At 36.1% G+C, this 72,089-nt stretch overlaps 4 protein-coding genes and 2 non-coding genes across 7 annotated transcripts; 1 reads left to right on the top strand and 5 right to left on the bottom strand.

Moving 5' to 3' along the window:
• Positions 1-18,051: 18,051 nt before the first annotated feature.
• LOC133288684 (uncharacterized) lies at positions 18,052-19,478 on the bottom strand. Its single transcript, XM_061486500.1, has 2 exons — positions 18,642-19,478; positions 18,052-18,456 (listed from the first exon to the last, which is right to left on the bottom strand). The coding sequence occupies exons 1-2, from the start codon at positions 19,476-19,478 to the stop codon at positions 18,052-18,054; spliced, it is 1,242 nt and encodes a 413-aa protein (XP_061342484.1).
• A 2,695-nt stretch (positions 19,479-22,173) lies between these two features.
• LOC133288685 (small nucleolar RNA R71) lies at positions 22,174-22,280 on the bottom strand. Its single transcript, XR_009748387.1, has one exon. It is a non-coding gene; the product is annotated as a small nucleolar RNA R71 (small nucleolar RNA).
• A 14,690-nt stretch (positions 22,281-36,970) lies between these two features.
• Positions 36,971-39,261, bottom strand: LOC133288682 (protein POLLENLESS 3-LIKE 2). The gene is made up of 4 exons (XM_061486497.1): positions 39,094-39,261; positions 38,729-38,941; positions 38,316-38,471; positions 36,971-37,924 (listed from the first exon to the last, which is right to left on the bottom strand). The coding sequence occupies exons 1-4, from the start codon at positions 39,259-39,261 to the stop codon at positions 36,971-36,973; spliced, it is 1,491 nt and encodes a 496-aa protein (XP_061342481.1).
• A 6,276-nt stretch (positions 39,262-45,537) lies between these two features.
• LOC133288683 (uncharacterized) lies at positions 45,538-47,984 on the bottom strand. Of its 2 annotated transcripts, XR_009748386.1 has the most exons (4): positions 47,913-47,984; positions 46,286-46,399; positions 45,906-46,109; positions 45,538-45,802 (listed from the first exon to the last, which is right to left on the bottom strand). XR_009748386.1 is itself a non-coding variant. In XM_061486498.1 (3 exons), the coding sequence occupies exons 1-3, from the start codon at positions 47,928-47,930 to the stop codon at positions 45,978-45,980; spliced, it is 264 nt and encodes an 87-aa protein (XP_061342482.1). In that variant the 5' UTR covers positions 47,931-47,984; the 3' UTR covers positions 45,538-45,977. The 2 variants fall into 2 exon arrangements, 1 of the variants encoding a protein (XP_061342482.1); XM_061486498.1 differs by having other exon boundaries at positions 45,538-46,109.
• An 87-nt stretch (positions 47,985-48,071) lies between these two features.
• On the top strand, positions 48,072-48,145 carry TRNAI-AAU (transfer RNA isoleucine (anticodon AAU)). The gene has a single exon. It is a non-coding gene; the product is annotated as a tRNA-Ile (tRNA).
• Positions 48,146-57,600: 9,455 nt separating this feature from the next.
• On the bottom strand, positions 57,601-63,614 carry LOC133288680 (proteasome subunit alpha type-7). Its single transcript, XM_061486496.1, has 3 exons — positions 63,389-63,614; positions 62,848-63,262; positions 57,601-58,011 (listed from the first exon to the last, which is right to left on the bottom strand). The coding sequence occupies exons 1-3, from the start codon at positions 63,559-63,561 to the stop codon at positions 57,850-57,852; spliced, it is 750 nt and encodes a 249-aa protein (XP_061342480.1). The 5' UTR covers positions 63,562-63,614; the 3' UTR covers positions 57,601-57,849.
• Positions 63,615-72,089: the final 8,475 nt, after the last annotated feature.

Genomic DNA, 72,089 nt, shown 5'->3' with positions numbered 1-72,089 from the left:
TATCTTAACACCGTGATTTCCGTCAATCAACGGTTATGATTTCTGCAAATTAAACTCATTAATTAATTATTAATTCACAATAAATGATCACCGTTGATTGGCGGAAATCAAAGGTGTTAAGATATAGTTGTAAGATATTGTAAAAAAAAATTTATAAATATAACCTTCCTTTTAATAAAAATATTCAAAGGGCAGAAAAAATAATTTAATACTTTTTAATAAAATAATTTCGCATTTATTACATTTTTGGGAATAATTACAGATCTATTGCACATTGTGACGCCCATCTTGGGCATCACATGTGACGCCCCATTGAGGCGTCTCACCCTAAGGGGAGACGCCCCAATTGGGTGTCTCTCATCAGGTGGTGACACGTGTCATTTTTTTCCAAAAAAAAAATTAATTTAATCATAAAACTTCTAAAGGATATAACTTTTAACTCGAGTATCCAAATCTACTAATGTAAAAACATGAGGAAGGAAGAACCAAGCAAAAGATGAAAACTTGGCTCATTAGAGATGGAGGAAGACAATGAAACAGTAGCAACTGACCAGCCACTCCAACCAGTCACGCAACAACAGAAAAATACCTAGGGTTTTGGACCAACAAGCCTATTTATAGCGGTTTAACACTTAAACACACAATATTAACTTTAATTGCTACGCTTAGCATTTTGATCCCAAACTCCGGATTCTTAACCTACTCAATTTTACAAGAATTATCATATTTTTCTTAGAGTAAACACCATTTTTAGTCCCTGGCAATATCTACGAAGTCCTTTTCAGTCCCTGGCAATAAAAAAGGACCAAATTGGTCCCTGAAAGTACAAGAAAAGGGCCACTCTACATATTTGGGAGTTGACATAAGGACTAACATGACCATTTTTTTGTAATTTCAGGGACCAATTTGGTCCTTTTTTATTGCCAGGGACTAAAAAGGACTTCGTAGATATTGACAGGGACTAAAAAATGTGTTTACTCTTTTTCTTATATTTTTCGGAGCACCTTTTCGGTACGCATTTTTCATAGCCAGTACCAGTTTCTGGCACCAGTTCTCATTATTTTAACTTGAAACTCGTTTTACAAGTCCTACATATTATTCTAGGAATTATCATGTATTTTTTATAATTTTTTGGGATACTTTTTTGATACGCATTTATACCGACTAGCAGAATCGGTATCTGTATTTTTCGTCAGAAAAATGACTTTCAGCATTATTACTCACTTACTATAATTATTAGAGCCTCATAATAATTATTAGGGTCAATTATGGAATTATCTCATTAAACTCATAATTAACTGATTAATTTCCTTAATTAACGGTGCAGGTTCTTACGCTTCTCGTCCCGAACTTCCACCGGAAAAAAAACCTCCGTTAGGTCATCTTCCACGTTATTGTATCAACGAGCGGTGTTAAAAATTATGTTGCATAACCTACTTTTCGTTTCGGATCTTAATTATTATCTAAAACGTGAAAATTATTAAATCATGTATACTTTAATAAAAAAGGGTTAGGATAATTTTACATCAATGTAAATTATAGTTTCAATCTTAACCATAGAACTTACTTTTATCTAATAATTTTAATTTTTTAGTTATGTGAGTCAATAACCAAGAAAGAATGCAACACTTATTATTCTTACACTAACATAGAAATAAATTTTCCAAAATAAATATAGTTTTAGGCAATGTTGTGAAAATCGGACCAGACCGGCCGAGTTGACCCAGAACCCAGTGAACTGATCATCTGACCGGTCCGGTTAGCACAGTGGATTGGTCAAGTATCAAAACCGGTGACCCAGCCGGTTAACCAGTTACCCAGCCCGGGTTTAAAAAAAATATTTTAAAAACAAAATGTTTTCCAAAAAAATAAATCATAATTGACATATTTAAGTGATCTGTTACTTATTGACTTACATTAGTTATGTACCTACAATACTAATATCATCTCAGTTATGCACTATGCATGGAATTTTGATTTGATAGTTAGAGATGTCGTTTACCGAACCTGAAACATCAATATAACAAGCGTTATGTGTTTGTTTGATCCTTTATTAGACAATAATGTATAATTTATTATTTTTTATAATAAAATATTTAGAATTTATATCATTTTTTTCAGCTATTTGAGTATATTTATAATTTTTTTAATATAAATTTTTTTTATATATAATCACCGGGTCATGCAGTTGAACCAATGACCCACTGGTTGAACCAGTGACCCAGTACCTCGACTGGGCCGATTTTAATAACATTGGTTTTATGTCTTGATATTCTTTACTCTTTTAAAAAAATACTTAACGATATTGATTCTGTTTTAAAAAAATAGTCTCAAAATTTGGAGAAGCTCCTAGGTGCTAAAAGATTTTTGAATAGGGTAATGAATGTTCGCAAAGATGCAGATCAGATTGCTCATCCACCACGCATGGTTTGAATTTGTGTTTTCGGATGTAAAAGTCGTACAAAAATTGTATCCACAATTACGCTTTCAAATAATATGGAAAGAGAGTGTGCAGATTCCAAACTTAATGAAACAGATACGTACGAGGGATGAGAGAGTAAAAATTAGAATTATAAGGAATAATTATGAATCATTAGATTTAATTTTAATTTAACGGTGATAAGATTAGTTGTAAGGGTGATGATAAGTATAACCGTCCCCTTATTAAAATAGTAGTAGTTACATTTAAGATAATATGTTTATTATTAGATCTTTTTCAATCTTAAAATTGAATAATTTTTTTTTAACTTGCTGTTTTGTGCTTTGGTATATCAGGAAAAAAAAATCGTTTATCTTTATAATGGGTATGAGCTAAACCTTTCAAGGTTGGGTGTAGGTTACCCGAACCTCAGTAATGGATGCTTGTTAATTACTTTTGTCAAACTTTGATTCTCGGTTGTTTAATACTTTGCTTTATATTTAAATATTCTGTCATTAAGGTCTGATGATAGATATTATGCTAGGAAGTAGTCATTGAGAGGTGACTAATTCTGGAAATGTGTTAAGCACATGGACTTGATTGTGAGAACATTCAAGGGCTGTCACTCAGAGATGAGGACAGCCACCATGTAATTTCGGACTTGTATTGTAAAACCCGTAGTACTCCGGTTGTTAACATACATAATATTTAACATTCACAGCGGAAGACTTTATTTGAAAAGGAATAAAGCATCTTATAAAAATACGAGTAAACTTTTTCCAAAACATTTCATAAAAACATTTCTAAAAACGTTCACGTCAGATACTGCGAAAGCGTAAATCTGAATATACATCTACTAATTAATCCCATGAGCCAGTATTAGTGGCCATTGACCATCAAGATACGACATCAAGTGTCATTCCTGACGGAGTCTCACGAACAGCATAACGGCTGTATTTCGGATAACTAGAAACATGATTCCACACATACAGATAACCTAATTAATACAACAATTTAAACAGATAGCTTGCAAGTCCCACACGGACTGCAATCCCCTTAATGGGTCAATACAACTAATAAGGCTCCATGCCCAAATTAACTGAATACATGCATCAAGTCTATATTAATTCGAAGTATAAAAGTATCAGTAAATAATCCATGGCTCTAAGAATACTATCATGAGCCTAAATAAATACATACAATAATCTCCATAAAATAATTAAGCATGTTAACAAGTCTACATGCCAACATCAAATCTAAACATAATACAAAATCATCAGCTGCATCATCAACTACTCCAATGCGGGGGCCTTGCCCCTAGAAGCATCACCACTACTCTGGGTACCTGAAATGATGTCCCCAAACGGGGTAAGATAACAACATCTCAGTAAGCTCAAGGTTCATAGAGGATCCTCTAACCCCTGAGCCCACTTCCTGCATAACAAGTCAGATATAAAGCATATAATACAGACATACAGCATAAACATAGCATCATCATATCATCCTTGTGTAACCCCAGGGTCAAAGCCATAGACGGTTACACATGTGTGACTTCCAGGGTCAAGCCATAGACAGTCAACACAACCTCAGTATGAAATAGCTCCCAGAGTCAAGTCATAGGCAGCCTACATACCATGATCACTGGCCAGGATCCTCATAACATATATCATCAGTGCATCATCATAACATCAAGATCATATAACATCTATATGAATGTGAATGAATGCACATATACATCATACCATATACTTTCATACAATATAACCATAATGCCCACCATCATGGTGGGGCCACAAGAGAGAGGAGTCAACTAGAACTAAGAGCTTACCTTAGGGAGCTTAGCACAAGCCCACACTCCAATATAATACGTATGCTCCAACAAAATCCTCAAGTGCACGGTTCTCTAGGCACACCTAGAGTAGGAACCATTCACATCATTAATTACATATTAATTAATCAAGTCATATCCACGACTTAATCATTTAATGATTCCACTTTTCATACTCATATGCCAATAATATGCCCATTACAAGCCTAGACCAATTATTACTTATTACATATTTTAGTGCATTATTACAAGCCACTTTAATCTTCAATTACTTACATAGCTTAGAATCACATGCAAGGCTCACTTAGATTATTTTCAACTCATCCAAGTCATATTTATGATTATTATAAGTTACTAAGGGTTCCCCTAAGCCCACTTAGCTTAAATATCACTTTTACGGTTTTTCCATAACTGTACATGCTTCTGTTTTCTAGTTACTGGGCGTGACTCACTTGTTATAAAATTCTCATCTTTTAGTATGTTAATATAGACTCAATTACCTTTCCAAAAAGGTATAATGTGCCTCATTTGAAGTTTCCTAGCTCCGGTTATCACCATTTGAAGTTGGACAAACAAAGCTGTTTGCCAACTCCGAACAGGGCCCTAAACATCCTTTACCATTTCTGCGATTATGGAAATTCTACTAAATCAATTGCTCTAAAAATTTTATGTAGACAACTAGACACCTTTATCTTTAATTATACATATTATGAGTCTAATTTGAGTAATAATTGAGGGAGAAAAAATTCATGGAAGTGTCAGCCATGTACAGCGCCCCTGCACATGCCTCCCTGTGCAGTCCTCACTCAAACGAACATACAGAATGGAATATATCTTCAATTGATACCAAATTTTGACACCACGTAGATAACATCTCAATCTTCAATTTGATATAAGGCACATCCCTATATGACCTCTGGGAGGAAGATATGCTCTCCCCAATTTTGCCTAAAAACTGGTTACTTAGCCTTAAATGTGTTTACTTAACAAACCTTAATTACTTTTGATTATAAATCCTAATTCACATTAATTCTTGGATTTTTCTATTATTAAGTCACATTATGAAATATCCTTAGTCCCATTATGTCATGATACTTAAGTTTTACTAATTATTTAATTAGTGTACCTAAACCTTACTTTAGTCCAATTTTAGAGTTAAATCCTTGATTACTTTTGTTAATTAATCTCTACCCTTAATTAATCACCTAATTCCTCATCTCCTTAATTTTAACACAACTAAACCCTTATGTACTTTATGGGGCAGATTTGATTAGCTATATTAATTAGGATTTTTAGCCATTATTAATTATGATTAGTGAGTTTTACTTAGAGTTAACTCACCTAGTTAATCTTTCTAATCATTTTTCCACACTTAACAACTTAATCACATTTTTTTGTCATCAAACCCTATCCTTACATGATATGGCTGAAATGTTCATGGTCCATTTTTGAGTTCATAGTCATCTTTTTACATGAACATCACTCAAAGGTCAAAAGGTGGCACCTTTAGTCATCCAATCCATCATTCCATGGTTCCAAACACACACACACCTAAGAATCATCATCAAACCATGACATTACGAAATTTTAAACAACATTCTCCTCATGAACATATCAAAACCAAGGCACTCAACAAGAAAAAGGGAGGCTTTTTGGTTCATATTTCCCAAGTGGGAGCTTACATCTTCAAGGTTTCTCCTTTAGCTCAAGTCTCCACCTTTTTCCACCAAAAACACACATTTAGGCAAGCACACACCTTCATGAACATGCTCATGATTTAGGCTCAAGAACATAAGAAGAAAAGATGATATTTTTCATGAAAAAAAATTAAGAACACTTACCCAAAAATCAAAGGAAACAAGCAAGCAAATGTGATTCTTCAAGAGAGCTCAAGAACACAACTCCATAGCCTTTGCTCTCCACAAAACCATGGCTGTTTGGGATGATAAGGGACACGAAATTTTTGATTCACACCATGAAAATGGTATGGTTGTGAAGAGGAGAGTGAGGGGAACAATCTTTGTGAAGGAAGTTTGGTGGTTTAGAGAGATTTAGGTGAAGAAATCTTAGAGAGAAGTGAGAGAGTTTTCAAAATTTGAAACTTAGAGAGAGAAGGAGGTGAAGGGGCTGCTGATCAGAAATGGAAGGGAAGGAGAGGAGGGTGCCCTAATGAGGGGTGCCATGTCACTTAAGTGATATTCGTCCTTTAGTGAGACCCGGTGTAATTTTTAACTGATCCGTCGTCAAATTTTTACCCGAAAACTCTCAAGACTCTAAATTTAAGTACTTAACATTAATTTTGTCTAATTATCATGTTCATAACTTAAAAATTTGATTAGTAGATCACAGATCCACTAACAGTTGTTTAATTGCACTGTAGTCTTTACCGGTGTTCTTAACTGTACCCGGATTTCATAATCTTCTTAACTTTAACATTTTTGGTCTAATTATGACTTGTTAGGCATATATTGGTCTTTATTTATATTTTCTTATCTTTTTCCTGTTCCGGGATTCTACCGGATGCTGCTACAGCAGTACAAAATACCCGGCAGAAGTGACTTTTCAAAAATACCCCAATATGGGTATCAATCTTCACCAAATCATATCCTAACCTCATTCATGATGTTTATATCATTAGATTAGCTCTCTAACTATAATTTTCTAACTTGGAGCTATTCTACTAACTGTTATTACGTCAGCAGTCAAATTTAACAGATAAAAATTCATCTGTGCATAATACCTTAATATGGGTATCAAAATTCTTATAATTTTATGCTCATTCCATTTATGACTATAAGGTCCTCATTATAACCCTCTAATTTAAAAGTCATATAATTAGGGTTATTATATGTATGGCATGAGTCTTTGCTTCATTTAGCACAGAGATGTGTAAATGAGTGTTGAGGATAAAATGATTTTAAGAGATTAAAATCAACAAGAAGTGATCCATTAACTGAGGATTTAAATTTTAATAATTTGTAATTGACATTCAAACCATTGCTGTGGGAAAGGTAACTGAAGCTCAACCTATCTTCCCAATTTATTTTTCAACAACTCAGATTTCTTTTCATTTCAATATCTCGCTTTTAATTCTGTCTATTAATTTATTTATATAAAATCTTTTTCAATCAATTGTTTAATTTGTTTTCTTTCCATTTCCCAATCTTCAGCTCAAGAAATCAAATCTGAAAAAAAAAATATATATTTAGAGTCACTGGGCAGTAGCGTTTTAACTCAGTTTTGAGATCAGTCAATTTCTTTTTACTTTTACCCAATTTTTAGATTAAATTCAGTTTTAGCAATTACAAATTTTATTCAAAGTCAAAAACGCCAAAGATCCTTATGGGAACGATAAAAGGGTCTCGAATACGCCCTGTATTACTTGTTGTCGCGTATACTTGCGCGCTACTTGCATAACTGTTAGCAAGGCAACAAGTTTTTGGCGCCGTTGTCGGGGATCAAAGGCGTACATTGTAAGATTTTGTTTTTGTGATTGCTATTCTGAATTAGTTTTTGTTATTTTCTTTTTTTTTTGACTATTTTAGTAATTCTGTTAGTCTAGCTTATTTTCCTTTTTTCTTTCTGTTAGCCTTTATCTTTAATTTTTGTTTATTTCTCTTATTCGTCGATTTGTTTTTATTTTTGTTCTGTTTATTTGTCTTGTGATTTAATTTTCTGTATACACTGTTTGTATAGATGCTGCTGTTATTTTAATTTCTAGTCTATGTTAGTAATTTGGTTGTTAATTTTTTTTATTTGTTGTTTTCTCTTTTGTGTTGTCGATTTCAGTTGCTATTTTTGTTTCCTTTATTCTGTTTGTTATGCTTGTTGGTTTGCTGTTGCTATTTGATTAGAGATTTTGCTGTTATATAGGTAGCAAGGTCCCACACAAGCTTACAACCTCATTTCAAGTGGTCCCCACAAAATTGGAGGCAATGTTATTAAACTCAGCCCGGTTTTTGAACGGTCGAGGTATTTGATCACTAGTTCAACCAGTGGGTCACTGCTTCAACCGCATGACCCGATAAGTATATGTAAATCTATAATTTATATTAAAAAAGCTATAAATATACTTAAATACCTGTAAGGAAAAGATACCAATTTCAAATATTTTAATGTGAAAAATAATAAATTACACATCATTGTCCAACAAAAATTCAATCAAACATTAAATTTTTTTCTTTTCTTCTAATTTTTGTTCCAATGACTCTTACTTAAAGTTTTTTACGCAATATATTAAAGAATTACATATAACATCTAGGGGAAGTTAAGAAATTATTAATAAAATGGATATTCGACTTTCTAAGCTCATATATTCTCCTCCTTATCCTTACATATTTTCTTTCTTATTTGTAATTCTATTAGCGAAATTTAATTCTTCTCCAACATGAAGGTACTGGAATACTACAATATATTTACTTGTTCCACACGAATCTAGATCCCAAATAGGATTTTGTCACAAAATGAAAGCACAATTATTTCATGGCATTCAACAAATTTATACAAGAGAGAACTTGACAAATTTATTCATTAATCCATCGCTTACTTCAAGTTTTGAGAAACTAGTATATAAGATTAAGTTTCACAGACGAAGAGATATTAAATTATGTAATCATTAGTAGGAGTAAAGTACGTATTGCATTCCTTTTTCCTTCACCAAAGTTTTGTCCCATTGGGTTTTCTTATTAAATTTTTTAATGAGACAGCTTGTAATGCATATTGCTAGAAATGTATACTCTCTTTTTTCACTAGAATTTTTTTCCCATATAATTTTTTCCTAATAAGATTTTAGTGGAGTATGTTATCTTAATGGACATCTAAGAGAAAATATTATAAATATATAAATATGGATGTCCATAACCCCAAAGGAATAATATCAAAATGTATAATATGGTTTTGTGAAAATAAATCCTATAACCCTTATGGGTTAATTTTGTGCAATTAGGAGAATTAAATTTTTTTATTTATTCCATTATAATTCTCCATGATTGAGAGCCAATATACATAAATCATGTACAAAGCTTGTGATACACACCACAATACAATAAAAATTCTTTCTCTATGTAACACCCCGTAGTACTCCGGTTGTTAACATCATGATATTATAGCGTACACAGCGGAAGGTTTTATTGAATAATTAAAGAAACGTCTTGTAAAAATACGAATAAATTTTTTCCAAAATTTTTTCTGAAAACATTTCTAAAAACGTTCACGTGAGATATTGCGAAAGCGTAAATTTAAAACATACAACTACTAATTAATCCCATTAGCCAGTATTAGTGGCCATTGACTAACCGGATATGACAACAAGTGTCATTCCCCCCAGAGTCTCACGGACAACATAACAGTTGTTTAACGGATAACTGAGAGATCAGAATCCCATACACAATCGCACCTGATAAACACAGTTAAATAATAGATACCTTGCAAGTCCCACACGGACTGCAATCTCCTTATAGGATCAGTGCATACATAATGGCTCTGTGCTCAATGATTACATCCAAATATCATGTCTATGTGTCCTCATCACATGCATATAACATAACTCATAATAAATACATCCATAATCCATAAGCTCAACTAATAACAAATCTGAGCATTATTACATATAGCAACATAGTCTCAATATAAGCTAACTAGGCATGTCAAAACACTACACATGCCACAAAACAACATAACAACATAAAAATAAGCAGCAGCCTCAATCCACTAATTCGTAGCTGGCCCTAGCCCTTAGATTGCACACTGCTATCATGGGTACCTGAAATGATGTCCCCAAAAAGGGGTGAGATAACAACATCTCAGTAAGCTCAAGGTTCTTAGAGGATCCTCTAATCCCCTGAGCCCACTTCCTGCATGACAAGTCAGATATAAAGCATATATAACAACATACAACATAAACATAGCATCATACTTCATCCTCTGGTTAACTATTCAAGGGCTCTCCCCAAGAATAGCTAACTGACATGTCTCACATGCCTAGTGTGACTTCCAAGGTCAAGCCATAGACAATCAACATAAACTGTAGTATGAAATAACTCTCAGGGTCAAGCCATAGGCAGCCTACATACATATTCATTGGCCGGGAACCTCATACCATACATCATCAGTGCATCATCATAATATCAAGAATCATATAATATCTATATGAATGTGAATGAATGCACATATACCACATATCACATTCTTTCATACAATTCGACCATAATTCCCACCATCATGGTGGGGCCACAAGAGAGAAGAGAAACCAAAACCAGGAGCTTACCTCAAGGAGCTTAGCACAAGCCCACACTCCAATATAAGCACGTATGCTCCAAACCAATCCTCAAGGGCAAGGTTCTTTAGGCACACCTAGAGTAGGAACCATTCACATCATTAATTTCATATTAATTAATCAAGTCATATCCAAGACTTAATCATTTAATGATTCCACTTTTCATACTCATACGCCAATATTATGCCCATTGTAAGTCTAGATCATTTATTGCTTAATTACATGTTTTTAGTGCATTATTAAGTATTCACATGTTATTCTAACAACCACATAGTTCAAACACTTCACACAATCTTAGAACCACAATCTACGGCCACTATGGTACTTAAATTATTTTTCAACACTTCAACTCCTCATATCCTCACAAGGTCGAGCATGTAACCATAGGCAAGCCCTAGGTTATATTTTAACTTTACAAGTTGATTCAAGCTTTGGACACCCAATGAACCCTAAATCATCCTTCAGCATAATTTTTCACCCAAAACCCTAACTATTTCCTACATGGCCGAAAGCTATAGGAAGTGATTCCTTTTGATTTTCTTTCATTAATTTACATGGTCATGTGTCCTCAAAACTAGTCTTAAACCTAGGTTGTTAACTAGTTCCCTAATTAGGTTTAATTAGAAAACCCTATTTAGCTTTGATTAGAAACCCTAAATTACTTTATTTTAGGGTTTTTATATTGTTAGGTCATTTATGCATTCCCACATGTTCACATTAGGTCTTAGTTCATCAAGGTCACTAATTACCTAATTAGTGCTTCTAAACCCTAATTAGATCCATTTTTTAGGATTTTATAATTAATTAGTCCATTATGCATGGACCACTTCACATAAACCCTTGATTAGTATCCTAATTAGGTCTTGAACTAATTTTAAAATACTAACCCTAAGTTTCCTTCACTTGGCCGAATTGCAAGGGAGTTAGAATTAGGGTTTTTAACTTGTTTACTTTACCATTTCTTCACTTAATTAGGTCCTACACTTAATTAGTCTACTAATTCACCATTTAATTAAATTTTAAACATAAAATCCTAATTATACTAATTAGGACGGGTTTGACATAATAGTGTCATTAGAGTTTAAATACATTCCTTAATCAAGATTAGTGTTCTTAAGCTTAATGGTTGCATTTTTAAGATCTTCCTTGGTCCTACTAATGATTGTCCACACTTAACAACCTCAAGAACCAATTTTTATCAATTTAACACATCAACCCCCTTAAGAACCCATGTTGACCGAATTGTTAAGGTGATTGTGGGAGGATTTTTGTCACCATTTTTCCAAGGTTTCATGCTTACTTCTTCAAGTGAGCACCAAGGCTTCAAGCTCCCATCTTCCTTAAGCAAACATGCTTTCTTTCCACAAAGAACATACCTTTAAGAAAAACTCAAGGTTAGAGCTCAAGAAAACAACACAAAGGTGGGATATCTCAAGAAGAAAACTCAAGAAACTTACACTATAACTTAGGGAAATAAGCATCAAAGTGGTGTTCTCCAAGTGGAACTCAAAACACCATCACCATGGCTTGAAGAAGCCAAGAAAACACTGTTGTATAGAGGGGAAGACACCACAAAAATTTGGCTTTCCACGATAAAAATGGGATTTTCTTGAAGAGGTTGATGAGGGGAACAACTTTGGTGAAGGAAGTTTGGTGATGGAATTCTAGAGAGAAGGAGGAGAGAATTTGAATCTCTAAAGGTTAGAGAGAGAAAGAGAGAGAGAGTGGGCGGCTGATGGGGTGCTTGGGAGGGTTGCCCTAGTCTTCTAGGGTTTTGACCAAGTCACTTAAGTGACTTTCTGTCCTTTTGTGACACCCGATGTAATTTTTATCTGAACTGTTATCAATTTTTTCACCCAGAACCTCCAAGACTCAAAATTTAAGTAATTAATATTAATTTTGTCTAATTATCATGTTCCTAACTTAAAAATTTGATTAGTAGATCACAAATTCATTTACTGCTGTTTAATTGCACTGTATACTTTATCGGTGTTCTTAACTGTACCCAGATTTCATAATCTTCTTAACTTTAACATTATTGGTCTAATTATGACTTATTAGGCATATATTGGTCTTTCTTTCCATTTTCTCATCATTTTCCCGTTCTGGAATTCTAACGGCTGCTTCTACAACAGTACAAAATACCCGACAGAAGTGACTTTTTCAAAATACTCCAATATGGGTATCAAACTTCATTAAATCATATAATAGCCTCATCTATGATAATCATATCATCAAAATAGCTCTCAAATTCAAATTTGCTAAATTGGAGCTATTCTACTGACTGTTACGTCAGCAGTCAAAAATAACAGATGAAAATCCATCTTTGTAAAATACCATCAATATGGATATCAAACTTCTTAGAATTTTATCCTCATTTCATTTATGACTCTAAGGTTCATAATAATCCTCTAATTTTGAAATTATAAAATTAAGTATACTCTACCTTCCTCTGTTATCTCTATTTCTTTCTTCTAGTTACCTATTTTCTTCTAGTTATCTAATATTTTGTAACGACCACAATATTTCTAAATACTGTAGTGTTTAGTGATTGGAGATTTTTTTTTCAATTAAATTATGCTACTACAATTAAAGGTATGTTTTATGTAAATAAAATTTAAATATACTTTTTTAAGGTTTTGCTTGTTGAAAGAAGTGAACTCAAAGAAAGAAAAGTAACAGAACAATTATATATTTATTGTGTTATCTTTTCATAATTATTTTACTATATATGAATACTTACAAATATTAGTATATGAATATTTATAACTTTGTTAGTATTCAATGTGTTCTGTCCTTGAGACAGAGATGTCCAGCCTAATAAGCTGGTATGTTGATCTTGGATCTAGTGCCCTCTCCAAAGTATCTATGGATGAGATACCCTTGAGTCAAGCAGATAACTGTGCACAGAATACTATAACAGCGCCATCTTGTCATTTTGGTGATTACAACCTTGTCCTCCTCCATATCCTCCCTTTGCATTTGATATTTTTAGCCTTTTTCAGTTTCTTGACCAAATGAGGAAGAAAAACTCTCCCTCTGCAGCTCTGTGTTTGAAAGGGAAGAGGGAGGAGGATTCTGATTTTTTGAAAAGGTTTCCTCCTGTTGCTCGCTTCTGGCTTTGGGGAATTCCTAGGACCGAAGAGGAAGAGCAGGAAGCTATGCTGCGAGGTTTCCGTGGTGGCAAGTCTCAGAGTGCGTCCGGGTTGTCGAAAAGAGGTTTGCGGCATTCCCGAGATATGGGTTCATCCCGCCGGGTTAGGGGCCATCATAGCGAGAATGAATGTGCATCACATCCATCTTCCCAACCCCCGAACTAAACCTTCTAGCTAACCTATTATCTTTTTGAGATCTTTGTCTAATACCCCAGCTTCACTGCCTTCTTCTGTTCCTAGGGGTGTCCCTTGTTACTCTTGTGTTTTCTTGAGTTCGAAGCTCGTCGAGCGAGGTTGTGACTTTTTGGCCGAGTCCACGTTAGCTACTTGCCGGCATGGAGATAAATCTATTCGCGCGTCAGGAGGAGAAGATGATCCTATTACCATTTCTGATATATCATCATCATCATCATCTAGTGATTCTTCTGATAGTGTTTGTGATTCACGTACTCTGATTCTTTCCTGATTCCTGCCTTTCCTTGTTTTTAGGTTTAATGGCATCCCCTCCTCCAGAGGTAGTAGAAGAGTCGCGTTCCACCGAGTCGTGTTCCCCTCATCCCTCGTCTTCTTTAATAGCCCAGTTTCCTTGGGTAACTCATGAAGTTCTGAGTACTATGTCGCAGATGGGTTCGGATGACGTTACTGCCCTTTCAGTGGAGGAGTTAGATAGTGTCGACATAGTGCCTCCACGAAAGGACGAGCCCGTCTGCTCTAGTGGGAGGTCAAGAGAGCCCCATTTCTTTTTCTTTTCTAAGATGTCGTGACACAACTCGGTGTCCGCTTCCCCTTGTCAGATTTTCAGATTGACCTTCTGAATAACCTGCAAATAGCTCCCACACAGCTTCATCCCAATGGATGGGGTTTTGTGAAGGCCTTTGAGCGTTTCTGCTCATATCTTTCCATTATTGCTTCTATATGTGTATTCTTTTTCTTTTTTCAAGTGCTGACTCCTCGTACTGGTCGTGAATCGGCCAGCCGAAAAGGGTGGGTTACTACTCGAGGTATCCCCAACCGTAAAATTTTTCAGGTTTATACTGACTCCTTTAAAAATTTTAAAGACAAGTTCTTTAAGGTTTCTGCCCATCCCGGCAAGAGTGTTTGGTTTGTTGACACCTCTCGTGCCGAGGATGGTGAGGGAAAATTCCCTTTGCATTGATCTTCTGACCATTATCAACTTCCCCATCTAGTTACCGTTTCCAAGTTACCGAGCTGGGTTCGTCTGATATTGACAGTGCCATTTCCATTGGCACGTTCCTTCTGTCGCATAAGCATGCTAGTGTCGCATCCCTTCTATTCAAGTTCGAAAAGGAACTTGATGCTGAATTAAGTATGAATTATTTCGTGCAACTCCGCATCTGCATATTGGTCGTGTTGCTTTGATACTGATTTGTTATTATTTCTTTTGTAGTACCCCTCATGGATAATCAACAAAATGATCCTCATAGCTGGTTGGCTGCATTGAACCAAGTCAAGGCCGGTTCCACCGGGTCTGCGAAGAAGAGGAAAGCGCTTGAGCCTTCCCAAGGCGGTCACAGCAAAGCCAAGGATCCATCTGCTGATACTCCCACCGCGGCCAGTGTGAAAGAAAAATCAAAGGCTTCTGACATTCGTGCTTCCACCGGCTCCCATCAAACCATGAGAGCCCCTCCTCCTCCTCCAGCGCCCGAATATGTTAAGCACATGGTGTGGCAAGGTAAAACAAATAGTACTCTCCGGGATGCGGTATGCGCCCCCGAAGCCTTCTACAACTCATCCTCTCTTACCCCGGCCCAAGTTAGGGAGGTGGAAGAGTTGGAACTGTGTTGTCTGAAGATGGCTGGGTTGGCCAGACCCTTGCTGATACTTAAGCAAAAGTATCTGCGTTCACTAAATGAGGCATCTGCATCCCGGGAGGAGAAGGCAAAAATGTACGCTGAACTTCTGAAGGTGAAGAATGATTTGTCCGGTTTGAAGAAAGACTATGATGACACCACTGCTAAGCTGACCAAGGTTAAGTCAGAATATGAGAAGTTTTGAGACGAGAAGGCTGCTGAGGCCGTAAGGATGCATGATTTTCAGAGGATGTACGAAGGAAAGGAGGTCAAGCTAAAGGAAGCTGAGTGTAACGCCCAACTCTACCAAGGTGAACTTGAGAAATCAGTCACCGGGTCCTTCTATAATGCTCTGAACCAACTCCAAGTATTGAATCTAAACCTTCCCTTGAACCTGGTTGGCTAGGATGCTCGTGCTTACGTTAATAATGGCCAAATCATTTCTCCAGCTGCCGGCTCCCCTTCCCATATGTCAGCAACCCAAACCGAGAAAGGTGTAATCGTCAAGGATAGCGAGGAGGCAATCAACCAGCCTAGAAAGGAAGTCGAGGAGGCCAATCAATCTGGCAAGGAGGCCCCAACATCGGAAGATCCTCCTACCATCGAGATAATTTGAAGGGCTAGAATGTTGGTTGGATTTTGTAATTTCCTGGGGTCCTTGGACCCCGTTTGGGTTAATTCTGAATATTACCGGTTTTATTCTGTTTTTAATTTTGCTTTCTAAATATTTTATTTGTCCTTTCATATCCTGCGTTATGGTTTTTCGTGTTGCATTTCTTAATTCCGAATTCACCATAGATGCATTTATCTAGGTTATTGAATTTGCATAACTCGGTATACCATTGCGGGGCCACATTTGCTTTATTGAAAAGATAGCTCTTTTGTGTATTGTCGAAGTGTATAATGTAGTCTTTTTTGGCATATACGTTAACCCCTGTCCGAGGTTCCTGCAGTGTAGTATCCGAGTCGCGTAACTCGGTTAGCATCCCTTTTTTAACCCGGTTTTCTCCCAGGTATTTAGGAAATCCTACCCAAGTTGAACGCCGATTTTCCTAGATATTATTCCGACTTTATTGAATGTATCTTAACCCGTGCATTTTTACGAGTTTCGTATCGAATTTATTCCATCATTTTATATTGCTTATTGAGTTAAGCCTGCAACCCAATTTTAGCTTTACTAAACCTGTGCATCATACGAGTTCTTTATTCATGACCTGGCCGAGGTCAAAGCATTGTATGGATTCCGCTTTATGTCATTTTTTATGACACATGTTTGTTTAACTTACTCGTTCTGGTAAGCCTGTATAAATAATGGATTTCATCTCTTTGACTTAGCCATTTTAATTGAATTTGAATTTCATAACTCAATTTTATCTAAGGTAAAAACAATAATACCATCTGTCCCTTTTGGTATCGTGACCAAAATCGGGACATTTTGACCTGATCAGAGTCATTACGACAAATTGTATTTGTACCTCGGATTTCGTATTGATACATCAAAAGTAGACAAGGATAGATCTTAAAAAAGAAAAATTCCTCATTTATTGATATCAAATTGCAAGCTACATGAATTTGCCGGCATATTCAGCTTTAATTAAATCCCTAATAGAGGAAAATGTAATTAAAATAGCACTGCGAATGGGTGAAGGTGGATCCCGGATTTAGCTGTAGTATATCTTCAGCTTATCCGCATTCCAGGTTCTCTTTATTCCTCTGCCTTCTGTCGTTTCTAGGACATAAGCCCATTTGCCGAGCTTTTCTTTAACCTGATACGGGTCTTCCCAGTTCGCAGCGAGCTTTTTTTCTCTGGCATTCTTATTGCCAATATCTGCTCTTCTGAGTACCAAGTCATTTTTTGCAAAAATTCTTGGTCTTACTTTCTTATTATACTTTTCCGCTGTTTGTTGTTTAGTCATCATATTCTGGCAGTGAGCTGTAACCCTAGCTTCGTCCACAAGGTCTAACTCTTCAGTAAGCATTTTATTGTTTTGTTGTTCGCCTTGTTCTAGACTATTTAGTCTTCTCCAAGAGGGTTCTCCAATCTCTACCGAAATCATGGCTTCACATCCATACGTTAGTCTGTAAGGGGTTTCCCCTGTTGCAGTTTGGGTACTAGTTTAGTAACCCCAAAGGACAAAGTATAGCTGTTGAACCCAACTTTCTTCAGCATCAAACATTCATTTTTTGAGACCTTCCACAATCACTTTGTTGGCTTCCTCGGCTTGCCCATTCGATTGTGGGTGTTCCACTGATGCGAAGCGATGTGTGACTTGTAGGTCTTTCATTAGCTGCTGGAATCTCTTATCAGCAAATTGTGCTCCATTGTCAGTGACCACCTCGGCTGGGATTCTGAATCTAGAAAAAATGTTCCGTTCAAAGAACCTTTGCACTCTAGCCGAGGTGATTGTGGTGACCGATTCTGCTTCTATCCACTTTGTGAAGTAATCCACAGCCACGATCAGTCACTTAAGTTGCCCTTCAGCAGCTTTGAAGGGTCCTAGTAAATCCATTCCCTATTTGAAGAAGGGCCATGGAGCCGTGATGCATTTCAGCTCTTCAGGTGGTCAAAGGATTAGCTTGGCATGTTTCTGGCAGCTGTCACATTTCTTGACATGTTCTTTAGAATCTGCCCCCATTGTCGGCCAGTAGTAACCAGCTCGGAGGGCCTTTCTGGCCAAGGCTTTGCCTCCCATGTGATGGTCGTTGATTCCTTCATAGATCTCGGTGAGTACATATTTTGCTCCTTCCGAGCTCAAGCATTTTAGCATGGGGTTGTGCAAACCCTTTCTAAATAGCTGGTCATTCACAATTGTGTATTGTGTCACATCTCGGACCAACTTTCTGGCTTCTAGATGGTCTTCTGGCAATATTCCTTTCTCCAGGTAGTCTACTAGGGGTTTCCTCCAGTCTGCGGCGAGGTTATCACCATTACACAACTCGACATTGTTATGCTTTGCTGAACCACGGTTCTGTGGTTACCCGAATTTTTGGTGCTTGCTAATTTTGACAAGATGTCAGCTCGGCTATTCTCCCCTCATGGGATGTGAGTAACCCGCACCTCATCAAAATCGGCCATGATTTCTTGAACCCGGCTTAGGTACTTCATTAGCAAAAGACCTTTAGCCTGGTACTTTCCTTCTATCTACGAAGTTACCAGCTGTGAGTCACTGAAGATTTGAACTTTCTTAGCTCTGTGTTCTTTAGCTTGCATCAATCCGGCTATCAGAGCTTCATATTCAGCTTGGTTATTTGAAGTTGGGAATCCCAAGTTCAGAGAGTGTTCAATTGTTACTCCTTCTGGGCTTTCTAATATGATTCCAGCCCCACTTCCTTTACTGTTGGATGATCCATCCACGTAGACCTTCCATGACTCGCCAGATTCCTCATGTTTCGAGTTTACTGGCGTCAGTTCTATTATGAAGTCGGCCAGAGCTTGTGACTTGATAGCTTTCTGACTTTCATATGTTATGTCATATTCACTTAGCTCAATTTCCCAATTAGTCATTCTTCCCGCCAGGTCTGGCTTGTGCAACACCTGCCGAATAGGCTGATTGGTCCTGACAATTATTTGATGGCCCTGAAAGTATGGCCGTAATCTCCTGGCCGTGACCAGTAACGCAAAAGCCACCTTTTCTAGCTTTTGATATCTGACCTCTGCGCCTTGTAGAGCTCTACTGAAAAAATAGATTGGCTCTTGGCCTTCGTCATTTTCTTTGATCAGTACAACACTTATTGCCTCCTCCCCCACTGCCAGATACAGGATTAGAATGTCTCCTGGGTTTGGCTTTGAGAGGACTGGCGGAGTTGCTAAGCATCTCTTGACTTTCTCGAACGCGGCTTGGCACAGCGGGTTCCATCCATCAATTGCTTCCTTCTTTAAAAGTTTAAAGAATGGAAGGGCATTTTCAGCAGATTTCGGCAGAAACCGGGTTAGCGCAGCTAATCGACTGGTCAGCTGCTGAACTTCCTTTTTGTTTTGGGGTACTTTCATATCAAGTACTGCCTTGCATTTGTCAGGGTTCGCTTAAATTCCTCTATTGGTTAGCATGAATCCCAAAAACTTCCCAGCTGCTACCCCAAACGTGCATTTTACCGGGTTGAGGCGGATGCGGTATTTCCTGAGCTTTTGGAATGTTTGTTCAAGATCCTGGACATGATTCGCCATATCAAATGACTTTACGATCATATCGTCAATGTATACTTCTACATTCTTGCCCAGCTGATCTTCAAAGACTTTATTCATTATCGTCTGGTAGGTTGCCCCTGAATTTTTAAGCCCAAATGGCATCACATTGTAGCAATAGTTGGCCTTTTCAACAATAAAAGCCATTTTTTCTTGATCCGCCAGGTACATTGGGATCTGGTTGTATCCCGAATAAGCATCCATGAAGGACAACAGACGAAATCCAGCCGAGTTATCTACCAGCTGGTCTATGTTAGGCATAGGATAAGAATCCTTTGGGCAAACCTTGTTTAAGTCTGTATAATCAGTACAGACTTTCTATTTCCCATTTGGTTTTTGATGAACCCTTAGTTCATCATGGTTTTTAGCAGGAATTAGGATCAAATTGTGTGATTAAATGATGAAAAACAAGGTTAATGTCCTAAGATGTCCTCAATTACAAGTTCAAGAGTTTTATTGGAAATTTGTATGATTCTTGTAGGAAAAGCAAGCTTGAAAGACAACTGGAGAAGGAAGAAGATTCTGGAGCTCAAGGGGAGAAAAATTGCCTAAGTGTTGAGCGCTAAAACGTCCACACTGAGTGTTTTAGCGCCCTGCTACAGGAAGAGGCCAAAACTTGCTGGTGATGAGCGCTAAAACGCCCACACAGAGCGTTTTAACGCGCTGCTGCACTTAAAAGATGGAAAATTGCTGGTCTTGGGCGCTAAAACAGCCTGCAATAAGCGTTTTAGCGCCCTAAAGTGGAAAAAGGATTCTGGTCTTCACCGCTAAAATGTCCAAATCAAGAGTTTTAGCGTTGGAATCAGTTAAAGTCAGTTGAGCATTCACCAAGTTTGGACGCTAAAACGGTCATTCCTTAACGTTTTAGCGTTGGAATCAGTTAAAAGCAGTTGAGCATACGTAAAGCATGGACGCTAAAACAGTCACTTATGGACGTTTTAGCGCCCACATCAGTTTTCTATTTTTAATTGTAACACTATATAAGGCAAAGCCTTGACACTTAGAAATATATCTGGATCTGAGGGATCTGAACTCTCTCTCTCTCTTAAACTTTAGTCTGACTTCTCTCTAAATTCTCTTAGGTTTTAGTTTTTGTATTAGGATTTCCTTGTAATAGTTTGGAGATTGAAGACTTTCAACATGGAAATGAAGTTTGTTTCTTCTTCTCTTATTTATTCCTTAGTCATGTCTGAGTAGAGTCTTTGTAATCTGAATGCAATAGACCTCCATGATAATATTATGTTGATTTGATTAATATGATGAAGTATTTTTCATGTGTTGATTTGAGATTTTCTGATTTAATTATTTCTATCAAGGAAGTAATATAGAACAGGGATATTTATATGACTTCTGTATTTGATAATCTCAACATCAGAATTCTAGTACTCAAGGGATTGATGCTAGAGTTCTGATGTAATCTTAAAACTTTAGTATTTCATGCATGTATTAAGAAAGAGATCACCAAGGGATTGGGGTTTCTGATTAATGTATCTATCAGGGTAGTAAGGGATTACATCTTGATGATAAGTAAAAGGTTGATTAACATCACATGGAAAGGAATTCATCATATGATCAGTTTTTACATGAGTTATTGTTGAGGAAAGTTGTTTTCTGACTACTTGTTGTTTTATTGATTCCTAATCCATATTTATTTTGTGTCAAATTACTTACAATCAATTTTCTGGTAACAAATTATTCATGATTTTTACAAACTCTTATCTGATTCAAATTAGTTTTCTATGGTATATTGGTGTTTGAAAACAATTCCTCGTGGGAACGATCTTTACTCATCATTTTATTACTTGTACGACTAGTGCACTTGTTAAACGTCCAACAAGTTTTTGACGCCGTTGCCGGGGAATTTGTTTTTCAACACTAACTGATACTATAGAATTCTGAGATTGAATCCTTTTATTTTCGGTATTTTAGTTTATTTTAAGTTTCTGGTCAATTTTGATTCTGGTATATGCGAGGTACACTTGATCCGAATTTGTTGTTGTATGATCCAGAATTAGAAAGGACATTGAGGAAGCAAAAAAGGGCAGCCAGGCAAAGGATACAGTTGCAAGAAATTGGTGAATCCAGTACGGTTAATCAGGAAGAGATAATGGCAGAGAATCACAGACCACCACCACCACAGAGGACACTGGGAGAGTACATGACTCCTGCAGTGATTCCTCCAATTGGGAGTGTTGTGCGCCCAACAGTGGAGCCCAACAACTTTGAATTGAAGCCTGTTTTGATTCATTTGGTGCAGAAGGATCAGTTTGCTGGAACCAGTGCAGACGACCCTTACTTGCACATAGAGAACTTTCTATTGTTGAGCGATACTGTAAAGATAAATGGTGTCACAAGAGATGCAATTTTGTTGAGACTATTCACTCATTCATTGACGGATGATGCAAGGAGATGGCTGCAATCATTGCCACAAGGAAGTATAACAACTTGGGATGATCTGCAAACGAAGTTCTTGCAGAGGTTTTTCTCAGCATCCAAGAGGGCCAAGTTGAAGGATGAGATTACAAGCTTTAAGCAGAAAGAGTCAGAATCCATTTATGAGGCTTGGGAGAGATTCAAGACTTTGTTGAGGAAATGTCCACAGCATGGAATTGATGCATGGCAACAAGCAGCAATCTTCCTGCAAGGAATGACCACTAACACTAGAACCTTGGTGTATGCCACTGCTGGTGGATCATTGACTACCAAGACCCCTCAAGAAGCCTTGGATATCTTTGAGTCATTGGCATCTCAGGAATTTGATAATGCCCCAGTGGCTGACAGAAGGACAGGAGTCATCAGGTTGGATGGGTATGATGCTCTGTTGGCAAGGAATGATCAACTGATGCAGACACAGAGACAACAGCAGCAACAATTAGATACCCTTATTAAGCAACTCTCTTCATAAAAGGTAGCCTCAGTGGAAACCAAAAGTGTATGTGTTATATGTGGCAAAGGCCATGTGACAGAGGAGTGTGATTATGGGGGATCATCAGAACAAGCAGAGGTGAATAGAGTGTGGTATGATCAGAATAATCAAAGGAACTACAACAATCAGGGAAGGAATGTTTATGTGCCACCATGGAAGAACAAAAATCAACACCCAGGATTCAGCTATAGTTCCAACCATCAATTGAACCCACCATTACATCCTCCACCACCACATATGAAGGAGCAGTCAAGTGATCCTGCTGCATGGGAGAAAGCGTTTGCTCAGTTATCTAAGACAACTCAGGATTATATCCAGGGGTCTAATTCATTCAGGGAAGAGACAACTGCATTCATGCAGGAGACCAGAACTTCTTTCAGAAATCAGGAAGCATCAATCAGAAATTTGGAGACCCAGATTGGTCAATTATCAAGACAGATATCAGAGAGACCACAAGAGAAATTTCTAGGTGATACATTAGTGAATCCTAAGGAGCACTGTAAAGCAATTATGACAAGAAGTGGGTTGGTACTTCAACCAGTGAAAAACAATGTGGAAAATAAAAAGAATGAAGAAGAGGTTGTGGTTGAAGATGTAGTCTCTGATGATGAAGTAGAGAAGATGAAAAATGAGAAAAGTGAGAAGGAAGTAGTTGTTAGAGATGTTATAGTTGGAATTGATAAAGAAGAGGAAGGGAAGGACAATAAGAATGAAGGAGAGGTAGAAGTTGGTAAAAATGCTTCCCCACAAAAGATGATGAAGTGGGAAAAGAAGAAGATGGCTGACAAGAAAGAACAGCCAGTTATTTTATCTCCCTATGCTAAAGTTCCCTACCCTCAAAGGTTGAAGCAAGAGATTCAGAAACAGCACTATGCAAGATTTCTGGATATCTTCAAAAATTTACAAATTAACATACCATTTTCTGAAGCACTGGAAAATATGCCTCACTATGCAAAGTTCATGAAGGATCTTCTTACTAAGAAAAGGAAATTAACTGATGGTGAGACAGTGGCCCTAACAGCAGAGTGTAGTGCCCTAATCCAGAAGAAGCTTCCAACAAAAATGAAAGATCCTGAAAGCTTCAGTATCTCTATTGCTATAGGAGATGTGGAGGTGGGAAAGGCATTGTGCGATTTGGGAGCCAGTATAAACTTGATGCCGTTGACAGTATGTAGAGCTTTGGGAATCAACACCTTGAAGGAGACCAATCTTATTCTGCATCTTGCAGATAGATCTATCAAGAGGCTGAAGGTGTGGTTGAAGATGTCTTGGTCAAGGTAGACAAGTTTATTTTTCCAGTGGATTTTGTGATTCTTGACATGGAGGAAAAGGATACAGAAAGTCCTCTATTGTTAGGAAGACCCTTTTTAGCAACTGCAAGATCTTTGATAGATGTTAAACAAGGAAAGTTGTTGCTAAGGGTGGATGAGGAAACAGTCACAATTGATGTATTTGAAACCATCAAGCACCCTGTTGATGTAGAGGATTATTTTAGATTGGATGTAATACAGGAGGTTGTGGAAGAAGTGAATAAAGAAGAAGAATTCCCAGTTGAGGAAAAAAGATCAGAAGAAGAGACAGGTACAAAAGATTACCAAGAAGAGCCAGAAGTGGAAGAGCTTGAGAAGAAGATTGATGACATTCCAAAAGGAGCACCTAAGGTAGAACTTAAAGAATTACCTTCACATTTGAAGTATGTGTTCCTTGGGGATGATCAAACATATCCAGCAATCATTAATGCAATGTTGTCTGATGAGGAAGAAGGGAAGTTGATTAAGGTACTCAAGAAGAATAAAATGGCTATTGGATGGCAGTTTTCAGATCTTAAGGGTATTAATCCTTCCTTTTGCACCCACAAAATATTGATGGAGGAAGAGGTCAAACCAGTAAGGCAACCACAGAGGAGACTCAACCCCACTATGAAAGAAGTAGTGAGGAAGGAGGTGGTGAAGTTGCTTGATGCTGGGATGATTTACCCCATTTCAGACAGTGCTTGGGTGAGTCCTGTGCAGACCGTGCCCAAGAAAGGGGGGATGACTCTGGTGAAAAATGAGAATAATGAGTTGATTCCCACAAGGACAATCACTGGCTGGAGGATGTGCATTGATTACCGGAGGCTGAATAAGGCAACCAGGAAGGATCATTTTCCACTTCCTTTCTTGGATCAGATGCTAGAGAGGTTGGCAGGACATGCTTTCTATTGCTTCTTGGATGGTTATTCAGGGCACAATCAGATAGCTGTGGCACCAGAGGATCAGGAGAAGACTGCTTTTACATGTCCATATGGAATATTCGCATACCGGAGGATGCCTTTCGGCTTATGCAATGCTCCTGCCACCTTTCAAAGGTGCATGCTTTCCATTTTTTCTGATATGATAGAATTTTGCATAGAAATTTTTATGGATGATTTTTCTGTATTTGGTTCTGATTTTGATGTATGTCTAGGGAATTTAGATTCTGTTTTGATAAGATGTCAAGACTGTAATTTGGTTTTGAACTGGGAGAAGTGTCACTTTATGGTGACAGAAGGTATAGTTCTTGGACACAAGGTGTCTAGGAATGGAATTGAAGTGGATAGGGCAAAAATTTCTGTGATAGAGAAACTTCCTCCACCTGTAAATGTTAAGAGTGTGAGGAGTTTTCTTGGTTATGCAGGATTTTATAGGCGGTTCATAAAAGATTTTTCAAAAATTTCCAAGCCCTTATGCAAGTTATTGGTCAAGGACCAAGAGTTCCTGTTTGATGATGAATGTCTGCATGCATTTCATGTTTTAAAAGAAAAGTTGACCACTGCACCTATCATGATGGCACCTGATTTTTCATTACCATTTGAATTAATGTGTGATGCCAGTGACTATGCTGTAGGAGTGGTATTGGGCCAAAGAGTGAATAAATTGTTGCATGTCATTTACTATGCCAGTAAGATCTTAAATGATGCACAAAAGAATTATGCTACTACAGAAAAAGAATTACTGGCTATATTGTGTATGCATTTGACAAATTCAGGCCATATCTGTTAGGATCAAAAGTTATTGTTTACACTGACCATGCAGCTTTAAAGTATTTGTTAAGCGAGCAGGATGCTAAACCCAGGTTGCTCCGCTGGATGTTACTGTTGCAAGAGTTTGAGGTAGAGATCAAGGACAAAAAGGGAGTTGAAAACTTGGTGGCTGATCACTTATCAAGGATTACAGAAGAAGAACTTCAAGAAGGATCGGAAGTAGTGATCAGAGAAGAGTTTCCTGATGAACATGTTTTGGCAATATGTGCTGTAACATAGATGGTTGGGGATAAAGTCTTATCTATCAGTACCCCACCATGGTTTGCTGATTTTGCCAACTATAAAGTTGCTGGATTGATGCCTAAGGATTTAACATGGAAACAGAGGAAGAAATTTCTGCATGATGTTAAGAGATACATTTGGGATGAACCATATCTTTTCTATAGATGTTCAGATAGTGTGATCCGACGGTGTATTCCAGAGGAAGAACAGAAGGATGTGTTGTGGCATTGTCATGGTTTTGCATATGGTGGACATTTTACAGGTGAGAGAACTGCAGCAAAAGTATTGTTGAGTGGTTTCTACTGGCCCACTTTATACAAGGATGCAAAGAAGTTTGTGGAGGCATGTGATAACTGTCAGAGAACTGGGAATATTTCTAGACGACATGAAATGCTGTTGAACAATATCCAGGAAGTGGAGATCTTTGATGTTTGGGGTATGGATTTTATGGGACCTTTCCCTTCTTCCTACTCTAACAAGTACATATTGGTGGCCGTTGATTATGTGTCCAAATAGGTTGAGGCCATAGTTACACCAACCAATGATTCCAGGGTGGTGATTTCTTTTCTGAGAAAGAATATATTTTCAAGATTTGGAGTCCCTAGAGCTATCATTAGTGATGGGGGCACTCATTTTGATAATAGGATGGTGGAGTATGCCTTGGCTAAGTATGGAGTGAGACACAAAATAAGCACTCCATACCACCCACAGACTTGTGGTCAGGTTGAGATTTCCAACAGGGAATTGAAGAGAATATTGGATAAGACTGTTGGGAATGTTAGGACCCAGTGGTCCAAGAAACTTGATGACACCTTATGGGCATATAGGACTGCTTTCAAAACTCCTATTGGGATGTCCCCATTTCAGTTGCTGTTTGGAAAAGCATGCCATTTGCCAGTTGGATTGGAGCACAAGGCTTTGTGGGCTGTGAGATATCTGAATTTTGATTCCAAAGCAGCGGGACAGAAAAGATTATTACAGCTGGATGAATTGGATGAGTTTCGTTTGTCTGCTTATGAAAGTGCCAGTTTGTATAAGGAAAAGACAAAGCTATGGCATGATAGGAAGATCACACCTAGAGATTTTAAGGTGGGGGATCAAGTACTTCTGTTCAATTCCAGGTTGAAGCTGTTTCCAGGAAAGTTAAAGTCTAGATGGTCTGGATCGTTTGTGGTAAAAGACATGAAACCATATGGGGCTGTAGAAATCAGTTATTTGCATTCGGACAGAAGTTTCACAGTCAATGGTCAACGATTGAAGTTATATGTTGGAAGTGTTGTGGATATGCAACTACTGACAGTTGCTCTATTAGAGGTAAAATAGATCATACCCGTCAGGCTCGTGACGTTAAACAAGCGCTGAGTGGGAGGCAACCCACTGTACTAGGTATGTAATTCCATGTTCATATCATATCCATAAGATGAAGAAGTAAAAGGGAAAATTTTTTGAAAAATCAAAGAGAAATTTTTGCTATGTGCTGGGCGCTAAAACGTTACCTCTGACCGTTTTAGCGTCCCTAGAGTTCCATCATTATGAAACTCTCTGGTTGTGCGCGCTAAGACGTTCACTATGAGCGTTTTAGCGTTCACCAACAACACCAATACATGCACTCTGGCCAACCGCGCTAAAGCGCTCAGTCTGACCGTTTTAGCGCTGTGCTACACAAAGTGTGCATATTTCTCTGGACAAGGACGCTAAAGCGCTGCTCAGCCAACGTTTTAGCGCCCCGTCACTTATTCATAAACACGGTTTCCCTCCCACTTTTTTCATTCACAGTATTTCTGAGTTCTACATCTCCATTGTTGAGTGCTACGTCTTCATTTTTCTTTTTCCCTGTATCTTGAGTTCTATCTGCACTCTTTCATTGCACCTCATCCACTCCCATTTCAGGCACAATGTCTTCTCCTTCTCAACCAACTCCCTCTACACAGGGGAAGAAGAGATATAAGAAGCGAGCCCGAGTGAATCAAGGAGGAGATATTGAGGCTGAGCCTACCCCACAGTTTGATGCTCACTTTTGGAAAAGTGAGGAACATGAGAAACGTTATACTGACAAGACTTCCAAGAGGCCATTTGTGAGAGAAAGAAAATTTGTTCTAGAAAAGGATGAATATCCTCAGTTTCTGTCTCAGCTGAAGACCAGGGATTGGGCAACTTTTGGAAGAATATTGGGTGATAGCAGCCCCAACATAGCAAGGGAATTCTTTGCTAATGCGTTTAACGGAGATCAAGGAGGCCAAAGGACCTTCACTAGCTGGGTGAGGGGAAAGAAAGTGAAGTACGATGCTCACACCATCCAAAAGCTGCTGAAGATAAGGTTTTGTGACTATATCAATAATGCCGGTTGTGAGTTCAGGAAAAACTGGCAGAATATTGAAATTCCACCAAGGAGGAGTGACCCAAACTTTGAAACCTGGACCAAGATGGGGGCAGCTGAGCCTATTTTGCAGACTATAGCCAAACCTGGTGAAACTTGGGAGCTAACCAAAGATAAGGTTTCTCCTAAGTTGATTTGGTTGCGGCATTTAAATGGTGAGGCTAGAGTCTGGTTTCACTTTGTAATCTCAAATGTCATGCCCTCTTCCAACCAGGCAGAGGTCATCCTGAAGAGAGCTGTCTTGATTCACACTATCATGACAAAGGCGAAGGTGGAACTTCCTATTCTTCTTCAGGACAACATTTATGATATGGCTCATTCTGACAGTGACTCTGCTGCTTTGGGTCACTGTTCCTTGATTCAGTTGCTTTGTCAGAAAGCTGGTGTAGATGTTACTGATAATGGGGCACCAACTAAATTGCACCCTACAATTGATGCCGCAATGATAACAAAGCAATTGAAGATAGGAGGAGGGGAGGTCACAGGATTGACTCCTGGTAGGAAATCTACAGCTCAGAGTGATGATGAATTAGAAGAGAGGCTACGGTCAGGGGAGCAATGGACGGTGAACACTGACTTCCGTATGAGACATTTGCGCAGGCGTCTCCGATTTATGCAGTCCAGCCAGCACTCATTTCAGACATATATGGTGACGATGATGAAATCTATATGTGAGGCTCAGGGCTTAGATGTTATTGATTACCAGCCTACTGTATACCCTCATTCTGATGAGGAGGAAGCCTTTGAGGCAATGGCTCGGACTCACTATGCTGATCATGTGGATGGCGCTGCACCTGCTGATGGTGCTACATCTTCCCATGCTGCTCCCACTTCAGAGAGACAGCCTGGTGTTGATGCTACTACCACAGAGACCACTGCTGCTGCTGCTGATACTGGTGCTATGGATGAGGAAAAGGGTATTGATCCTGAGTACAACCCCTTGCCTACTGCTGATCCAGGCTCATATTTGGTGTTTAGTGATGATGAGGAGTCTACTGACTAGACTCCTCATTTTGTTTTTACACATTTTCTGTTTTTATGGTTTTATTTTGGATACTTTTAGTTACCTTTGATATTATTTTTAATTTTGTACATTTGTTAGTACATTAAGATTCTCTGTTTGAATGATGCACTTTTGAAATAGTACTGATGCTATTTGTTGATATGTGAATGTGTTTCAGAATTTGTCAACTGCTTTTTAGATTTAAATTAGTTGCTGGGGACAGCAACGTTTAAATCTGGGAATGGAGTGTGAATGAATGACATGATTATGGTGGTATCACACAGTTGATGATGACACACAGTTGATGAGCCACAAACAGGGAAACATCTCAATCCTTTCTTTTAAATTCTTGTGAATGTAGTTTTAGGTAGCTAGGTAGTGTTGTATATGTACAAAGGTTGGATTTAGAGTTGAGATGATGTGAATTTTATGAGGATAGGATGATCAAAGTTTTACATGATTGATCAAAAAAATTTGATGCAATTTGAAATCCTTGCATGTGTGCTAAATGATATGTTTGCAATACTCATGCTATGTGAGGAGTAGAGAGATCAGTTTGATGTATATAGAGGAATTCAAGCATGCACTCTGAACTGTGAGACATAGAGCCTATACAGAAAATTTTTGTTCAGAGAGCACTTCACTGTATGAGTAACTCTAGAACTTGCCCTGTTTCTAACTTGAAATAGTTCATGGTTTGTAAAGTAGAGTTCATTGAGGCATTTTTCTTTTGTACCAAATTTTCCTATTGCATGGAAGCCTTAAGCCAAACTTTTTGTGATAAAACTAAGAGCCCTGCACTTATTCCAGATCCTAAATTTTCAGATTATGTGTTCAGATAAGGGGTAAGGAGGAAAGCTCTGTTGGAGAAAGGTGTTTCTGCAATGAACAAAAATATTAAGTGTTAAGTGTTGGAAATTTGGAGAAAAAGAAGAATGAAAAAAAAAAAGAAGTAAAGGCACAAAGTGCTTGGTTTGGAAAAGGAAAAGAAAAAGGAAATGAGGAAAAAGGGAAATCAAAACAACACAAAGTGTTGAAAGTTAGAAGAAAAGGAGGAAGGAAGTTCAAGAAAAAGAAAAGTTGTAGAAAAGGTGGTTAAAAGAGTAAATGAAAAGGAAGAAGAGAATGAGAAGGATTAAGGAGTACATAGATAAACTCAATAGTGATCCTCCTCTTATCTGAATCTGATTCATCTATCTAACCTTCTGCAACATCAAATCCTACCTTTAGCCAACTACGTGCCAAGCCATTTTTCCTTCTTCTATACAGAATCCTATTCCTAGTCAAGTCATACCACCAAAGCCTCTTTTGTTCTGCTTATGAATCACTGTCACTATGGAAAGTGAGAAGATGGGCAAGCTTATAGTAGTTTGAGTGCAGTGGAGATTGAGTGATGAGTACACCCTTAGACACTAGAGTGCAAGAGAGTTTATTCTCACAATTTTTGAGAAGTTCCAAGTGAGGGGGTGTTTTGTGTTGAAGGTCTCTGCATTTCATCTTACTGATCTGTTGAAAGTCATTGTGATGAGGTTAAGCAAGTCATAGTAAAAGATAGATTGCTAGGTTGTTAGATTGTATCTTGGAAAGTTGATCTGTCATATTTCAATCCAACCTCATAAATTTCATGAGTAAAGAATCTCAAGTCTTTCTCTGTCTTTAAAGTTATTGCTGAGGACAGCAATATCCAAATCTGGGAATTGTGATGAACCCTTAGTTCATTATGGTTTTTTTTTTTTTGATAACATAGTTCATCATGGTTTTTAGCAGGAATTAGGATCAAATTGTGTGATTAAATGATGAAAAACAAGGTTAATGTCCTAAGATGTCCTCAATTACAAGTTCAAGAGTTTTATTGGAAATTTGTATGATTCTTGTAGGAAAAGCAAGCTTGAAAGACAACTGGAGAAGGAAGAAGATTCTGGAGCTCAAGAGGAGAAAAATTGCCTAAGTGTTGAGCGCTAAAACGTCCACACTGAGCGTTTTAGCGCCCTGCTACAGGAAGAGGCCAAAACTTGCTGGTGATGAGCGCTAAAACGTCCACACAGAGCGTTTTAGCGCGCTGCTGCACTTAAAAGATGGAAAATTGCTGGTCTTGGGTGCTAAAACGGCCTGCAATAAGCATTTTAGCGCCCTAAAGTGGAAAAAGGATTCCGGTCTTCACCGCTAAAACGTCCAAATCAAGAGTTTTAGCGTTGGAATCAGTTAAAGTCAGTTGAGCATTCACCAAGTTTGGACGCTAAAACGGTCATTCCTTAACGTTTTAGCGTTGGAATCAGTTAAAAGCAGTTGAGCATACGTAAAGCATGGACGCTAAAACGGTCAATTATCGACGTTTTAGCGCCCACATCAGTTTTCTGTTTTTAATTGTAACACTATATAAGGCAAAGCCTTGACACTTAGAAATATATCTGGATCTGAGGGATCTGAACTCTCTCTCTCTTAAACTTTAGTCTGACTTCTCTCTAAATTCTCTTAGGTTTTAGTTTTTGTATTAGGATTTCCTTGTAATAGTTTGGAGATTGAAGACTTTTAACATGGAAATGAAGTTTGTTTCTTCTTCTCTTATTTATTCCTTAGTCATGTCTGAGTAGAGTCTTTGTAGTCTGAATGCAATAGAACTCCATGATAATATTATGTTGATTTGATTAATATGATAAAGTATTTTTCATGTGTTGATTTGAGATTTTCTGATTTAATTATTTCTATCAAGGAAGTAATATAGAACAGGGATGTTTATATGACTTCTGTATTTGATAATCTCAACATCAGAATTCTAGTACTCAAGGGATTGATGCTAGAGTTCTGATGTAATCTTAAAACTTTAGTATTTCATGCATGTATTAAGAAAGAGATCACCAAGGGATTGGGGTTTCTGATTAATGTATCTATCAGGGTAGTAAGGGATTACATCTTGATGGTAAGTAAAAGGTTGATTAACATCACATGGAAAGGAATTCATCATATGATCAGTTTTTACATGAGTTATTGTGGAGGAAAGTTGTTTTCTGACTACTTGTTGTTTTATTGATTCCTAATCCATATTTATTTTGTGTTAAATTACTTACAATCAATTTTCTGGTAACAAATTATTCATGATTTTTACAAACTTTTATCTGATTCAAATTAGTTTTCTATGGTATATTGGTGTTTGAACACAATTCCTCGTGGGAACGATCTTTACTCATCATTTTATTACTTGTACGACTAGTGCACTTGCTAAACGTCCAACAAGTTTTTTCACCATCACCACATTCGCAAGCAAATGTATCCCGAATAAACCCGGCATCTAAGAGCTCTTTGACGTGTTCTTGTAGAACTTGCTTCCTTTCTGGTCCCAGTTTTCTTTTCTTCTAGGAAACCGGCGTGGACCCCGAATAAGCTTCCAGTTTGTGACAGCATAAGGCAGGGTCGATGCCCGGGATCTCAGACGACTTCCAAGCAAATACATCTGTGTTGCCTTTGAGAAAGTCGGCCAATACCTGTTTAAGCTGGGGATCTATGGTCTTACCAACTCGGGTAAATTGGCCAGGGTCTTTCCCGAGTGTCAGGTTTTCTAGCTCTCCGTCGGGTTCGGGTCTCGGTATTACTTCTTCTCTCATGTCGAGTTCAACCACATTGACAGGCTTCCTAGAGTAATGTTGGATTGCGTTCCTTCCTTGTTTATCCCCTGTGTGAACTCGGGGTGGACCTATATGTCCATCCTCGTTATCTTTAACTGTGTCGAAATAGAATCCTCTAGACTCCTTTTGATCCCCACAAACAGTAATTATTTCACCCTTACTGCTTAGCATCTTTATCTTTTGGTGTTTCGTGGAAACCAGCATGTCCCACTGGTGTGTAGTTGGCCTTCCAAGAATTATATTATATTCTGAGGGGAAGTCGGCCACTATGAACCTTACCCGTTCCGATTTGAACGCTTCTTTGGTTCCCAGGGTCAACCTGAGATCTACATAGCCTTTAGGAGGTGTATGCTCTCCATTAAAGGCTATCAATGTAGTTTTGCAAGGTTTGAGGTCCTCCTCATCTAGGTTCATCTTTTTGAAAGCGTCCCAAAGTATGATGTCGGCACTACTCCCTGCATCAACAAAAATCTTTTTAACTCGGTAGTTTACCAAGGTTCCAGCGATGACTAGTCTGTCAACATGCCTCGGCAACACGCCATGCATGTCCTCTTTCGTAAAATACAGCAAAGGAGGATCTGGTTTGCTTGAATCTTCCTTAAATCTAGGACGATCCCGAATTGAAAGGACCTCTTTCAAGTACTTCCTTCTTGCACTTATAGTATCTCCTCCTCCTCCAAGGGCTCCCATGATTACGTTGCAATCGAATTCCGCTTCCGGGAACTCGTAGAAGTTGGGATAATCTTTGCGATCCCTTTCATCCTTGTTCTTCTTTTCAGGAGCCGAGCTTTTACTTCTCTTTCTATTTCCCGACTTCCTTTTGTTGCTTTTGGACCCTTGGGTTTTGATTACGTATTGACGCAATCGTCCATCTTTTACAAACTTCTCCACAACATCTCGGAGATCCCAGCATTGACCAGTTGTATGCCCCGGCCCATCATGGAAGGCACAGTATTTGGACTTATCCAAACCTCCTCTGTCAAATATAGGTCGGGGTCTTTCCACCTTCTTCATCTCCGTCATTGCTACTTCTCTCCAGATTTGAGAACGCGACGCATTCAAAGGTGTATAATTGTCGTACCTTCCAACCCGATCCCTCATGTCCGGGATTCTTGGGCGAGGATCTTTTTTCTTATTGTCGATTCGTTCTTTCCCTTTTGGGGCTGGGCTCCTCCTTCTCGGGCTTACCCTTTTGCCCTCATCAGATTGCGCATTTGCAATCTCCATTTGCTCTAGTTCGAGATATTTCTTCGAACGAGTTCTGAATTCCTCCAGCGTCCTCATTGGGTCCTTATAGACTGACTTGGCTAGCCTGGATGCACCATCCAAGCCTGCCACAATGATGTGTACGTGGACATTCTCTTGCAACCCTGGGACCTGCAATGCAGCGTCCTTGAACCAGTTAAGGGATTTTGTGGAGGGTTTCTCCGGGTTGCTGTCGTATCTTTCCAAGAGCGAACTCGGACTTTAGATGTTTTTTGCTAGTTGCAAAATTCAAGAGGAACTTCTGTCTGAATTCCTCGAACTATCCGATGGAATTAGCGGAAAGGGTTGAAAACCACGCCTGCACTGCCCCAGTTAGGGTTATGGAAAATATCCAAGATATGAGGGGTTTATCAATTCCTCAGATATACATGTTTGTGTCGAAAGCATCTATATGGACCTGTGGGTCTTGGCTCCCATCGTACTTTGGCAAGCGTGCTGAGTCAAAGTCCTCCGGGAAGGCAGTGTTCAGAATTTCACCAGTAAAAGGGTTGTTGTTATACTGCCCCCTGTTGTACTTCCTTCTATATCTGCCGGGTTCCAATCGTCCTCGGGTGTTTTGATCATTCTGGTCAAGATGAGTCCTAACTCGGTCCTCCTAGCCATTAGCTTGTGCCTGATGGTTTTGAGCATTTTGGCCATTAGCAGCCTGGTTTCCCTGGTTCGGGCTGCATTCACGGGGTTGGGCCTTTCATGATCTTCTGCATAGGGAACCTGGTTTGGTAGAACCAGGCTCCAAGCTCCTTCTCGGCCATTGGCAGGTACTGGTCCAGTCAGCTGTGTTAAGCGCTGCTCCAGGTCTCGCATTCTTCTGTTATTTTCCTCCCGTATTGCCCGAAAATCCCGCTGTCGTTGCAGGTTACTACGAGTTTCCAATTCTGCGATTCGTTCCATGATCGCAGCGAATGCATTATTGGCCAACCGAGTATCCAGATCGGCCGATTGAGCAATACGCGCAGCAAGATCTCCTGGATGCTGGGAAGGATTGTTTCTTATTAGAGCCATGTTCGCCTCAACCCCCCTATCTCGACGCGCTGGAGTAGAGCAGTGTCTGAGATGTCGTCCTCGACCTGGACATAGTCATAATCCACATTGTTTCCGATCTGGTTCTGAGGCTGATTGACCTCCTCCAGGACTGGATCCAACAGTTGATTCTGGTTTTGGGGTAGCTGCTGGCTACTACTCCTCGTCTGGATTGCCATCCCTTATCAGATTGGTGGAAACTTAAAATTCAAAGAAGAATTCCCCATAGACGGCGCCAATGTTCTGTCATTGAGACAGAGATGTCCAGCTCAATAAGTTGGTATTTTGATCTTGGATCTAGTGCCCTCTCCAAGGTATCTCTATGGATGAGATACCCTTGAGTCAAGAAGATCACTGTGCACAGAATACTATAACGGCGTTAGCCAATGGGGTGTGTGTGTGCGCACAGTGACAGCATAACAGTAAGAGAGAGAGCGTAACAGAATACTATAACGGCGTTAGCCAATGGGGTGTGTGTGTGCGCACAGTGACAGCATAACAGTAAGAGAGGGAGCGTAACGTACCTTTAGGGTTTACCTTTGTATTTATAGAGGTTACCTGTGAGTAGCGTAGATGGGCTTTTAGTGCCTCTGGTGAGTGCCCAGACCTGCTAGCTATGCTGTCGTATTAGGATTAGTATCCTTGATGGATATCTATCCTTTATTAGTATCGATCGATATCTTGAATTGCCCCTTGTTACTACATAATGGGCCGTTATATACGTACATCAAATGCTGATGCATATACGTGTTCTGTAATCCTGTCATAAAATAGGATGTATTTATAAATTATATTTTAGATTTTTTAAAAGGTTGACCGTGAAAATAGGAAAATTTCACGGTATTATGTGGTACCGAAGACTCAAGTAATCACCTACCTATTAAAGTTGGGGAAAAAAAAAACACATTTTATCTGCAGTCATTATTCTATCACTTTTTTTTTTATGATTAACGTCCCATGTGTGAGAACCCATTTATTTTTATTCTTATTCTTATTTCCATTTGTAGCAAAGAAGAATGTAGATTTAAATACTCGTGAAAATAGATTGAACAAAAGTAGTTTAGAAAGAGAATTATTTTATAGTGTAAGAATAACCAACAAAATAATTAATAAAAAATCAAAAATCTATTAAATTTTAAATAAGAACAAAATTTGAAAATACTATAAAACCGAAAAAATAAAAATAAAATGAGCAGTGTTTAGACTATATAACTCCCCTGAGCAATGTTTTATCAACTAGGCAATTCGTAGTAATTAATATTGCAATCATCGATCAGCAATATCAGTATCCCATTGAGAAGATGACATTTTTTGTTTTAATTTTATTAAAATGTTAATTCTGCAATTTAATCCTGGGTTACTACTCACTTAATCCTGGGTTCTTAAAATTGAAATTCTGCAATTTAATCCTGGGTTACTCACTTATTTGAAGTGAACAAAAGATCAAGTGAATTGGTGATTCTAACTTGTGAACCTGCCTAAATTTCAAATACTTCTCCGGGTGAGGCACAGAATGAGGCAAGTAACCTTTTTGTCATTTGATTCGATTTCATATTAACTTATTCAAAAGTCAATAATGTGACTCGTTTACAATGCATAAACAAATAAGTAGATAATAAATAAAGACAATTGAAGGGAACAAATGCCACAAAAGTTTACCATGCGGCTACTCCTATCCCTAAAACTGCTATGTAGCATACTTCTTCCTCTGAGGAAAATGAAGTTAAAAAATATGGAGACCAAGTTCATCTCCAACCCTATTAACTATTTTATTGAGAATTTATTGATGAATAAATTAAATTGGTTCAGGCCCTTGGACTCAAAGATAATGTAATATCTTGAAAAACTTTAAGTCTCTTATCAGTTATCCTTTTGAAAACCCCGGAGGAGGTGCTGCTGCTGCTGCTTGTGTCATCATTGGATTTATCAGACTCATTTAAAGGTCCCAAAACTGCAGCAAGAATAGCATCTTCAAAATCCTTGTTGTCAGGTAACAAGTCTTCAAAATTCTTCTCATTTTCCTCTATTGAGAGCCTTCTTGTTTTGTTCTCTGGTACCCTTAACTCCATATGCAACTTGTTGATCTCCCCCACATCATTCACTCTCATGAAGCCTGCATCATTTCCAGACCTTGTTCTCTTAAGGGTCTCACAGAACTGATTCTCAATTGACTCTCCTCTTGAGATAGGCTCCTTGAAAGATTTTGATGCATAAAATGGTGGGGCTGCAACATTGAGTGAGTTCGCCAACATTGCAACAACCTGTTTGCTACTATTACTACCACTTTTAAGCTGTGCTTCTGTGGTGTGAATTGTTATTATGTTGGAATTGATGTTCTCATCAGCAAAATCATTGAAATCTTTGGTTTTGACTGAATTAGTTGCTGGCAAGGTTGTGTGGTCTTTACAAGGTTGAGGTTGCCAGATTGATGAAGAACCAAGAAAAGCTTCGAAGAGCCTTCTTTGTTCAATCCTATCCCCTCCTCCCTTATTCATCATCTCAGACTGAAGGTCTTTGAGCATTTGTTGTGCCCTTTCATAGGCTTTCAGATGAGAATCTGAGCCTCTTGGGCCATCTGTAACTGCTGGCTTTACCCTATACAGAGTTTCTTTTGCTTCACCAATTCTACCTTGCTTCATCAAACATATCCCCAAATTGCACATCTTGTTGTTATCTGGAGCTATTGAAAGTGCACTTCTGTAGGCTTCTTCTGCTTCAATGTAGTTGTTCTGCTGCATCAGTGCCCATCCCAAGTTTCCCTACACATTCAACAAGTTGAATTCAGTTTTTTTGTTTAAGGCCACAAAATCAAAGAGTAAAAAAATTCACCTAGAACCCCCAAGGGTAGCTCAGTTGGCAGCTGAGCTCCCAAGGGATTGCTTGGTGCAGGGATCAAATCCTGCCTCAAGTAGTTTCTTGAAAAATCTTTGGGGGCCAGAGGATAAGCCAAAAAATCTTCGGTTGGGGGATTAGTCTCGTCCTTTCTCCGGTTGCGAAGCTTAGTGCACCCACGGTTACAATGAGGGGCTAGCCCAAACGGGCCGTACCCCGAGGGCATGGTGCCCGGAGAAGGTTGAATGGGGATACCTCCTGGCAATGTACCAAAAAAAAAAAAAAAAAATTCACCTAGATTATCTTATCTCTTCTTACCAGTAATCTAGTGGCTTCTTGCTCCACAGAGACTTGAAACTTCTTCCCTTGAGATCTTGCAGTCTTTGTGCGCTTTCCATTGAAAGCCAACCCTTTTTGAATCAAATACAGCTTGTGCCTCAAAAGAGCAATTTGGTCATCAAGTCTCCCACACCTCTGTCCAAAAAGAAAAAAAAAAATTTGTTACTTTGTTAGTGTTGGTAGTGATGTAAGAACTAGTTTATAAACAAAATATAATTGAGTTTAAGGTCTCTTATGTAATAGCAAGTGAAATTATCTCCTATATAAAAATTAAATCCTAAACCCTAAACCCTAAAAATAAATAAAATAAAAATTGTGTGCACAAGATAAAATTATCTCCTACAACATGAAAAACATCAAAACCAATATAAATTTGGTAAGAAATGAAATACCTTGTAAAGATCTAAGAGGATATTATCAAGAGATTCTTGGGCTTGATCTGAACATCTACTTCGAAGTGATATAATGGCTTCAATTGCTTCATCAGCTCGATTCTGCTGTTTCATCACAATAGCCATATCTTTCAAAGCACTATCCACTCTATCTCCTGCATTTATGGCTGCCCAAAACAGTGGAATTGCTCTCTCTGGGTCCTTATCCACTAACTGAACATAGAAAAGAAACAAAAGAACAAGACATGCCCGTTAGTTGAAACTTGAAATATGATAATATCCAAAGAGAAAAAAAAAAAGAGACTTTAAGAAAGAAAGAAAAGAAAGAACACCGAAGAACACCCCAGAAGCCAATTTTAATTTACCTGAACGTTTTTGGCTCTGACATAAGGAGAATCACCAACTGGGACCTTGTGGGCAACGTGGAAAGATTCAGAGCGAGTTCTAGAAACCCCAAGAGGCTTTGCCGGAGAAGATGGTGCAGACTTGGAGGGTCTGAAACCTGGAGGAGCATTCCACATGTCTTGCATCATAGTGAAAAGATTAAATCTTTTCTATGGTGGGGTTGATCAGCTTTTTTTGCAGGAGAATAAAATGGACAGTGGTAGGGAAGCAGAAGAAGAAGAAGAAGAAGAAGAGGAATGGGGGCAGTGACAGAGAAGAAGAAAGAAAGGTGTGATTTCAGAGAAGAAAGACAGTGTTCTGGGTTTTAAATTTTCCAAAACTAGGTAGCCGTTGAGAAATAGCCGTTGGGAATCAGAATTGGATCTGGTATTATTAATTATGATTTTTCTTTTTAATGATAATAATAGAAAATGAATCAGAGATTTTATGAGGGGTGAAATTATACACATTTTAAAATGGAAATTTTTTATTTTATTGAATAAAGTAATTTCAAAAAATTTATTTTTTAAATTAAAAATATGCAAAATTATTTATTAAGATTAATTCATAAGGATAAAAAATATTTATTAAAAAATCAAATACAAATAATAAAATTTATTTTGATAAAATAAAATGAAGTAAAAATTGTATAAATAAATTTACGGATTAGTATTTATCATTTTAAAAGACATAAAATTGTGTCATGTTAGTCAAAATTATTATATTTTATAATGAGAAAAACAAAAATTATGGTGGGAAAAAGTGAGATTTTTTTATTTAAATATTAAATAAAAAAAAATTAACTAAAATAATATCATTTAAAAGGATAAATATTTTTTTCCATAAAATTAATTACAAATTTATTTTTATTTTTATTATTTTGTAAATAAATTACAAATTTATTAACTTGAGATTTTGAATTAAAATAATAGGCTTTGGATTTCTTTACCAATGTGAGATCATCATCATTTCCGGCCGAGAGAAGCAAATCAGGCCCCACTAATTTTTTTAAACAAAAATAGGCACACTTCTCAAATTATGAGTGATAGGAGATTGGTATCAAATTTCAAAATTTGACATTAAATCCTAATCGTTGATTTTCACCAATCAACGATTATCATTTATTGAGAATTAATAATTAATTAATAAGTTTGATTCTCAATAAATGATAATTGTTGATTGACGAAAATCAACGGTTAGAATTTGGTGTCAAATTTCAAAATTTGATAGCAATGTCAAATGATTCTATCCCTAAGAACTAATTTTGCCTAAAATAATACATCATACTCACTGTTATAATATCTTGTTTAATTTATTGATAGGATCTTCTTAATTTTAAACTTTTACTTGTGAGATTTTCCTGAACATTCTTCAAACATCAAACATTATTTCCATCTACGAGTGTTTCCACTTACATTTCAAAAATAAGAAGAATGTATAAAAAAAAAATCATAATGATTTTAAATAAACAACATTGTTATTTATTTAAAATTAAAGAATGGTTTAACATAATGTATCAATTATTTAATTTTTTTTTAAAAAAAGTAATTTTCTCATCATTTTGTTTTCAACAATTTATCAATCCCACTTAAACGTTATAATTACAGTTCTCTCCATTGTAATTTTTTCCTTCTCCGAACGCAAACTGATTTAGAAATGACACTAAGAAGTGACATAAAATCATATTCTCCAAAAGATTAGTGGTTGGAGAAGGGCACTTTGAGTAATTTAATGCAAAATTACATATTCTCGGTGGTCAATATGAACGTGAAATAATAACTGAAGAAGGGCACTTTGAGTAATTTAATGCAAAATTCAAAACTATTATCTGATTAATGTAGAACTAAAAGATTTTATCAAAATAATGGGAAAAGTGTTTGTCATTTTAAATGACAGAAAGTTATGTCATTTTAAGAGAGATACAGACACAGAAAATTTGAATTTTAAATTAAAAAAAATCACTCACTTACTCTCTCCCATGATTTCTGTTTTTCTGTGTCTATCTCCCTCTTAAAATGACATAACTTATGTCATTTAAAATGACAAACACCAAACCCCAAAATAATATAGTAAAAAAAAATACTCTCATTCTTTTATTTGTTTATTTATAAGAATTAAAAAGATCAATAAATAGTTTCGATGGTATGCAAGCTAAATTTATTTGATTAAATTATTTTTTATTAAAATACTCAAAATATCATTCTATTAATCTTGTGTCTTACTTATTATTATTTAAGAATAAAGTTAAAACAAATAATTAATGTAACATTATAAAATAGATATTAAAAAAAAAAAACAAAAATACTTGTTGAAAAGCCAGAAAAAAATGAAAGGACTTTTGATAAAAAAAAAGTTACATACCAAAAAGAGGATCCCCGTCAATATTCTATATATAACTAGAAGAGAGAAGTCACTAGAGAATAAAAATGTCATGTGTCTAAACAAATTTCTTTTCACACTTAACCAGTTAATAACAATAATAATTATAAATTAATAAACTATATATATACCCTTAATGGGAACTAAATGAAAATCATATGTTATCAAAGAAAAAAAATGAAAATCATAAACTAAATGAAAACGGAAACTATATTTCAAATGAAAATTAATTAAGAAACAAAAACTAATTGAGTCAGCAATAGCAGAAGTTTTTCGTCCCAAGTTGGGCTTAAAAATTTAATACTATATACCCTTAATGAGAACTAAATGAAAAACGTAAACTCAATTAAAACAGAAACTATATTTCAAACGAAAATTAATTGAGAAACAGAAACTAAATGAGAAACAGAAACTAAATGAGTCAGCAATAGTAGAAGTTTTCCATCCCAAGTTGGGCTTAAAAAAATAATAGTATATACCATTCAGGCTAATGTGATTATTTTTTCATTGCAATTGAGGAAATAGGGTCTCTTTGTGGTCACTTCCTGCTGGATAATCTTTAGACTTCATGGCTCAATCGGTTAAGAAGTTCACTGCCACTAGGGGTGTTAACGGGCCGATCCGAGTCGAGCTTTGGTCTTAAAAAGCTAAGTCTGTGTTTAAATGTGTCAGCCTGACCAAGCCTGTTACTTGTTATGAATATAATTATTGGCATGTGGCCTGGTTTATTTACAAAAAATAAAAGTCTGGTTTAGCCTGTTTAAAAAAATAATAAGGCAACAAAAATGTATCTAAACAGAATATACAATCAACAGCACTAGTAATTTTATAAATATTTATAAATTCAATATATATCCAAACAGCATAATATAGAACAAAATAATTGAAAAAGTCTATTTAACCAATAAAATGGATGAAATGGATTGAGGAGAGAGAGAGAGGGCTCTTACAAGTAGTATAAAAAATATAAAATATAAATAAAAGTTAATATACTAGGCCAGCCTGCGAGGCTCTACGGCTGAGTTTTTGAATTGGAGCCTGAGGCCTTTTTATTAAACGAGCTTTTATACAAGTTCAAGCCTGGTTCCAACAACCAATTTTAGACATGTAAGCTCAGGCCTTCACGAGCCGAGCCAAAGGCTAGGGATGGCAAAGTGGGCGGCCCGCCCCGCCTCGTTTGGCGGGTTGGCCCGCCAGCCCGAACTTATTTTACACTGACCCGCCTATGCCCTCCATCAACCCGCCAAAAAATGAGCCCGCCCCGCCCCATTTAGTGGGTGGGGCGGGTTGGCCCACCGAGCTGAGCCCGTTTTGCCATCTCTACCAAAGGCCCCTGAAAGTCCCTTGGTTCGTATATCACCCCTAACTGCAATGAAAGGAAAACAAAAGAAAAAAAATGTCTAAATCCATCCGTTGACACATCAACTCTATTTCCAGTATTGAATTCATTAGACTGTTCCATTGGTCAGGCTCTATCCGTTTCCCATTATTATTATAGTAGTAGTTCCATGTTGTCTTGATAAATTCACATTACTATTTGCAGATGGATTCGATGTCAATTTGTTGTCTGGTGCTCAACTCACCTAAACCTCGGATCAATCGTTAAATAAAGCATCCCTCATGTACATATCGAATTACAATGCACTACGTATACTTAACCACATATAAACTAAATATGAATGATTTGTTTCTTACGTAAATTTGCAATAAAGGAACACAGGACATAGGCTCTTCATGCATGACCCATTTCAATACTGTGCAACTTTCGCACAATGGGGACCAAGCAATAGTTTGTCAAGTAGGGAATATTGACCAAGTGCCCACCAGTTCCTTCATGCCTGTGTAAGAAATGAGCTTTTACTTTCACTCAAATATAATGTGACCTGAATTTGTATGGAAAAGTTGTTGAAAATTTCTATATGACGATATCTTATATCGTTGGATATCGCCAACGAAATAACATGAACTGCTAAGGTATGTCCAAATTTATCATCCTTTGTTCTTTGAATAAATCAAGAATACGTAATTGAATATCTTTATCTTAATTTTTTTATATATTTGCATGCATGATTCTCTGCAGATTTGGTAATGACTGATGAAGAGATTAAAAACGTTACTCTTGCGAAAATTGAAACTTGCTTACAGAGTAACGGAAAAAGTGTATCTATTTATCCCACAATGCCTTGTCCTACTGGTGAATTTATTCTTGATGTAACTAATAAGTTGATAATTGATGAGTTGTCTAATAGTAGAAGTTTGTTGGCAAAAGAGCATGAATGTTTACTTGCATGCCTAACAGAAGAACAACAAAATGTGTACCACAGAATCATGGAAGCAACATCTGTAAATAGAGGTGGATTTTTTTTTTCGGTATGGTTTTGGAGGCATAAGAAAGACTTTCATATAAAAAACATTGTCTGCTACTTTCAGATCGATAGGAGAGATTGTTTTTAGTGTTGCCTCAAGTGGAATTGCTTCATTATTGTTACCGGGGGGAGAACTGCTCATTCCCGGTTCTGCATACCAACTGATATCAATGAACATTCCCCTTGCAACATAAAGCAGAATTCGGCTCAAGCTGAGTTGCTATCAAGAGCTAAATTAATCATTTAGGATGAAACACCAATGGTTTATAGATTTTGCTTCGAAGCTTTGGATCGAACATTGAGAGACATCCTTCATTTTTCAAATCCAAAAAGTTCTGAACAACCATTCGGTGGGAATGTTGTTGTTCTTGGAGCTGATTTCAGACAAATCTTGCCTGTTATTCCTTTTGGTGGAAGGCAAGAAATTGTACATGCAACAATCAATTCTTCAAATCTATGGCAATATTGTCAGATGTTGACCTTGACAAAAAATATGTGACTCCATTCACAAGGTTTTAATAATAATGTCATGGAGATAAAATGTTCTCTGAATGGCTTCTTGATGTTGGTGACGACAACGTTGGTGACAATGTTGATGGATTCTCTGTCATAAAAATCTCAAATGAAATCTTGATCAATGATTCCAATGATCCACTCTCAGATTTAGTAGAATTTGCATATTCAAATCTTTTGAAAAATATAGATAATTCGTCTTTCTTCCAAGAACGTGCTATCGTAGCACCGACATTAGTAAATGTCTGCATGTTAAATGAATATAATTCGTCTTTCTTTTGAAAAATACATAGTGTACATATAATTTTACTGTTTATTTAATTCTATTTTATACTTTTTACGCACCAGTTACCACCATCCTTTGCGAAGTGGTCATAGACTAGTTTATCATAAAAGTAACGTATCAACTATCAACACTTGTCAATGCACGTTTTTATTTTTGTTAACATAAAAAAATGAATAATACTGAAAAGTGTTTGAAATGAATTTTTGAATATATAATTACAATAAGATGAAAGTTATTCATTCATAAGTACGCAGATTATAAAAACTATATAACCAAATATACAAATTCAATTTAGTTTGTTTAGTTCAATTTCAAAAATACAAACTGAAAATCAAATCAAACTTATCAATTCCTTGGTTTAATTTTACAATTTAAATTGGTTTGGTTTCGTCATGTACTCCTAATAAAATAATAAGTATAAATTAAAAGTCAAATAATCCTTACGAATATACATATTCTTATAATAAGAATTCGAGGTAATTATTTGATGAGTTCGAATCTAGACAAAAACACTTGATTATTACTTATTTAAACTTATATATTAAAAGAATGTGAAAAGTGTTTATCCTTTTAAATGACACAACTTATATTCTTTCACTCTCACAAAGAGGTGAGACTCACACATTTATTTTTTTTATCAACTCTCTCTCCTCCTTTATCTATTTCTTTCTTTCTCTTAAAATAACACAACTTTACATCCTTTAAAATAACACACACTTTTTCCTAAAAGAATAAAACCATACACTATTTTTTCAATTAACTCCTTTTAAATTACTCTTCAATATCCCAAACTATAATTATTTATTTTTTTAAAAATTTGCATTATGCGTAAAATAAGGATGTTATATTCAACAAAAACGATAATATAATATTTCCGAAAAGTTTATCTCGCCAAAAAGAAAATAACAAATGGTGCCTAGCTACACGTGATTATCAACTTTGCAATAAAATATCACTACACAAATTTTTATGGACAAAAGAAGACAAATTTGACGTAAGTTTCATTCATCATGTGAGCCACGCGCACACAATCTGAATTCAAACTTGCAAGATCCTAGAAAGACAGAGGTTCAACTAGTTGAGAACTTGAATTGAATCAACACTGCATTACCTTCTAATATGAACCAAAGTTGAACCACACTCATCCTACAGCAAATTTAAAATGAAATAGCAACAATGTTACATACCAGTCTGTGAGCCATTATTGCATAGATGATAATTGGTAACATAATTATGTCAAATTGTGTACCATTATGCTGGAGAACAGTTCTTCTATGTAGCACAGCCCCAAGCAAAAAACATGGTCATCATTCGCTCTCAACTATAGTGCTCTAAAACTATCTGCTTTATCTAGTCTTGCAGTTCCTGAGCTTGATGACTCACCCATTCCATCAGGAGATGCTGCAGTTTGTGGAGATTCCCTATTTAGAGAAGTTGGCAAACCCGAAATCTCCTAAAAAGATTATAATAGCCATGAAAGGTCAGAAAGTATGGATTGATGACAATATGGACATGCTAGTTTTCAGGTTCAAAACCCTTCAACTACCATACAGAATCATCATATTACAAAACAACAAAACCAGTGGTACAGTTCCTAAAGAGAAAATAACACAGAATGTTGTCTCATACCTTCATCAAATGTAACCTCAAATCGCACGGTCGAGCTTGATTTCCAATGCATGCCATCACAAATTTTGAATAATGAAACAATACGTCAGCAGCAGCTTGCTTTTTGTCTTCAATCTGAAACCGAATATTGTTCTTTCACATAAATGATTCAAGAGGGAATATAAATAACCCCACAGACAGTAACTAGTCAGCTCGAACAGATCAAAAACCCCAGGCAATTTTGAATTTTATATGTTGAAGTTTTTTGCTAATGTTCAAAACCAAATGTTCTGCCATTTCCTTCAGTTAAGGGACATCATATGAAATGTGATATCATACAAAGCCTTATTGTTAATGGTTTAACATTAATGAATTCAATTACAAGCAATATTGTTAATATTTATGTTTCTGGATTTTGCACCATAATATCCCAATTTACCCAAAAAAAGATAGCTTTCCTGAAGCCACTAAGATTGGTCTAGTGGTGAGGGGTTTGAGTAGTTTGCACAAGGTCATAGATTCAAACCTCAGTGTTACCATTGTATCAAAAAAAAAAAAAAAAAAGATAGCTTTCTTGCCTTCATACATACTTATACAGTAGAAAATCAGTTAAGACAATAGAAGCACACATCCAGCAACCAAAATGAGATTCAATCACATAGTCACTCAGTTTCAGACAACAAGTATCTGAATAATCATAGAGGGAAATTTCAGACAAAAGTGTAAGGTTTACTTCACATGTTAATAGAATTATCAAGAGCATAGCTTTATACAAATGAGAAAGCAATGAAAGTCTCAATCAGATAAACCACACCCAAAATGGCCACATCTTGTCTCTTGACAGGAAGCTCAACAACTTGGAAAAGTGTATAGCCCTGGTGTACTAAATTCAAGGAAAGCTTGACCTACACGAGTATATTTTATCTGTTCAAAGCATATAAATTTTAAGCTACTTGCCATTTCAATAAGATGTTCTTTTACGCAGCATAAGACCGCGTACAAGGATTGCCCTTTCTCCTATCCTCGTTTATCAGGGTTTAATGGGAAGTGGTGGTTCAAATAAAAGTTTAGGGGAGGTTGCCCTATTCTAAGGCCCTCAGAGCATGCCACACACAAACCTCAGTAAAGGCTCATAGTGGTTACCTATAGATGACCTACGAATGAATGAATCGAACCAGTAACCCTTTTATCCACACATTTCAATCAAAACCCTAATAGGCTGTTTTAGATGCAAGCTTTTTCATACAGATTTTGGATATTCTAAGCTGTTTATGGGTTCTCTAGTAAATGGTATTTCACCAAGGTAAAAAGATAACAGGACTTGTGAGTGATACCTTTTCATTACCGTGTAATAACCTAATTTAACCTAGCAAAATTGATAGTGTGTAAACAAGGCTTAACATTGTGTGATGATGCAGGAAAAATAAACAACTAACAGAATAATAAACCGAAACTTGATGCTACCAACAATTTCTTTTTCTTTTTTCTTTTTTTAAGATTCAGGCGTGGAATTTAACAGAGTTTTTAAACGGGGTTGATGGAAGTTGAATCACTTGGGAAATGGGAGAAATATGAATTGGGGGTTTGATGATAAAGAAATTCTGAAAGCATACAAAAAGAGCAATTTTCTAAAGAAAAGGGAAAGCACCTCGTAATCTTCTTTCATGGTGTTGTCAATGAGCAACCACCGTTAATGGAGCTGTTCCTCTTTCTTCTCCCGATGCGTTTGCTGGAAGAACCAGATGGTCTATTTTGTACCATGTCTATAACATACTATTAATATATTAAAATTGAGAAACCAACTAATGGCCTATTAGCTCAGCTGGTTAGAGCGTCGTGCTAATAACGCGAAGGTCGCAGGTTCGAGACCTGCATGGGCCAAATCTATTTTATGTTTAGGCCTTTAAGGGGTATATAACTGTTGAATTTTGATAGTATAATATTAGAAAAATGCAAACTTATTTTGGGTGTGAAAAGAACAATTTATCTTTCATTTAATTTTCCTCTTTTCGTAATTTGAAAATATATTACTTAAAGTTAAATATACTGGTATCGTCTAGTAAAAATGCAACCTTTTCGTAATGATAATATTGTGTATCATTAGGGGTTGAAGTGGGCTCAGCTGGCCAAGCTTTGTTTCGAAAAACTTAAGCATACGTCAAAAAATTTAAATTTGGCCTAGCTCAAGCTTGGAACGAGTTTAACTGTTAGCATGACTTGACCTGTTTATAAAAAAATAAATGGTCTGCCCTAATTTGTTAGTCTGTTAATTTTTAACTTCTAAGCAGAACTATGAATAAATTTGTCCAAATATAATATCTCCCGAAATTCTTTTAATATATTCATATACACAATGTAACATACTGAGCTCTTGATTCCTCCTACCTAAGAAATAAAGTCAGATTTCTATTAAAATATAATCGAATATAATTAAGTTATAAATAATTACAATTGATTAAATTTATATCTTTTATTTTTTCTTCAAGCCATACTTATTCTATTTTATTTTATTTAAAATAAATAGTACAATATAGGCCGACATGTAGGCTTGTAGGCCAAACCTTGTGAAAATGGGTCTACGACCTTTTTATTAAACAAGTTTTTCAAGGCCCAAGCTCAGCCTATTTTATGAAATATACTAGGTTAGGTCTGGCCTGACGTAGGCCGAGCCGTAGGCCCCTACAGGTCGAGCCGGCCCAGTTTCAAGGCCTAAGCTCGGCCTATTTTATGAAATATACCCAGTTTCACCCCTATGTACCATGATGCTTTAAAACTGTGATAATTAGACATATTTTTTAATATTACATAATTAAAGTGCAAGATAATATATTAAAGATAACCATTATGTTTGTTAGTGTTTTTCAAAGTCTTACATAAACTCTAAGTACAATATCTAAATATATGGTATAATATAAGGGAGAAGTTTTTCTCCGGTCACGGAGATAAAGTTATTTTCAGTGAGCTCAAAATGACATCGTTTTGGGTTATAAGATTAAAAAATTATAATGATAAAGATTAATATAATCCTACAATATCTTAGAATTACAAAAACACCTTGATTTTCACCCAAAATGACGTCATTTTGGACTTACCGGAGATAACATATCTCTATTGACTAGAGAAATCTTTTATCCATAATATAAAGAGAAATATGACTCTCATTTGACATGAGAGATTTTTTCTCTCATGCACTCACAAACTCAGAAGCACGGACACACTATTTTCTAAAAAATATGCGTGTCGGACACGTGTCGAACATCGACACGCTCCGACACGTTCTGACACGCGGTCAATATTTTGGGACACGCAATCAACTCTCTGACACGTTCCGACACGCAGTCAACTTTTTCCGACACGCGGTCAACGCTCTGGACACGCATCTGTCACGTTTTTTTTTCCAGTCTTAATTTTATTTTATTAACTAAATATAAAAAAATAATTTATAAATCAATTTTTTTCTATTATAAAATTTGACATGAAAAATTACTTTTGTTTATATTTATGTTATAAAATTTGAATATTTGATTGATTATATACTTATTATGGGTTGTTATATGTATTAAGTATAAATTATATTATATATATTAAAAATTTTATTTAATATCAAAACGTGTCCCAAGCTGTCGAAATATGGCATTTTTTAGAATTAACGTATCAGCATGTCGTGCCTCGTGTCTCGTGTCGGTGTCAGTGCATCATAGCTCACAAATCAAGGGTGGGGCCCACTCTTTATTTTTTTTTCTCCTTTATTCTCTCTCTTCTGTCCTCTAAATTGTTCTCTCATGTCACATGAGAGTAATATTTCCCTAATTTAAATGATAAAAAAAATAGCAATTCTAGGCAGATATAAACATAAACTAGTAAAAAATGATGTATAAATTAAATGTTACCAGTAAAGCTATGTACAATGATTGTTGAGTTGAGCGATTGAAGTGTGCAAACCCAAAGAATCAAGCCATCATATCTCTTCAGTTACTACCTGAAAAACAATATTCTGCCATAAGAATTACAGACATTTAATCTCAACACAAAAAAGGTATTTAACATCTGAATTGCAAAATTAACAGTGACTAACCTCCATGAAAAACTGGTACACTGAGATGGAGGAAAATGCAAAAAAGTCCCAAAGTGGCCAAACCATCTAATTGAATTTTTAAATGCGTTAAAAAACAAAAGAATCTAAACAAGAAAAGAAAAGAAAACATCAACTTAACATAAAAAAAAAATCAACAGCTAACTAAGCTATTACAATAGAACGATCACAAAAGCATTCTTCTATTCTTCATTGCTTGAAAATATTGCATTATATCTTCATCATCAATCTTATCAAATATATCACGTTCAACATAAGTTAGCATACATGCTAACCAATCATCACTTATCCAATTGCACAGCTTATCTTTAACAAAAGTCATTGCAAAAAAAACTCGCTCAACACTAGCAGTTGCTACCGGTAAAAGGAGTGCCAAGTTTATCAACAAATAGACCAATGGATAAACAATATCCTTTCTCTTCTCAACCATCTTTAAAGCAAGTTCAAAAATTCTTTTCAAATTGACAAAATCAGAATCAGCTCCTACATCAACAATGAAATTACTCAGACTTGAAGAAAGAAAATGAATATATGCAAGCTCATCAAACTCCAAAGGATAAAATCTAGCAAACTCAATCAACTTTTCTTTGTTAAAAGTAGCAGATGAATCACGAGGATCAAGACAACTCAAACACTCAAGAAACTTGGTATTGACATTATCAAATCGATCACCCAACTCTTGAACCTGAGTATCTATCACTCTATTAAATAACTCTACCTTAAAATAGTGCAAGAATGTGAATGATTCTAATCTCCGTCTTGTTCTTCCTTTAGGACAATAAACATCTTCCATATTTGGAATGTCAATATCATATTTATTGGCAAATATGTTTGTTTCTTGAAGCAATTCATCAAAGCCATTATCTCTCACCTCTTGTAAGCGTGACTTGACTACCTTTACTAAACCAATTGCATTTAAAAGGTCTTGATCTTTTCTTTGTAGTGCTTGTGACAACTCATAAGAAATCCCCAAGATAAGTTTCATAAGATGCAACAAGAATGCAAACTCAAAATCCTCCATGGCATACAAAATGCAACCTGCATCAGTTCTTGCAGCATCATTCTTAGGCTCGTCTCAATAATTTTCATCAAGGAAATTATTGGAGAAAATAATGAGATAACACTTGTAACTGTACCAAAATGGGAACCCCAACGAGTGTCTCCAGGTCACTTTAAGGGCTCTCTAGATTCAAACCTTTTCCAGTTATTATTTCACTGCGAGCAATTCTTTCAACTATTTGGTCATATTGATTCATTAGAAGAATTTCTTTCCGCTTACATGAACCCCCCCCCCCCCCCACAACGGTAGCCATCTTTTGAAGCATGTCAAAAAATTCTTGAATCTTCTTATAATGTTTTGCAACCTTCACAAGTGCCAATTGTAACTGATGAGAAAAACAATGAATATAGAATGCAGATTTGTTGTCTGCCAAAATCAAACTCTTAAGCCCTTTAAATTCACCCCGTATATTACTAGCACCATCATAGCCTTGATCGCGACATTTAGACAAACTTAAACCGAGTTTAGAAAACAACCCATCAATCACAACTTTTAGTGATTGTGCAGTAGTATCTGAAACATGAATTATGTCAATAAAACATTCAATAATGGACCCCTTTTTGTTTACATACCGAAGTAAAACTTCCATTTGTTCTTTAATTGCAACAGCACGAGCTTCATCAACTAACAACGAAAAGTAATCATTTTCGAGATCAATAATTATTGCTTTAACAGTCAAATCAGCACAAGCTTAAGCAAGATCTTTCTGAATTTTTGGTGAAGTCATTTTGTGATTATCAGGGGCATTTTGCAAGACCACATGACTCATCTCTTTATTTGGCTTAGTATAAAACTTTAGAGTTTCAAGAAATAAACCTTGTTGATTTGAACTTTCAGATTCATCATGTCACCTAAAAGGCTGACCATTTCGTAGTAGGTATCTTGCACAATCTAAAGAAGCTTTAAGCCGAATACGATAATCAATTATTTGTTGCTCAGAAATATTTGAAAAGGCAATATCAATATGTTGTTTTTGCTTCATCAAATCTTGACCAGTTTGATAACATCTATTATGAACACCCATATGATCTCCAATATGAACTTTGATTATGTCCTTCTTTTGCCAATTTTTGAACCCCACACTAACAAATGATTCATGCGTCGAACCACTACCTCCAACGTCCATATCAAATAGATAACAATACAAGCAATAACATGCATCTTGTGATACACTATACTCCAACCAAGAACCAAATTCTTCATACCACTTAGGATTGAATCTACGCATTTTTCCATACATTTCCATTTGAGGGAATGGTTTAAGAATTGTCCCCTTGAGCAAATAAGCTCTCTGAATATCCTCTCTCTCTCTAGGATTTGGTGTCATTGAATAAATTGAAGGTCTTTTTCCCGGATCCCCTTCAAGATTTTCTATATTAACTTTTGCTTGAGGTGGTGATTGAAAACTTTGAAATTGAGATGCTTGTGGTGGTACATTTTGTCTTTGATCTTAAGGAGAATTTTCCACAATTGAAACATTTTGTCTTTGAGGTTGATAGGATTCTTGGACAATTGGAACTGAAATACTATTTGAAACTTGTTCACTTTGAGATCCGGGTTCTGTATTTGTGGGTTTTAGACGTTTGAAATAAGATTGTATCCCTGACAAATCATAATTTATACTTAAATCAATTATACTCATTATGTTAGTGAAACAGTTACAACCTAAAAATCCAAAAATAAATATCAATTATACCGTTTGTTGCTATTAAAACAGTTATAACAAATAAATAAATATAGAAAGTTACCTTTCATTGAGACTTATCGAATTACTACGAACCCGCAATTGTTTGTGCTCTCAATGTTTCAACATCATGATCCAATTTTTGCTTCCACTTCAAAAGTAAAGCTTTCGAGAATTAACCAAAGTTTAGGCATGATCAAGCTAGCCAGCCAAAACTCATGTGCATCTCTATTGGTGATGACAAATTCATGGCAAGGGAAAAAATTTCATCAGTGACTAAAAGTGCTCCCTTGATTATCTCTATTGAAATTTCAAGCCAGAAAGTTTTGCAAGAGAAAGAAACAGTTTTACATAATCCAGCACTAGAGAGACAAGTTGCTGGCCATTTTCCTCTAGCTTTTGATGATGTCATCCATGTTATACGCCATAACAGTTACCGTGTGGGGAATGAGCAGCCAGTGAAGGAATATGTGGAGATGGGAGTTCAAAATGTAGATGTTAGTAAATTTATCAACATTGTAAGGGATAGATTGGAGGAACTTGTAGTTGTTCTGAAGCCCTTTGGAAAAGATAAGGTTTCCCCAAGGGAGACAGCCATTTGGTTAGCCAAGAGTCTAAAAGGATTGATGATTGAAGAAAGTGGGGGACGCTGTTAATGAGGTTTCTTTTCCATTGTAAGTTTGCTTGTATTTGATATTTTGAATTGCTTTATTAGTTCATAGTTTTTCAAATGCCACTTTAATTAAGAGAAAAATAGGCTTTATCATTTTTTCTCTCATTTTTTGTAATTCTTTCAGTGCTTTTATGTTGTTGTAACTTGTAAATAGTAAATGTACAAATTAATCACATCAATTTACGTTCACTTGTATGAACATGTTCTGGCCAGGCAAAGTTAACATGTAAACATTTAATGTTCTCCCTAGATGATCAATTACAATTATGACGTAATGGAGCCAGGGGTGGACCCACGTAGCGCACGTGAGAATTTTGAGAATTTATTAATATAATTACCCATTGGAAAAAATTACTATCAAACAAGAAAGGTAATTTTCCGTTTTCTTGCTATCAAAAGAAGAATAGTTTCTTTGTTTTATCAAAAAGAATAGTTACTTCGAAGTTTGAATAATCTTCCATACGACAAGATAAAATAACTAAAATTTTCCTTTATTTTCACGCTTGTGCATCAGGGTTCTGCGGATGGGATAGTAACTATTTACACGGTAGGATTGTCGAAAAATGCAGAAGGCCAAAATATCAACCCTTATCACTTCACTCAAGGCACGATTACATACTATTCTATGAGTGTATTATACTAAGAATGTATAACTGGGAAGATATATATATACTTGTACTACTGATTCTACAACGTTGAATGAAAATTAGATAAATGAATTATCAATCTACTAATTTAGTAAAGCAAGCAGGCAGCTAAGTGTGTGTGTGTATTTGAAAGTTTACATGTATGCAAATTCAAGCATATACCTCTGACATTCTAGGCACAGGGAAGCTAAGCACAACAATAGAGATTCAGAGTCATGTCCATGTCTTTTTTTTTTGAATTCACAGTTCATTCTTATCATCAAGATGAAGTTATTGTACAAGAGAGAGAGAAGCGGTGTTTCCCTTGCTCCACCGTGTTGTCTTAGTCAATCAAATTTGCAGCATTAGAGAGAAAAAATGGGAGAGGTAGCGTGTGGAGAAATTTGTTGCAAACTCTAATTTTTTTTAAGATTTTTTTTTAAATATTCATGTCTGCAAGTGCGGTCACGTGCACCTACGTGGGTCCGCCCCTAGTCGAAGCTACATAGGAAGAGAGAGAAAGGAGGACAAAATTGGCCTTGGAAAAGGTAGGTAAATTTCTTGACCTAATAGACCTAGCCCAAAGGAAATTTGTGTTAGAAGAAAAGATGTTAAGATGGGTTGTATCAAAATAACTTAAACAATTTTGTTGGACCAAGACCTAAATCTTGAAGTGATTAAATCTGGGTTGATGCTAAAAATAATAACTGGCTAAGAGAAAAATAAACCACATAAGCCAAAATCAGTGGATCAACTAAAAAGAATACAAGATATGTGGGATTTCTGTAACATCCAGCTGCTTCAAGAATCAACGACTATCCCCACATACTAACACACGACTTTTCAGTGTGCTTTTTCCTCACTCGCACACTTGTTTTCCCAGGAGGTCACCCATCCCAGAATTGCTCCAAGTCAAGCACGCTTAACTGTGGAGTTCTTCCGATTCGGGCTACCGAAAAGCAGATGCATCTTGTTAGCATAGGTAGTACCAATTAATTCTTATAAGCTATCACAAACTGTGCAGTCTTATACCTGCACAGCCTTTGGAATCCCTCTCTTTCGGGTGTCGATTCGATTCATTCATGCATGTAACCCCCCGCTGAAAGCCTGTCAGGAGTCGCTCCTTGTCCGTGCCTCTTTCCACCGGCAATCACTCCCCGCCCTCGTCAGCGCTCGGGATGTTACATGCCCACCAGCTTCCGCTTGGTTCGTCCTCGAACCACACCGTACTGGAAGAGAGGCCTGCTCTGATACCACTTGTAACGCCTGGCAACTTGCAAGGATTAACGACTGTCCCCACACACTAACACGAGACTTTTCAGTGTGCTTTGTCCTCACTCGCACACTTCCCAGGAAGTCACCCATCCCAGAATTGCCCCAAGTCAAGCACGCTTAACTATAAAGTTTTTCCATTCCGGGCTACTGAAAAGTAGATGCATCTTGTTAGCATAGGTAGTACCAATCAATTCTTATAAGTTATCCCAAACTGTGCAGTCTTATACCTGCATAGCCTTTGGAATCCCTCTCTTTCGGATGTCGATTTGATTCATTCATGCATGTAACCCCCCGCTGGAAGCCTGTCAGGAGCCGCTCCTTGTCTGTGCCTCTTTGCACTGGCGATTACTCCCCGCCCTCGTTAGCGCTCGGGATGTTACAATTTCCCTCCATGGCTAAAACACAATAAGGTTAATGAAGCATGCAGAAATGACACTAAAAATATAGCATTATTTGTATAAAAAAAATAAGCATTATCCTTTAAGCAATGGGACCCAGGTGGATAGTCCTCTCACACTGATCTTGGTTCCTTCCTTCACCTTGAGGACAAGGTGAGTCTTGGAAGGGGATTATTGTCGGGCTATGACAAGTGGGCCCAGATCCAGCACTGTAGAAGAGCCCAATAGAGTTAGTTAAAGGAGAGAGAAAAGTAGGAGGTTGTAACTAATATAAGGTGAAGGAGACGTGAAGAAAACGAGGCATATATTAAGCTATTTGGTGAGTGAGAATTTGAGAAAGGACCTCTTGGGCCTAGGTATATTGGCTTTGAGAATGAGTGAGGTCTTTTGGTGTTTTACTCTCTTTTTCATGGTTCTCCCTTTTGTATTTCCTTATCATTTCTTTGTTGCGTTTACTTGTTATTATCTCCGTAATGTCTAGGTATTGTGATATCAATATCTTTGTTGGTTTTTTTTTTTTTGGTAAGCAATATATTTGTTGTTTAATTGTTGTTGAATTTGTCTGGATTCCAGATAATAATAATAATTTAACAAATATTAATTAAAAAAAAAATTCCATTATGTTACTTATTGCTGGACTATAAGTTAAACATTCAAGCATACAACATATACAAAAGATTTTATTTTTATTTTTTAAAAAGAGCGTTATACTTGGAAGATAAACATTACTTATATGACTTCATATTTAAACCTTTGTAACTTGATGTTGAATCTTCATTCGGCTCAAAAAGATTTTTGGTTAACCTTCATTATACATTGTATAATATTTTTTAATATTATATAATGTATTTAGTAATAAATTAGACCATATTGTATGCCTTGCCAGATAAAATAAATAAATAAATAATCAGAAGCTAAATAATAATTATCCAACAAATACCATATAAAATAAAATATTAACCAATATAGCTCTGAAATACATTACTTAATTTCTATTTAATAAAGAATAAAACAAATAAAGAATATCCATTATGTTATTTAATACTTCAAATTCTCACATTAAACAATAAATGAAACATCTAAACATTCAACATATATGGAACTTAAAAAAAAAAAAAAAGACTACTTAGAAGTCTTACATAAAAAAAGTAACTGAAATATCTACATCATATCTAAAAGCTAAGAGAGAGACCATTATGTCATACCTCAGCTATACACCACTTCATATTTGAGCCTTTGCAGCTATAAGACATTGAACTTTTTAAGTTTTTTTTCGTAATTGAGGACGTTCTAGTCTAGAAAACCAGATTAAACAGAAACTACAGAAAAGAAATTTAAAACAGCAACCAAGTCTAAAAAATAGACGTGGTGCTGGTCAGTTAATAGTGTGTGCAAAATGAACCGGACACTGGTTCATCAGTTTTCTGGTCGAACCATTCACTCCGGTCCACCTTTTTTTCCAATCAATTATTATGATGCACCATTCAACTAAATTTGAAAATTCAGAAGCGCTAGCAATTTGACAAATGCGACTCAAAAATAATAAAGCAGACAAATCAGTCATTTTAATTTCGGCCAACACCTAGCAAGAACAATTCACGAGCTAAACAAAAGTTAACATAAAATCATGTCTCGTTAGAAGGGATTGTTTTTTGCAGCCTCGGCAGCTGTTTTCTCTGTTCCAATTTTAAATGACATCAATTTTAACTTTGGTAAGTACAGCCAACACCTTGCAAGAACAATGCTCGCATAATACAGAACTAAAGATACATAAAATCAAGTTTCCTTAGGTGGGGCTTTCTTTGCAGCCTCAGCAGCTGCTTTCTCTGCTTCAATCTCAGCAACAATGGCATCAATTTCAGCTTCCTCCAGTTGACGCAGACCATGCTCCTTAGTCATCACAGCAACTTCTATGTTCTTGCCTCCACTCTCAACAACCTAAATACATATGCCGACAAGGAAAAGTCAAAAGTGAAGTATATTTATCAGATAAAGTTCCAAATGTACAATGAGCAACTAATCCACAATACTACTGTAAATATGTAACAGGAATACGAAGAATTACTTGAACTATTCATTGTTTGATTGTACAAGCCAATATACAACTATCAGGTTTCATTAGTCATTGGTCTAACAATATTTGAAGAATTTGAAATATTGTTGGAAGTGTGAGGGTGAACCTTGGAGCAACTGTAAGATTGCTCTTTGTAAGCACAAGGTCCTTGGTTCGAGTCTCACAAACAATCTCTTTACAAAAATGTAAAGATAAGACCGCGTACAATCGATCCTGATGGGCTTATGGGCTGAAAGGGATGAGTGGTTAGTTAGAAAAGTTCTAGAATAATCTGAGTTATGATAAAAGGAGTGTGCGTGTAGTGTGAAAAGGGGTATGTATTCAGTGAATTTGGAGTGGGGTTTTGGGAAAGGATCTCTTGGAATCTCATTGGGGCCTAGGTATGTGGGGCCTAGGTATGTTGGTCTTAGACAGTGAGTGAGGTCTTTTGGTTTATCTTTTCTGCATTGTCATTTTGGTTATTGTTACTATTAGTATTTTCATATGGTAATAGAGGAATGGAGTTTGTGTTCTGAGCCTAGTAGTGTCTCCAGTAGTGTGTCACTGTAATATTGGAGTCTGTAATTGCAACTCTGTTTGGGAGTTTATATTAATCAAATACAGTGTTGTTCTTATTGTCACTCTAGGTTCCATCGGTATTAAAGCACTACAATCCTGAGAGTGCTTATGTTCCAGATCTGAAAAAAAAAAAAAAAGGAATATAGATTGACGAAGGTTGAGAGGAGCTTTGATCATTTGGAAGTAAGAATGGATGGAGTTGAAGATGCTTTTCGTCAACTGCAGGAAACAATTCATTCGTTAATAGGGCGCATCGATCCTTGTTTTGCAGAAGAACTAAAAATGAGAAGCGAGAAAGAAGAAGCAAAGTGAGAAGCATCAGCCAACGATAAAGAAATAGGAAAAACGGTAGAAGCAAGTGATGCAGTAGAAGAGCAAGTTGCAGAAAAACACAAAAAAGAAGAAGAAAAAGAGGAAGAAGCCAAAGAAGATAGAACAAAAGAAGAGGAAGGGGGAAATGAAGACGAAATTAGTGAAGTAGTAGGAGAAGAAAAAAGACGAAGGGAAAAACAATAGAAATGCAGAAGATATAGATGAACAAAAGGGAGAGGTTGCAGAAGAAGAACTTGCCAAAGAAGAAAAGGTGAAGAAAGAAGAAGACGCAAAAACCAAAGACGAAGAAGATGCAGATGAGGAGATGACGCAGGATGCTCAGGAGGACATTCGGGCAGAGATTCGTCTTCACATCAGTTTACCAGAAAAAGAAGTAGAACAAATTGGAGAAGTGAAAAAACCAAGAGAAAGGTGAAGAAGAGAAAAAAGAAGAAAAAGAACCAAAAAAGGAAAAGCAACAAAAGAGGAAGACAAAAAAAAAAACGAAAAACGAAGAAGAAGACGATGCAATCAAAAAGAAGGAAAAGGTTAGCGAAAGATTCAGGTCTTCAATTGGGATGAGTGAATTTGGGTATGGGACTGAATCATACAACCAGAATGCATTAACAAATTGTGCCACAACTGATAATGGTGCATGGCTCACTTTCAGAAATACCGAAGAACTACAGGGGCAGGCCACGCTTGTTACTAAAGGAAGTAGTGGGCCGAGCAAACGAAATGGGCCCAGAGCTCTACAAAAAGGGTACAATTTAATTACTGGAGGAAATAGGAGTGTTGGGCCACAAAAACAGCCCACTGACACCCATCTTACTCTTGGGCAGGGTTCAGGTGCCATGGGTGAGGGGCAAAGGGCTACACAAGGAAAGTTAGCGGAGAACGACAACTACAGTGACCAGCGCGCGAGAATCCTATGGCCGACAGTGGAGAAGATGGACGATCGATGGCGGTGTAGCGGAATTGGCAATGTGCAGGGCAGCAACATGCAAAACTCCAACGATCGTTGGACTACAAACTCGTTCGCACGCAGCGGTGCAAGTAAAGCGACTGATGGCAGCGAGCGATGGAGAGCAAGGTTCCGGCAACTTACACCGAAGATGACAGAAAAACAAGACGAAGTTGGAGCTATTGAGGAAGAGGAAGAGGAAGAGGCAAACTCACAATGAGGAGGGAGAAGGTCTTTCGATAAAACTGAGCACGCAAAGCGTAATGGGCATGTCTAGAGCTGCAAATGTGGGTGGTATAGAGGCTGACGACATGAATCCCGGGAAGGACGACATGATGGGTAAGGAAGACCAAGAAGAGACATACCTCAAGCTAACTATGTATAGGATGATGGGGTATCTTCTAATGGACCATTTAGGGTTTGGGGAAAAATCGAAGGGAGGAGGGTTGCTGTGTTAATAGGCACAGGAGCTGCCCCTAATTTCCTGGCAATACAAGTGGCTCAAGAATTGATGTTTTCGATGGTCAAGACAAAAACATACTTTGTGGAAGTTAGAGATGAACAGAGGGTCGACAATCAAGGACTGTGGAAGGGTGTGGTACTGCCATGGACAAAATTGACAATCACTCAAGACTTGTGGTCAAGATGCTCCAAACAATGGGACCCTGATGGAAACTCTCTCACGTTACTTGTCCTCTTCCTTCACCTTGAGGACAAGGTGAGTTTTAAAAGGGGAGTATTGATGAGCCTATAGGCTGAAAGGGATGAGTGGTTAGTTAGTTAGGAAAGTTCTAGAATAATCTGAGAGTTAGGATAAAAGGAGAGTGTGTGTAGTGTGAAAAGGGGTATGTATTCAGTGAATTTGGAGTGGGGTTTGGGGAAAGGATCTCTTGGGATCTCTTTGGAGCCTAGGTATATTGGTCTTGGAGAGTGAGTAAGATCTTTTCATTTATTTTTCTGCATTGTCATTTTGGTTATTGTTACTGTTAGTATTTTCATATTGTAATAGAGGAATGGAGTCTGTGTTCTGAGCCCAGTAGTGTCACTGTGATATTGGAGTCCGTAATTGCAACTCTGTTTGGGAGTTTATATTAATCAAATACAATGTTGTTCTTATTGTCACTCTAGGTTCCATCAGATCCTCACCCCTACCCTTGCAAGTATTAAGTGCGAATAACACACCATACACATAAAGGCTTTGAATGCAAACAAGACATGTACATATGTATACATACTTCTATAATAAAAAATTTCTTCATGCACCAAAAAAATTCTTCAAGATGTCTCCCTCTACCAAGTATGCATAACACACCTTAAAAATAGGATCACTTAAGAGTTCTGGGCCTTGGAGCTAAAAAATACAAAAGCGAATAACAACTTAAGAATTCCTAACAAAATTATTTTGCTGTTAAGTACAATTAACCAGACTTGTGCTTACTTAAGTCAATATATGGTCAACCCATTAACCAATTACAGAGCATTGTTAAACACTAGTTTGGTTCACTGTTCCTAAAAAATAAATATTTTACCAAAAATACCTAAATTATGTCGTAAAAAAGGGGGAGAATTAAGCTCCATGGTTGTGAAGTACAGCAACATAAGCTTAAATTTCAAAGTTGAACACAATACTGCATCCTCCATGCTAATAAAAGGGACATTTGTAGTAATTCTTAAACTTTTAGTTTAACAGAATATTCCATAAATAATCTTATACTGTTATGTCACTGTCCTTGTAATTTTAGTCAATTTGTAAAGTAGACGTTAATAAGAGGGCGAGCCTAGAGCAGTGGTAAAGCTGCATAGATTCGAATCCGAGAAACGACCTCTTTGCAAATATGCAAGAGTAAGAAATTTAGAAATAAAAATAAGAAAAACGCATACCATCATCTCTTGAGACTATCTGCGTTAAACACCTTTTTATTTTTCTATTAAATTTTCTAGATGAAGACCCTTTCAACCAAGTGTGAAGTAGTGAACCACGAATCCCTAATAAATATATTACACAGCCTTCGAGATTTTCATATATTCCTTCTGGTTATGTGTACACTCTTACATTCTAGTACAGAAATGATCATGAATGCTTAGAAGGTCAATATTACATATTAATACATAAACAATCTGAAAGTTGGGAACTATTAGACATCTGAAGAGTTTAAAATGACATTCTACACAATCCTGAGTAAAGTGGTAGTGATGGTTAAAATTGAGTGTGTATGGTATGCTTACTTGCATAGAGTACAAATAATGTACCAGACAGTTAACAAACAGGTTCAATGAACAGGACTCGAAAGCTAGGAATATCATAAAATGTAAGTGAAAGTTTAGGCACAAATTATATATTAAAACACAGGTAAATGCCTCCATAAATCAGTGCATAAGATTTGAGCTTTAATCTATGCAAAGATAAATATACCAAAAAGACAGAGCTATATGTCTATATTATATAGCAAGTTCGATGTACTACAGAAACTGTTGTTAATTTCCATATCTAGCAAGAAACTGTGTATACTCTATACAAAGAATCAGACAGAGATGAGATCTCAAATGTACGAAGACGGCTACTTCAGACCAGTCTAAACTAATAGCAAAAGTCACATCATCTCAAACCCCCAAAATGAAGCATATGAATGTGTATCTCTCTTACAAGTAAGTAATTTATCCAAAAGTTCCTCCTAATTTGAAATCAAATGTTTCAATAAAGGTTTCTTCCAATTCATTAATTTCGCAAAAATAAAGAACTGAAGACAGTCTTAGAGGTTCCTCCCAAGTCATTGACAGCAATAAAAGACAGAAAAATTCAAACATGTCTATATTCTCTATTCAGGTATTCATTCACAAACACTAAAAGAAGAACGAATGAACTCACTTCAAGCAATGCTCGGATAGCCAATTTGACAGTTTCTTGGCCAGAAGTTTCTTTAAAATTCTTCTCTAAAAACTCCCTAATAGAATTGGAGTTTCTTCCAGTTGCATTAGCTTTCCAAGCTGAAAACGTTCCAGAAGGATCCGTTTGGTAAAGGGAAGGTGAACCACTATAAGGATCAAAGCCAACAATCAAGGTGGAAAGACCAAAGGGTCTCACACCACCACTTTGTGTGTACTTCTGCTGAAGACCAGCAATGTAACGAGTTATGTACTCAACAGTGACGGGATCCTCAACAGTGAGTCTGTGACTTTGGCATTCAACACGTGCCCTGTTTATAAGCACACGTGCATCGGCTTTTAGTCCTGCACATGCAAGTGCAATGTGATTGTCCAGATTCACAATCTTTCTCACCGTTCTGCAAAGCAAAAACCCTATTCTCAGTATCCCTACCATCAGATTTATGCCTATTCGATGAGAAATGGATCTATTTTTTAAATACGAAAAGAAATGCTAAATTCAAAAGAATGAGAATAAATAAAACCTGGAGTCTTGGAGCTTGGCGGTGGATTTCTTCTCGACGCCGAGGACGACGTTATCGGTGCCGCGGACGCCGACGGCGGCGTTGCCTTTGCGAACGGCTTCGAGAGCATACTCGACTTGGAAGAGATGGCCATCGGGTGAGAATACAGTGATTGCTCTGTCATACCTTGCCATTCTTCTTCTTCTGCTTCTCTGTTTTGATTCCAAAGCTTAATTTTTCTTCTTTAACGTTTAAGAAAAGCAGTGATTAGTGTATTTGTTGACTGCAGGCTGCTTGGACAACAAGAAGACTAATAATGATGGGCCGAGTTTAGGCCCCGGCCCATTGGAACATAACCCATGCTCAGGGTAATATTTTGATATTTTAGGGGGAGTCATGCCTTTTCAAAAGACTGAATTAAACATATATATGCAGGGATTGAATTAAAAATAGTTTTATAAGAACTAAACTAAAAATAAGTTTTAGTAGGATAAAAATATTTTTTAAATTTTTACTATGAAGGAGAAAAAATTTATAAAAAAACCACTAAATATATATCAAAACACAATGACTTTACTTAAAATGACACAAAATTGTGTCATTGAAAATTACAAACATTTTTTTATTTTATTATTGATATCTATCTAGACTATGGCAGTTCATTTCTTTCTTTCTTTTTGTATGGTTAAAATTTTTCCACATGACGTGATCATGTTAATTAAAATATGAGAAGATTCAATTCCAAAACAACGAGATTAGATCCTCTTATGTATTAATTAACATAACCATATCAAGTTAGGGAATCATAGATGTTAGATTCAAATAATGGTATTATGTAGTGTTCTTTATTAATTAAAAATTAAAATGATAAGCCTTTTAATCGTATTTAGCACTGAACCATCATTACCAATTACAAGTTGAAAATTATATGACAACCTCACCACAAGCTCTAATATTTTACTATATTAAACTAGATACCTTGGGCTTTTCGAAAAGGTTTAACATTAATCATTTGGTTAAGTATAACCTGAGTTATGCAACTCACTAGTTAGTTGTTCCCAACCGGACTTCCAGAAATAGAGCACCAGATTCAAAATAAAATGGATTTAATTTGCACATCCAATGGTCCTAAAATTTTGTAAGATTGTAGGTGTTTGTGTTAGCTTCGCATAGGTTCAAACCACACTCACTTTGGAGTTTTATAGCTCCAGTTATAACTATTTTACTAATGTATGTTTCTGTTGATTCTAGGTAGCGCTTTAGCACGCTTTTTGAACCCATTTTCTTCATATTTAGCGCGCTTTAGCGCCCTATAGCACTCTTTAGCGTGCCCAAATCGAGAGAAATGACATTTCTAAGACACTTAGCACGTTTTAGCGCTCTCTCCAGGATAGGAGAAGGTTATTTTGAGGCTTTGTATAACAACTCTTCCCGTCAAAATATTTGATAGTAAATTAATTAAGTGTTTAATGGAGTTAAACACTTATTTAAGAAAACAGTGAGCGATATCATATAATTTACATGATAATTAAGTGAATGATACAGTTCATGCCAGACAAGTCAAATAGGATATTAATGAAATTAATATGAAATATTTGGGGTCAAAGTATAATTATGCTAAAGTTTAGGGACTAATTTTTAAATACGTAAAACTTAGTCTAAACTTGATTTGAATTGTATAATTAAATTGTTTGTTGAATTTTATGAGATAGAAGTGATCTTATTTTAGACAAATGGTGTCTAGATTAATTCCTAAAATTAAGTCAAAGTATAGAATTAATCAAGGAAGTCAAATGTGTTCCTTTCTCATTGTATTACTTGTATCATTGTGAAATTCCTATACATATTCGGTGACTACATGAGTTCCTTCTATCATTGTATTATTAAAGTCAAGGAAGTCAAATGTTGATAGGAATAATCCAATAGGATTTAAGTTTGAAATTCAAAGGTGACATGTAAAGATTTACTCACTTGGTTTCATGTAATTGGCTACACTTTGTGTCATAGCAAGTAGTCAATAAAAGTAGCCAATGGTAGTGATTTTAAGTGTCAAAAGGTCTTGGTTGAAATAAAGAACCAATAGAAATTTATGTTGAAAGTCTAAAGATGAATGAACCAATGAGAAGTTAGTTTGAAAGTCAAAAGTTGTAGGTTAGATGAGTAATTTAATAACCAAGTTGTTTGGCTTGATATTTCAGCTATATAAATCGATTATGATGCTATGTGTTTCACGCCAAATTCATTAGTTGCAAGAGACCAAACATTCTAGAAGATTGTATTACTTAGATGACAAGTCAAATGATAAGACAAATGGACCAATGAATGGATAGCTTGAAAGATTGAAACACTAAGTAAATATCTAAAGTTTATTAAGTCATTCTTTCCTTATTTCAAGATCAAAATCTGCACTATCTTTATCTTCAAAACTGTGGACACCATGGAAGAAAGAGGAAGCTTGGTAGATTGAGTTTAAGTAACTTTTTTAGCAAAAACTCATTACATAAAACTTGTAGCCCTTGGTCTTGTGGTCAAAACCCGTTTATTCCTTCATCTTGGAGTGCTTTATGAGGGACCTCCTAAATTCAAGTAGATTATGCCTAAATGGTTTTGATGATGTCAAAGCATGAAGAACTCATTTTGAAGATGCTAAAGTTTCAGGTTAGATAATTTTTAGATTCCTTGTAACACATTAGATATATCACTAAGCATGATCCCAAGCTGCATTGCATTTCATTGCATAACATGTATTTAGCTATGTTGAGTGACTTATTAAAAAAATTAAATAAACAGATCTTTAAAAATAAAATCCAAGTCAATTAAAAATGTTTTAATAAAAATTAAAAAGGTAAAAGTACTAATAATAAAACTCATCAAAAGATTGTTTACCAATTTGAAAAATAATAAACATCTGTCACGTAACTGATTGTCCGTGTTTTTCTTTTCGAAATATATATATATATATATATATATATATATATATATATATATATAAGTTAGTTAGATTAAAAAAAATTATGGTCACGTGGGTTTGTTACATTAAATTGAATATAAAATTAATTTTGTCTTAAGTTTTATTTTTATTAAAATAAAAATATAAAACCCATCAGTAGCTTTTATAAAAAGTGTAAAAAGCAACCGATTGCATCTTTCTCGTAAATCAAAAAGTGATAAGAATTTTGTTGTATATAATAATAAAAAAGAGAGAGAAACTTTCTACACATATATATCTTTCAGACTTTCTCAGTACCCATTTTTTTCTTTTACGCTCTCGAAAAAAACTCAATCTCGTTTTCTCTCTATCATCGTATGTGTTCTTCGAAAGTTTCTCAATAGTTTTGGAAGCAAGAATATTTTCAAAGCTCTCACCATCTCTGCTCTTTGATAAGTTCTCAACCATTTGGAAGCATTTAATTCAAGATTCTTGGAACAAAGGTTGAAGAACCCTAACCACATTTTATGTTTTACTTTACTTAAAATTTGAGATTTGTTGAGGTAATATGTTAAACCTTGTTCTGAGCATCCTTTGGTATACTCTTGGGACTTGATATTGTTGATTTGATTTTCTGTTTTTTTTTTGATATATTGTGAGTATTTCGATTTCTTTGTTTTGATATTAAGTGAATATAATAGAAATCTTGATGCTCTTTGTATAAGATTTGTGTTTCTAATTTTTTGTGAAAGATTGAATAAAAAATATATATTAAATCTGAATTTTTTTTATATACATTGTGTTAATTTAGATTTTTGTTTAGGATTTATTGTTTAGAAGTCTAATCTTGAATTGTTCTAGAAATTTTATTGTTGGAATATTAAATATGAATTTTCTGTTTTAATTGAGGTATATTGTGCTTAAAATTCAGATTTCTTGTGGTTTATTACTAAAAGATTTATCTAGAACTAATTCTGAATTTTTTGTGAAATTTTGAGAGAAATTACAATTATGATTTTTCTGGATATAGTGTGATAATTTCTGTTTAAATCAGAATTTTTAGTGTCCATCATTTAGATACTTGATATAAATAAATACAAGTTCCTTATTGCTGAAAATTTGTAGTTTTTGATACATATACTTGTGCTCTAAATTTTCTGCATACATCATATCATTTTGGAGCTTGTTGTTATGCCTTATTTGTTATATCAAGTGTGATAGGACATTGTAATAGGTTGATAAATTTTCTGGTATAAATCTGAGATATTGTATTGGTTGTTAAAGTGGAGTTGTTGCGTGTTGTAAATCTGTCCTAGGTGTGTGGGTGAAACCGTGTGGGTTGGCAACCTTGTGCTTGGCTTGAGAGTATGTCTCAAGGCTTAGAGCCTCAAGAATCCACTGAAGAGAGTGGAGGTTTTGTGTGAGAGGAGTTGATGAACTCCGTAGGCTTGAGAAATTTCTCAGAGCTTGTAGCAGTGTAGGCACTAGGAAGGTTTTTGATATTTCGTTTGATTGCTTGTGACACGTGTTTGTAAAACAGGTACACTTGTGATAAATAAAATATCTGCAACGACCTCAGTCTGGACGTAACACCCTACTTAGACTTAGTGGGTGTGAACCAGGATATATCGTGTGTCTCTTGTCTCTATGATTTAATTTCTGAATATTCTGTTTAGAGACTTAAAGTAACCCTAATTTCTGGTTTAAAAGTGCTGTAGCAGAATTAATATTTTTCTGTTTTGTTTAAGAAAATTACATTGCTGCATTTATACTCTATAAATTGCTAAGGTACGTTTTCTGTTACTTCATTGTTCTTAGCATTGTGAAAAATTATTTTGGACATATAGGGACTGAAGAAAAATTGTGTAATTGTTTACTGAATTCAAATAGTAATATAAATTGATTTTTGTCAACTAGTTAGTTGGTGTGGTGATTGAGCTTAATTGTTCAACTTTGTCTAGATTTTACAAATTTAAGAATCTACTAAGAAATTTTTTTTGAAAAAGTTTAGAACACCTATTCACCCCCCTCTAGGTGTTCCGTAAACGTCCTATGTAAGAAGCCACTTGCCCAACAAGTGGTATCAGAGCTTCGTGCTCTGAGTGATTAGACATCTGCCAAAGAGTTAAATATCCTATGGCTTCTTTCCATCAGAATATTCCTCTTGAGGGTGGTTCCACCAACCGTCCTCCGTTTTTCAATGAGATCGATTATCCCTATTGGAAAACTAGGATGCAAATTTTCCTTGAGTCGGTAGATCTTAAAATTTGGTATAGTGTAGAGGAAGAATATCAGCCTCCAACCACATTAGATGACAATGGAAGAACTGTGCCTAAAGAACACACAGATTTTACTAGAGAAGAATTAGAGATAGCCCAATATAACTCAAAAGCAAAGAACTTAATAGTTAATGCACTTGGCAAGGACGAATGCTACCGAGTATCTTCATGTAAGACCGCACGTGAGATGTGGCTTATTTTAGAAACAACCCATGAAGGTACTAGTGAAGTAAAGCGTTCTAAACAAAATGCGTTATCTAGAGAGTTTGAGCTCCTTGAGATGCATGAGGGTGAATCTATATTTGACATGCAAAAACGTTTTATGCATATAGTTACTTCAATGAATACTTTAAATATTTTCCATGATGATGAATTGTTAGTTAACAAAATTCTGAGATGTCTTACTAAGGAGTGGGGTACAAAAACTTCGGCAATCTATGAAGCTAAAGACCTCTCCACAATGTCAATAGCTACCTTATTTGGAAAGCTTCAGGAATACGAGTTGGAGTTAAACAGAAGGGCTAACCGTGAGCTTAACAAGAAGAAACAAAAGGGATTAGCTTTCAAGGTATCATAATCTCATTCAAAGGAAAGTAAGGAAAGTACTGATACATCATCAAGTGATTCAAGCACCGGTGAAGACGACGAAATGACAATGTTTGTAAAAAAATTTAACAAGTCATTCACAAAATTCTTCAACAAGAAGTGCAACAAAAGGAGAAGAAGAGATGCTGGCCAAATAAGAAAAGACAACCATTGTAAAAAAATTTAACAAGTCATTCACCAAATTCTTATGATGATTTATTATATGCTTATAAATGTTTGCAAGTTGAAAATGAAAAATTAACCTCTAAGGTTGAGAAAATTAAAAAGGAGAAAAATAACTTGCAAAACAATGTTGATAGTTTAACAACCATTGTAAATGATCTAATGAAAGACAATGAGGATCTTAAAAATGAAAATCTTTTTATGAATTATCTTGTTGGATCATGTGATGATGTGAATCCCCCTTCCACTATTTCATGTGTTAAATGTGTTGAATTATCTAATGAAGTGGATAGGTTAAAGATAATGGTTGATAGAATGACTAGTGGGAGAGACAACTTGAATGTCCTCCTTGAAAGACAAAGGGTTGAATCTACTAAATATGGACTTGGTTTTCAAAAACCTCTCTTTGCTCAACCAAGAAAGACAAACCATTATTCCCCTAGGTTCATGTCTAAGCTACCATTTAAGAAATGTACATATTGTTGTATGAGTGGTCATCTTGTATATCAATGTAATATTAAGAAATATGGCCTAAAAAGAACTAATCTTGAGTGGGTTCCTAAGAGGACTATAGATGGGAGCAACATTGCCTCAACATCGCATGAACCTCAACCTAATATATATAGCATGTTCTTTATCCCTAAGGTAAAGAACATGATATATGTTCCTAAGAAGACTTAGTGATATGTATGAATCATGTGCCATAGACTGTTTTATTGTTATATTCTTTTTGAACATGATATCTTGTCACTATTTGATATAAAAGAAGCATGTATGGACTGTTTTGAACTATCTTTTGATGCACATGCTTAATATAAATATTGTGCTTAATTGTATCATGCTCCTACCTTAAAAATAATGTTGTTAAGTTGTTAAATTCTCCATAAATCATTTATACTCAATTCTGTCCAACTTGGACAGCAATGATGTTTGTGACATTTTTCCCTTAAATAATGCTCATTTGTGCTTGATATTGCAATACTCATACATAGGAATATTGTGCTTTAGCGTATGTATCAATACTAACATGTAAGGACCCAAAAAAATAAAGGGTACCAATAGATCATATTATTTTTCTTGTGTTGTAGGTATATTTTAGAGCAAAAAATACTAAATGGTATTTGGATAGCGGTTGCTCAAGACACATGACCGGAGATCTTTTAAAGTTCTCAATATTTCATAGACGAGAACACGGGAATGTTTCTTATGATAACAACAACAAAGGAAAAATTCTTGGCTATGGTAATGTAGGTAACTCTTCAACTATATTAATTGATAATGTGTTGTATGTTGATGGGTTGAAACATAATCTCCTCAGCATTAGTCAATTATGTGATAAAGGCTTTGATATAAAATTTAATACTTCCACATGCATACTTGAATCTAAGGATGATAAAAATGTTAGATTCATTGGACATAAATGTGATAACATTTATATGATTGACCTAGATAATATGTCTTCTCTTGAACCTAAATGTTTGGTCTATAAAGATAATGATGCATGGTTATGGCATAGACGAGTAGGACATATTAACTTGAGTCAACTAAATAAGGTAATAGCCAAAAATCTAGTAATAGGTCTTCCTAAGCTTAAGTTCAAGAAGGATAAATTGTGTGATGCATGTACAAAAGGGAAGCAAGTGAAAACTTTTTTAAAAGTAAAAATGTGGTTACTACCACACGTCCCTTGTAACTTTTGCACATGGATCTTTTTGGTCCTACTAGAACTAAAAGGTATGGTGGAAATTACTATGCATTTGTGATTGTGGATGATTACTCTCGATTCACATAGACTTTTACTTTTGAAACATAAAAGTGATGCTTTCAATTCTTTTGAAAAATTAGTGAAAGCCCGTATGAATGAGAAAAGTGTGAATATTGTTTCCATTAAAAGTGATCATGGTGGGGAATTTGAAAATCGTGATTTTGAAAAGTTTTGTGAAAATAACTGTATAAGTCATAATTTTTCTGCTCCTAGGACCCCAGAACAAAATGGGGTTGTGGAAAGGAGAAATAGGACATTAGAGGAACTAGCAAGGACAATGCTAAATGATAGCAACGTCCCCAAACACTTTTGGGCAGATGCAATTAGCACTGGGATATGTTTCGAACCGTATCCTTTTTAGAAAAATTCTAAATAAAACCCCATATGAACTCTATAAAGGAAGAAAACCCAATGTTTCACACTTTCGTGCCTTTGGTTGTAAATGCTTTGTATTGAATAATGGAAAAGACAACCTAGGTAAGTTTGATTCCAAATTCGATGAGGGTATTTTCCTTGGTTATTCCTTATCTAGTAAACCATATAGAGTGTTTAGTAGAAGAACTATGATTGTTGAAGAGTCAATACATGTTACTTTTGATGAATATTCTGATCCTGCTAATGTGCCGCGAAAGGCAAGTGTTGAAGATGATATTGCAGGTGAATTTGAAAAGATTTCATTGAATGACCAAGAGGAAGCTCAAGCACAACCTGAACAATCAATAGCTCCTCAAATTGAAGAAGACCCTACGACCAAGTAGAAGAGTAGCATTAAATCATCCACTTGACCAAGTACTAGGTGATGTTAGACAAGGCTTAACTACTAGCGTTCTATGAGAAATTTATGTAATAATTGTGCCTTTGTGTCTCAAATTGAACCTAGTAATATTCATGATGCATTAAATGATGAATTTTGGATTAATGCTATGCATGATGAATTAAATCAATTTGAAAGACATTGTGTGTGGGAATTAGTTCCTAGAC

The sequence above is a fragment of the Gastrolobium bilobum genome, unplaced genomic scaffold (assembly GCF_033153095.1).
Source record: "Gastrolobium bilobum isolate Gb01-03AN ecotype WA unplaced genomic scaffold, APGP_CSIRO_Gbil_v1 utg90221, whole genome shotgun sequence".
Taxonomy (NCBI): Eukaryota; Viridiplantae; Streptophyta; class Magnoliopsida; order Fabales; family Fabaceae; genus Gastrolobium; species Gastrolobium bilobum.
The sequence above is the reverse complement of the archived record's forward strand: the minus strand, read 5'-3'. Positions and strand labels throughout refer to the sequence as shown.

What these genes read in the sequence shown, in the direction of transcription:
- LOC133288682 (XM_061486497.1), bottom strand. Translation starts at nt 39,261, where the DNA reads ATGATGCAAGACATGTGGAATGCTCCTCCAGGTTTCAGACCCTCCAAG. An exon ending in TCCTCTTAGATCTTTACAAG is followed by an intron (nt 38,472 to 38,728) that starts GTATTTCATTTC and finishes CTTTTTGGACAG; the next exon opens with AGGTGTGGGAGACTTGATGA. An exon ending in AAGAAGCCACTAGATTACTG is followed by an intron (nt 37,925 to 38,315) that starts GTAAGAAGAGAT and finishes TTGAATGTGTAG; the next exon opens with GGAAACTTGGGATGGGCACT.
- LOC133288684 (XM_061486500.1), bottom strand. Translation starts at nt 19,478, where the DNA reads ATGAAAGTACCCCAAAACAAAAAGGAAGTTCAGCAGCTGACCAGTCGA. An exon ending in TCTTCAGTGACTCACAGCTG is followed by an intron (nt 18,457 to 18,641) that starts GTAACTTCGTAG and finishes GGGTAACCACAG; the next exon opens with AACCGTGGTTCAGCAAAGCA.
- LOC133288683 (XM_061486498.1), bottom strand. An exon ending in TGAGGTTACATTTGATGAAG is followed by an intron (nt 46,110 to 46,285) that starts GTATGAGACAAC and finishes TAATCTTTTTAG; the next exon opens with GAGATTTCGGGTTTGCCAAC.
- LOC133288680 (XM_061486496.1), bottom strand. Translation starts at nt 63,561, where the DNA reads ATGGCAAGGTATGACAGAGCAATCACTGTATTCTCACCCGATGGCCAT. An exon ending in GCCAAGCTCCAAGACTCCAG is followed by an intron (nt 63,263 to 63,388) that starts GTTTTATTTATT and finishes TTTGCTTTGCAG; the next exon opens with AACGGTGAGAAAGATTGTGA. An exon ending in CTATCCGAGCATTGCTTGAA is followed by an intron (nt 58,012 to 62,847) that starts GTGAGTTCATTC and finishes ATATGTATTTAG; the next exon opens with GTTGTTGAGAGTGGAGGCAA.